This window comes from Canis aureus, chromosome 7, assembly GCF_053574225.1.
Source record: "Canis aureus isolate CA01 chromosome 7, VMU_Caureus_v.1.0, whole genome shotgun sequence".
Lineage (NCBI taxonomy): Eukaryota > Metazoa > Chordata > Mammalia > Carnivora > Canidae > Canis > Canis aureus.
In genome coordinates this window covers 75,028,037-75,099,957 of record NC_135617.1, presented here as the reverse complement: position 1 = coordinate 75,099,957, position 71,921 = coordinate 75,028,037, and positions in this window count along the sequence as shown.

Below are 71,921 nucleotides of genomic sequence, written 5' to 3'. Positions count from 1 at the left end.
ACTTCTGAGAGTTGAGCTCAGCCTCAGTCCCTCACAGTTCCACACTGCCTGCAGAGTGAGTTTCGCAGGTCTTCAGCAGAGACGTTTGCCAGAGGCTTCTGAGACGCAGGGTAACAATGCAGACCTGGAGGGTATCGCCAGGTGCAGTCGACTGGTAATCTTGGAACCTCCTGACTCAGAATACTGCTACCTTCTCACTGCCATAGGAATGCAGCTAGTTGACAGCTGGCTTCAAGACATGCTTCCCTGTGAGAGCTGAGGACAGGGCAGAACCCTCCCGCATGCTGCCTGACTGTAGGAGTAGCTGCTAATATCCTAATGTTAGTGGCTGGGAGAGGTTGCGGGAAAAGCATGTGTGAGCACTGGGCCTGAACTCCCGTGTATCTGAGTTGAATACAGCGATTTCCAACGACTTTCCTCAACCAGAGTGTAGCTAGGTTCCAAATCCCATGTACCAGCGGTAGCAGACATCTGCCTCCCATGCATACACACTTCTGAGAGTTGAGCTTATGGCCTGTACCTCCACATCCAGCCTGCTGGTACCCTTGGCTTCTAAAAGGCCTAGGCTCGCAGTTTGACGGAAGTGCTGGGAGAGGTAATTGGAATCTCCCGGCACACAAGACGAGTGCCTCCAAGCTCAATTCACGATTTCCCAGTAATTCTTGTGGTAGACAGGTGCTACATACTAAGTTCCATATGTGAGAAGGGAGCTGAACGCCTTGTCCAAAAGCATCTTACTTCTGAGAGTTGAGCACACCCTCAGTCCCTCACAGTTCCACACTGCCTGCAGAGTGAGTTTCACACGGCTTCACCACAGACGATTGCCAGAGGCTTCTGAGTACAAGTTAACAATGCAGACCTGGAGGGTATCTCCAGGTGCAGTAGAGTGGTAATCTTGGAACCTCCTGACTCAGAGTACTGCTACCTTCTCACTGCCATAGGAATGCAGCTAGTTGACAGCTGGCTTCAAGACATGCTTCCCTGTGAGAGCTGAGGACAGGGCAGAACCCTCCCGCATCCTGCCTGACTGTAGGAGTAGCTGTTAACATCCTTATGTTAGTGGCTGGGAGGGGTTGCGGGAAAAGCATGTGTGAGCACTGGGCCTGAACTCCCGTGTATCTGAGTTGAATACAGCGAATTCCAATTGCCTTCTTCAATCACAGTGTAGCTAGGTTCCAACTCCCATGTCCGAGTGGGTAGCAGACATCTGCCTCCCATGCATACACACTTCTGAGAGTTGAGCTTATGGCCTGTACCTCCACATCCAGCCTGCTGGTACCCTTGGCTTCTAAAAGGCCTAGGCTCGCTGATTGACGGAAGTGCTGGGAGAGGTAATTGGAATCACCCGGCACACAAGACTAGTGCCTCCAAGCTCAGTTCAGCGATTTCCTAGTAATTCCTGTGGTAGACTGGTGCTACATACTAAGTTCCATACGTGAGAGGGTAGCTGAACGCCTTGTCCAAAACCATCTTACTTCTGAGAGTTGAGCTCACCCTCAGTCCCTCACAGTTCCACACTGCCTGCAGACTGAGTTTCGCAGGTCTTCAGCAGAGACGTTTGCCAGAGGCTTCTGAGACGCAGGGTAACAATGCAGACCTAGAGGGTATCCCCAGGTGCAGTCGACTGGTAATCTTGGAACCTCCTGACTCAGAGTACTGCTACTTTCTCACTGCCATAGGAATGCAGCTAGTTGACAGCTAGCTGGCTTCAAGACATGCTTCCCTGAGAGAGCTGAGGACAGGGCAGAACCCTCCCGCATGCTGCCTGACTGTAGGAGTAGCTGCTAACATCCTAATGTTAGTGGCTGTGAGAGGTTGCGGGAAAAGCTTGTGTGAGCACTGGGCCTGAACTCCCGTGTATCTGAGTTGAATACAGCGATTTCCAACGACTTTCCTCAACCAGAGTGTAGCTAGGTTCCAAATCCCATGTACGAGCGGGTAGCAGACATCTGCCTCCCATGTATACACACTTCTGAGAGTTCTGCTTATGGCCTGTACCTCCACATCCAGCCTGCTGGTACCCTTGGCTTCTAAAAGGCCTAGGCTCGCTGTTTGACGGAAGTGCTGGGAGAGGTAATTGGAATCTCCCGGCACACAAGACGAGTGCCTCCAAGCTCAATTCACGATTTCCCAGTAATTCTTGTGGTAGACAGGTGCTACATACTAAGTTCCATATGTGAGATGGTAGCTGAACGCCTTGTCCAAAAGCATCTTACTTCTGAGAGTTGAGCCCACCCTCAGTCCCTCACAGTTCCACACTGCCTGCAGAGTCAGTTTCACACGTCTTCACCAGAGACGATTGCCAGAGGCTTCTGAGTACAAGTTAACAATGCAGACCTGGAGGGTATCTCCAGGTGCACTAGAGTGGTAATCTTGGAACCTCCTGACTCAGAGTACTGCTACCTTCTCACTGCCATAGGAATGCAGCTAGTTGACAGCTGGCTTCAAGACATGCTTCCCTGTGAGAGCTGAGGACAGGGCAGAACCCTCCCGCATCCTGCCTGACTGTAGGAGTAGCTGCTAACATCCTTATGTTAGTGGTTGGGAGAGGTTGTGGGAAAAGCATGTGTGAGCACTGGGCCTGAACTCCCGTGTATCTGAGTTGAATACAGCAATTTCCAATGGTCTTCTTCAATCACAGTGTAGCTAGGTTCCAACTCCCATGTCCGAGTGGGTAGCAGACATCTGCCTCCCATGCATACACACTTCTGAGAGTTGAGCTTATGGCCTGTACCTCCACATCCAGCCTGCTGGTACCCTTGGCTTCTAAAAGGCCTAGGCTCGCTGTTTGACGGAAGTGCTGGGAGAGGTAATTGGAATCACCCCGCACACAAGACTAGTGCCTCCAAGCTCAGTTCAGCGATTTCCTAGTAATTCCTGTGGTAGACTGGTGCTACATACTAAGTTCCATACGTGAGAGGGTAGCTGAACGCCTTGTCCAAAACCATCTTACTTCTGAGAGTTGAGCTCAGCCTCAGTCCCTCACAGTTCCACACTGCCTGCCGAGTAAGTTTCGCAGGTCTTCAGCAGAGACGTTTGCCAGAGGCTTCTGAGACGCAGGGGAACAATGCAGACCTGGAGGGTATCCCCAGGTGAAGTCGACTGGTAATCTTGGAACCTCCTGACTCAGAATACTGCTACCTTCTCACTGCCATACGAATGCAGCTAGTTGACAGCTTGCTTCAAGACATGCTTCCCTGTGAGAGCTGATTACAGGGCAGTACCCTCCCGCATGCTGCCTGACTGTAGGAGTAGCTGCTAACATCCTAATGTTAGTGGCTGGGAGAGGTTGCGGGAAAAGCATGTGTGAGCACTGGGCCTGAACTCCCGTGTATCTGAGTTGAATACAGCGATTTCCAATGGCCTTCTTCAATCACAGTGTAGCTAGGTTCCAACTCCCATATCCGAGTGGGTAGCAGACATCTGCCTCCCATGCATACACACTTCTGAGAGTTGAGCTTATGGCCTGTACCTCCACATCCAGCCTGCTGGTACCCTTGGCTTCTAAGAGGCCTAGGCTCGCTGTTTGCCGGAAGTGCTGGGAGAGGTAATTGGAATCACCCGGCACACAAGACTAGTGCCTCCAAGCTCAGTTCAGCGATTTCCTAGTAATTCCTGTGGTAGACTGGTGGTACATACTAAGTTCCATACGTGAGAGGTAGCTGAACGCCTTGTCCAAAACCATCTTACTTCTGAGAGTTGAGCTCAGGCTCAGTCCCTCACACTTCCACAATGCCTGCAGAGTGAGTATCGCAGGTCTTCAGCAGAGACGTTTGCCAGAGGTTTCTGAGACTCAGGATAACAATGCAGACCTGGAGGGTATCCCCAGGTGCAGTCGACTGGTAATCTTGGAACCTCCTGACTCAGAATACTGCTACCTTCTCACTGCCATAGGAATGCAGTTAGTTGTCAGATAGCTGGCTTCAAGACATGCTTCCCTGTCAGAGCTGAGGAGAGGGCAGAACCCTCCCGCATGCTGCCTGACTGTAGGAGTAGCTGCTAACATCCTAATGTTAGTGGCTGGGAGAGGTTGCGGGAAAAGCATGTGTGAGCACTGGGCCTGAACTCCCGTGTATCTGAGTTGAATACAGCGATTTCCAACGGCTTTCCTCAACCAGAGTGTAGCTAGGTTCCAAATCCCATGTACGAGCGGGTAGCAGACATCTGCCTCCCATGCATACACACTTCTGAGAGTTGAGCTTATGGCCTGTACCTCCACATCCAGCCTGCTGGTACCCTTGGCTTCTAAAAGGCCTAGGCTCGCTGTTTGACGGAAGTGCTGGGAGAGGTAATTGGAATCTCCCGGCACACAAGACGAGTGCCTCCAAGCTCAATTCACGATTTCCCAGTAATTCATGTGGTAGACAGGTGCTACATACTAAGTTCCATATGTGAGATGGTAGCTGAACGCCTTGTCCAAAAGCATCTTACTTCTGAGAGTTGAGCCCACCCTTAGTCCTCACAGTTCCACACTGCCTGCAGAGTGAGTTTCACACGTCTTCACCAGAGACGATTGCCAGAGGCTTCTGAGTACAAGTTAACAATGCAGACCTGGAGGGTATCTCCAGGTGCAGTAGAGTGGTAATCTTGGAACCTCCTGACTCAGAGTACTGCTACCTTCTCACTGCCATTGGAATGCAGCTAGTTGACAGCTGGCTTCAAGACATGCTTCCCTGTGAGAGCTGAGGACAGGGCAGAACTCTCCCGCATCCTGCCTGACTGTAGGAGTAGCTGCTAACATCCTTATGTTAGTGGCTGGGAGAGGTTGCGGGAAAAGCATGTGTGAGCACTGGGCCTGAACTCCCGTGTATCTGAGTTGAATACAGCGATTTCCAATGGCCTTCTTCAATCACAGTGTAGCTAGGTTCCAACTCCCATGTCCGAGTGGGTAGCAGACATCTGCCTCCCATGCATACACACTTCTGAGAGTTGAGCTTATGGCCTCTACCTCCACATCCAGGATGCTGGTACCCTTGGGTTCTAAAAGGCCTAGGCTCGCTGTTTGACGGAAGTGCTGGGAGAGGTAATTGGAATCTCCCGGCACACAAGACGAGTGCCTCCAAGCTCAATTCACGATTTCCAGGTAATTCTTGTTGTAGACAGGTGCTACATACTAAGTTCCATATGTGAGATGGTAGCTGAACGCCTTGTCCAAAAGCATCTTACTTCTGAGAGTTGAGCCCACCCTCAGTCCCTCACAGTTCCACACTGCCTGCAGAGTGAGTTTCGCAGGTCTTCAGCAGAGACGTTTGCCAGAGGCTTCTGAGACGCAGGGTAACAATGCAGACCTGGAGGGTATCCCCATGTGCAGTCGACTGGTAATCTTGGAACCTCCTGACTCAGAAAACTGCTACCTTCTCACTGCCATAGGAATGCAGCTAGTTGACAGCTAGCTGGCTTCAAGACATGCTTCCCTGTGAGAGCTGAGGACAGGGCAGAACCCTCCCGCATGCTGCCTGAAAGTAGGAGTAGCTGCTAACATCCTAATGTTAGTGGCTGGGAGAGGTTGCGGGAAAAGCATGTGTGAGCACTGGGCCTGAACTCCCGTGTATCTGAGTTGAATACAGCGATTTCCAATGGCTTTCCTCAACCAGAGTGTAGCTAGGTTCCAAATCCCATGTACGAGCGGGTAGCAGACATCTGCCTCCCGTGCATACACACTTCTGAGAGTTGAGCTTATGGCCTGTACCTCCACATCCAGCCAGCTGGTACCCTTGGCTTCTAAAAGGCCTAGGCTCGCTGTTTGACGGAAGTGCTGGGAGAGGTAATTGGAATCTCCCGGCACACAAGACGAGTGCCTCCAAGCTCAATTCACGATTTCCCAGTAATTCTTGTGGTAGACAGGTGCTACATACTAAGTTCCATATGTGAGATGGTATCTGAACGCCTTGTCCAAAAGCATCTTACTTCTGAGAGTTGAGCCCACCCTCAGTCCTCACAGTTCCACACTGCCTGCAGATTGAGTTTCACACGTCTTCACCAGAGACGATTGCCAGAGGTTTCTGAGTACAAGTTAACAATGCAGACCTGGAGGGTATCTCCAGGTGCAGTAGAGTGGTAATCTTGGAACCTCCTGACTCAGAGTACTGCTACCTTCTCACTGCCATAGGAATGCAGCTAGTTGACAGCTGGCTTCAAGACATGCTTCCCTGTGAGAGCTGAGGACAGGGCAGAACCCTCCCGCATCCTGCCTGACTGTAGGAGTAGCTGCTAACATCCTTATGTTAGTGGTTGGGAGAGGTTGCGGGAAAAGCATGTGTGAGCACTGGGCCTGAACTCCCGTGTATCTGAGTTGAATACAGCGATTTCCAATGGCCTTCTTCAATCACAGTGTAGCTAGGTTCCAACTCCCATGTCCGAGTGGGTAGCAGACATCTGCCTCCCATGCATACACACTTCTGAGAGTTGAGCTTATGGCCTGTACCTCCAAATCCAGCCTGCTGGTACCCTTGGCTTCTAAAAGGCCTAGGCTCGCTGTTTGACGGAAGTGCTGGGAGAGGTAATTGGAATCACCCCGCACACAAGACTAGTGCCTCCAAGCTCAGTTCAGCGATTTCCTAGTAATTCCTGTGGAAGACTGGTGCTACATACTAAGTTCCATACGTGAGAGGGTAGCTGAACCCCTTGTCCAAAACCATCTTACTTCTGAGAGTTGAGCTCAGCCTCAGTCCCTCACAGTTCCACACTGCCTGCCGAGTAAGTTTCGCAGGTCTTCAGCAGAGACGTTTGCCAGAGGCTTCTGAGACGCAGGGGAACAATGCAGACCTGGAGGGTATCCCCAGGTGAAGTCGACTGGTAATCTTGTAACCTCCTGACTCAGAATACTGCTACCTTCTCACTGCCATACGAATGCAGCTAGTTGACAGCTTGCTTCAAGACATGCTTCCCTGTGAGAGCTGATTACAGGGCAGTACCCTCCCGCATGCTGCCTGACTGTAGGAGTAGCTGCTAACATCCTAATGTTAGTGGCTGGGAGAGGTTGCCGGAAAAGCATGTGTGAGCACTGGGACTGAACTCCCGTGTATCTGAGTTGAATACAGCGATTTCCAATCGCCTTCTTCAATCACAGTGTAGCTAGGTTCCAACTCCCATGTCCGAGTGGGTAGCAGACATCTGCCTCCCATGCATACACACTTCTGAGAGTTGAGCTTATGGCCTGTACCTCCACATCCAGCCTGCTGGTACCCTTGGCTTCTAAGAGGCCTAGGCTCGCTGTTTGCCGGAAGTGCTGGGAGAGGTAATTGGAATCACCCGGCACACAAGACTAGTGCCTCCAAGCTCAGTTCAGCGATTTCCTAGTAATTCCTGTGGTAGACTGGTGGTACATACTAAGTTCCATACGTGAGAGGTAGCTGAACGCCTTGTCCAAAACCATCTTACTTCTGAGAGTTGAGCTCAGGCTCAGTCCCTCACAGTTCCACAATGCCTGCAGAGTGAGTTTCGCAGGTCTTCAGCAGAGACGTTTGCCAGAGGCTTCTGAGACGCAGGATAACAATGCAGACCTGGAGGGTATCCCCAGGTGCAGTCGACTGGTAATCTTGGAACCTCCTGACTCAGAATACTGCTACCTTCTCACTGCCATAGGAATGCAGCTAGTTGACAGATAGCTGGCTTCAAGACATGCTTCCCTGTCAGAGCTGAGGAGAGGGCAGAACCCTCCCGCATGCTGCCTGACTGTAGGAGTAGCTGCTAACATCCTAATGTTAGTGGCTGGGAGAAGTTGCGGGAAAAGCATGTGTGAGCACTGGGCCTGAACTCCCGTGTATCTGAGTTGAATACAGCGATTTCCAACGGCTTTCCTCAACCAGAGTGTAGCTAGGTTCCAAATCCCATGTACGAGCGGGTAGCAGACATCTGCCTCCCATGCATACACACTTCTGAGAGTTGAGCTTATGGCCTGTACCTCCACATCCAGCCTGCTGGTACCCTTGGCTTCTAAAAGGCCTAGGCTCGCTGTTTGACGGAAGTGCTGGGAGAGGTAATTGGAATCTCCCGGCACACAAGACGAGTGCCTCCAAGCTCAATTCACGATTTCCCAGTAATTCATGTGGTAGACAGGTGCTACATACTAAGTTCCATATGTGAGATGGTAGCTGAACGCCTTGTCCAAAAGCATCTTACTTCTGAGAGTTGAGCCCACCCTTAGTCCTCACAGTTCCACACTGCCTGCAGAGTGAGTTTCACACGTCTTCACCAGAGACGATTGCCAGAGGCTTCTGAGTACAAGTTAACAATGCAGACCTGGAGGGTATCTCCAGGTGCAGTAGAGTGGTAATCTTGGAACCTCCTGACTCAGAGTACTGCTACCTTCTCACTGCCATAGGAATGCAGCTAGTTGACAGCTGGCTTCAAGACATGCTTCCCTGTGAGAGCTGAGGACAGGGCAGAACTCTCCCGCATCCTGCCTGACTGTAGGAGTAGCTGCTAACATCCTTATGTTAGTGGCTGGGAGAGGTTGCGGGAAAAGCATGTGTGAGCACTGGGCCTGAACTCCCGTGTATCTGAGTTGAATACAGCGATTTCCAATGGCCTTCTTCAAACACAGTGTAGCTAGGTTCCAACTCCCAAATCCGAGAGGGTAGCAGACATCTGCCTCCCATGCATACACACTTCTGAGAGTTGAGCTTATGGCCTCTACCTCCACATCCAGCCTGCTGGTACCCTGGGGTTCTAAAAGGCCTAGGCTCGCTGTTTGACGGAAGTGCTGGGAGAGGTAATTGGAATCTCCCGGCACACAAGACGAGTGCCTCCAAGCTCAATTCACGATTTCCCAGTAATTCTTGTGGTAGACAGGTGCTACATACTAAGTTCCATATGTGAGATGGTAGCTGAACGCCTTGTCCAAAAGCATCTTACTTCTGAGAGTTGAGCCCACCCTCAGTCCCTCACAGTTCCACACTGCCTGCAGAGTGAGTTTCACACGTCTTCACCAGAGACGATTGCCAGAGGCTTCTGAGTACAAGTTAACAATGCAGACCTGGAGGGTATCTCCAGGTGCAGTAGAGTGGTAATCTTGGAACCTCCTGACTCAGACTACTGCTACCTTCTCACTGCCATAGGAATGCAGCTAGTTGACAGCTGGCTTCAAGACATGCTTCCCTGTGAGAGCTGAGGACAGGGCAGAACCCTCCCGCATGCTGCCTGACTGTAGGAGTAGCTGCTAACATCCTAATGTTAATGGCTGGGAGAGGTTGCGGGAAAGGCATGTGTGAGCACTGGGCCTGAACTCCCGTGTATCTGAGTTGAATACAGCGATTTCCAACGACTTTCCTCAACCAGAGTGTAGCTAGGTTCCAAATCCCATGTACGAGCGGGTAGCACACATCTGCCTCCCATGCATACACACTTCTGAGAGTTGAGCTTATGGCTTGTACCTCCACATCCAGCCTGCTGGTACCCTAGGCTTCTAAAAGGCCTAGGCTCGCTGTTTGACGGAAGTGCTGGGAGAGGTAATTGGAATCTCCCGGCACACAAGACGAGTGCCTCCAAGCTCAATTCACGATTTCCCAGTAATTCTTGTGGTAGACAGGTGCTACATACTAAGTTCCATATGTGAGATGGTAGCTGAACGCCTTGTCCAAAAGCATCTTACTTCTGAGAGTTGAGCCCACCCTCAGTCCCTCACAGTTCCACACTGCCTGCAGAGTGAGTTTCACAGGTCTTCACCAAAGACGATTGCCAGAGGCTTCTGAGTACAAGTTAACAATGCAGACCTGGAGGGTATCTCCAGGTGCAGTAGAGTGGTAATCTTGGAACCTCCTGACTCAGAGTACTGCTACCTTCTCACTGCCATAGGAATGCAGCTAGTTGACAGCTGGCTTCAAGACATGCTTCCCTGTGAGAGCTGAGGACAGTGCAGAAACCTCCCGCATCCTGCTTCACTGTAGGAGTAGCTGCTAACATCCTTATGTTAGTGGCTGGGAGAGGTTGCGGGAAAAGCATGTGTGAGCACTGGGCCTGAACTCCCGTGTATCTGAGTTGAATACAGCGATTTCCAATGGCCTTCTTCAATCAAAGTGTAGCTAGGTTCCAACTCCCGTGTCCGAGTGGGTAGCAGACATCTGCCTCCCATGCATACACACTTCTGAGAGTTGAGCTTATGGCCTGTACCTCCACATCCAGCCTGCTGGTACCCTTGGCTTCTAAAAGGCCTAGGCTCGCTGTTTGACGGAATTGCTGGGATAGGTATTTGGAATCACCCGGCACACAAGACTAGTGCCTCCAAGCTCAGTTCAGCGATTTCCTAGTAATTCCTGTGGTAGACTGGTGCTACATACTAAGTTCCATACGTGAGAGGGTAGCTGAACGCCTTGTCCAAAACCATCTTACTTCTGAGAGTTGAGCTCACCCTCAGTCCCTCACAGTTCCACACTGCCTGCAGAGAGAGTTCCGCAGGTCTTCAGCAGAGACATTTGCCAGAGGATTCTGAGACGCAGGGTAAAAATGCAGACCTGGAGGGTATCTCCAGGTGCAGTAGAGTGGTAATCTTGGAACCTCCTGACTCAGAATACTGCTACCTTCTCACTGCCATAGGAATGCAGCTAGTTGACAGCTAGCTGGCTTCAAGACATGCTTCCCTGTGAGAGCTGAGGACAGGGCAGAACCCTCCCGCATGCTGCCTGACTGTAGGAGTAGCTGCTAACATCCTAATGTTAGTGGCTGGGAGAGGTTGCGGGAAAAGCATGTGTGAGCACTGGGCCTGAACTCCCGTGTATCTGAGTTGAATACAGCGGTTTCCAACGGCTTTCCTCAACCAGAGTGTAGCTATGTTCCAAATCCCATGTACGAGCGGGTAGCAGACATCTGCCTCCCATGCATACACACTTCTGAGAGTTGAGCTTATGGCCTGTACCTCCACATCCAGCCTGCTGGTACCCTTGGCTTCTAAAAGGCCTAGGCTCGCTGTTTGACGGAAGTGCTGGGAGAGGTAATTGGAATCTCCCGGCACACAAGACGACTGCCTCCAAGCTCAATTCACGATTTCCCAGTAATTCTTGTGGTAGACAGGTGCTACATACTAAGTTCCATATGTGAGATGGTAGCTGAACGCCTTGTCCAAAAGCATCTTACTTCTGAGAGTTGAGCCCACCCTCAGTCCCTCACAGTTCCACACTGCCTGCAGAGTGAGTTTCACACGTCTTCACCAGAGACGATTGCCAGAGGCTTCTGAGTACAAGTTAACAATGCAGACCTCGAGGGTATCTCCAGGTGCAGTAGAGTGGTAATCTTGGAACCTCCTGACTCAGAGTACTGCTACCTTCTCACTGCCATAGGAATGCAGCTAGTTGACAGCTGGCTTCAAGACATGCTTCCCTGTGAGAGCTGAGGACAGGGCAGAACCCTCCCGCATGCTGCCTGACTGTAGGAGTAGCTGCTAACATCCTTATGTTAGTGGCTGGGAGAGGTTGCAGGAAAAGCATGTGTGAGCACTGGGCCTGAACTCCCGTGTATCTGAGTTGAATACAGCGATTTCCAACGACTTTCCTCAACCAGAGTGTAGCTAGGTTCCAAATCCCATGTACGAGCGGGTAGCAGACATCTGCCTCCCATGCATAACACTTCTGAGAGTTGACCTTATGGCCTGTACCTCCACATCCAGCCTGCTGGTACCCTTGGCTTGTAAAAGGCCTAGGCTCGCTCTTTGACGGAATTGCTGGGAGAGGTAATTGGAATCTCCCGGCCCACATGACGAGTGCCTCCAAGCTCAATTCACGATTTCCCAGTAATTCTTGTGGTAGACAGGTGCTACATACTAAGTTCCATATGTGAGAAGGTAGCTGAACGCCTTGTCCAAAAGCATCTTACTTCTGAGAGTTGAGCACACCCTCAGTCACTCACACTTCCACACTGCCTGCAGAGTGAGTTTCACACGTCTTCACCAGAGACGATTGCCAGAGGCTTCTGAGTACAAGTTAACAAGGCAGACCTAGAGGGTATCTCCAGGTGCAGTAGAGTGGTAATCTTGGAACCTCCTGACTCAGAGTACTGCTACCTTCTCACTGCCATAGGAATGCAGCTAGTTGACAGCTAGCTGGCTTCAAGACATGCTTCCCTGAGAGAGCTGAGGACAGGGCAGAACCCTCCCGCATGCTGCCTGACTGTAGGAGTAGCTGCTATCATCCTAATGTTAGTGGCTGGGAGAGGTTGCGGGAAAACCATGTCTGAGCACTGGGCCTGAACTCCCGTGTATCTGAGTTGAATACAGCGATTTCCAATGGCCTTCTTCAATCACAGTGTAGCTAGGTTCCAACTCCCATGTCCGAGTGGGTAGCAGACATCTGCCTCCCATGCATACACACTTCTGAGAGTTGACCTTATGGCCTGTACCTCCACATCCAGCCTGCTGGTACCCTTGGCTTCTAAAAGGCCTAGGCTCGCTGTTTGACGGAAGTGCTGGGAGAGGTAATTGGAATCACCCGGCACACAGACTATTGCCTCCAAGCTCAGTTCAGCTATTTCCTAGTAATTTCTGTGGTAGACTGGTGCTACATACTAAGTTCCATACGTGAGAGGGTAGCTGAACGCCTTGTCCAAAACCATCTTACTTCTGAGAGTTGAGCTCAGCCTCAGTCCCTCACAGTTCCACACTGCCTGCCGAGTGAGTTTCGCAATTCTTCAGCAGAGACGTTTGCCAGAGGCTTCTGAGACGCAGGGTAACAATGCAGACCTGGAGGGTATCCCCAGGTGCAGTAGAGTGGTAATCTTGGAACCTCCTGACTCAGAATACTGCTACCTTCTCACTGCCATAGGAATGCAGCTAGTTGACAGCTGGCTTCAAGACATGCTTCCCTGTGAGAGCTGAGGAGAGGGCAGAACCCTCCCGCATGCTGCCTGACTGTAGGAGTAGCTGCTAACATCCTAGTGTTAGTGGCTGAGAGAGGTTGCGGGAAAAGCATGTGTGAGCACTGGGCCTGAACTCCCGTGTATCTGAGTTGAACACAGCGATTTCCAACAACTTTCCTCAACCAGAGTGTAGCTAGTTTCCAAATCCCATGTACGAGCGGGTAGCAGACATCTGCCTCCCATGCATACACACTTCTGAGAGTTGAGCTTCTGGCCTGTACCTCCACATCCAGCCTGCTGGTACCCTTGGCTTCTAAAATGCCTAGGCTCGCTGTTTGACGGAAGTGGTGGGAGAGGTAATTGGAATCTCCCGGCACACAAGACGAGTGCCTCCAAGCTCAATTCACGATTTCCCAGTAATTCTTGTGGTAGACAGGTGCTACATACTAAGTTCCATATGTGAGAAGGTAGCTGAACGCCTTGTCCAAAAGCATGTAACTTCTGAGAGTTGAACACACACCCAGTCACTCACTCTACCACACTGCCTGCAGAGTGAGTTTCACACGTCTTCACCAGAGACGATTGCCAGAGGCTTCTGAGTACAAGTTAACAATGCAGACCTGGAGGGTAACTCCAGGTGCAGTAGAGTGGTAATCTTGGAACCTCCTGACTCAGAATACTGCTACCTTCTCACTGCCATAGGAATGCAGCTAGTTGACAGCTGGCTTCAAGACATGCTTCCCTGTGAGAGCTGAGGACAGGGCAGAACCCTCCCTCATGCTGCCTGACTGTAAGAGTAGCTGCTAACATCCTAATGTTAGTGGTTGGGAAAGGTTGCGTGAAAAGCATGTGTGATCACTGGGCCTGAACACCCCTGTATCTGAGTTGAATACAGCGATTTCCAATGGCCTTCTTCAATCACAGTGTAACTAGGTTCCAACTCCCATGTCCGAGATGGGTAGCAGACTTCTGCCTCCCATGCATATACACTTCCGAGAGTTGAGCTTATGGCCTGTACCTCCACATCCAGCCTGCTGGTACCCTTGGCTTCTAAAAGGCCTAGGCTCGCTGTTTGACGGAATTGCTGGGAGAGGTATTTGGAATCACACGGCACACAAGACTAGTGCCTCCAAGCTCAGTTCAGCGATTTCCTAGTAATTCCTGTGGTAGACTGGTGCTACATACTAAGTTCCATACGTGAGAGGGTAGCTGAACGCCTTGTCCAAAACCATCTTACTTCTGAGAGTTGAGCACACCCTCAGTCACTCACACTACCAAACTGCCTGCAGAGAGTGTTTCGCAGGTCTCCAGCAGAGACGTTTGCCAGAGGCTTCTGAGACGCAGGGTAACAATGCAGACCTGGAGGGTATCCCCAGGTGCAGTCGACTGCTAATCTTGGAACCTCCTGACTCAGAATACTGCTACCTTCTCACTGCCATAGGAATGCAGCTAGTTGACAGCTAGCTGGCTTCAAGACATGCTTCCCTGTGAGAGCTGAGGACAGGGCAGAACCCTCCCGCATGCTGCCTGACTGTAGGAGTAGCTGCTAACATCCTAATGTTAGTGGCTGGGAGAGGTTGCGGGAAAAGCATGTGTGAGCACTGGGCCTGAACTCCCGTGTATCTGAGTTGAATACAGCGATTTCCAACGGCTTTCCTCAACCAGAGTGTAGCTAGGTTCCAAATCCCATGTACGAGTGGGTAGCAGACATCTGCCTCCCATGCATACACACTTCTGAGAGTTGAGCTTATGGCCTGTACCTCCACATCCAGCCTGCTGGTACCCTTGGCTTCTAAAAGGCCTAGGCTCGCTGTTTGACGGAAGTGCTGGGAGAGGTAATTGGAATCTCCCGGCACACAAGACGAGTGCCTCCAAGCTCAATTCACGATTTCCCAGTAATTCTTGTGGTATACAGGTGCTACATACTAAGTTCCATATGTGAGATGGTAGCTGAACGCCTTGTCCAAAAGCATCTTACTTCTGAGAGTTGAGCCCACCCTCAGTCCCTCACAGTTCCACACTGCCTGCAGAGTGAGTTTCACACGTCTTCACCAGAGACGATTGCCAGAGGCTTCTGAGTACAAGTTAACAATGCAGACCTGGAGGGTATCTCCAGGTGCAGTAGAGTGGTAATCTTGGAACCTCCTGACTCAGAGTACTGCTACCTTCTCACTGCCATAGGAATGCAGCTAGTTGACAGCTGGCTTCAAGACATGCTTCACTGTGAGAGCTGAGGACAGGGCAGAACCCTCCCGCATGCTGCCTGACTGTAGGAGTAGCTGCTAACATCCTTATGTTAGTGGCTGGGAGTGGTTGCGGGAAAAGCATGTGTGAGCACTGGGCCTGAACTCCCGTGTATCTGCGTTGAATACAGCGATTTCCAATGGCCTTCTTCAATCACAGTGTAGCTAGGTTCCAACTCCCATGTCCGAGTGGGTAGTAGACATCTGCCTCCCATGCATACACACTTCTGAGAGTTGAGCTTATGGCCTGTACCTCCACATCCAGCCTGCTGGTACCCTTGGCTTCTAAAAGGCCTAGGCTCGCTGTTTGACGGAAGTGCTGGGAGAGGTAATTGGAATCACCCGGCACACAAGACTAGTGCCTCCAAGCTGAGTTCAGCGATTTCCTAGTAATTCCTGTGGTAGACTGGTGCTACATACTAAGTTCCATACGTGAGAGGGTAGCTGAACGCCTTGTCCAAAACCATCTTACTTTGAGAGTTGAGCTCAGCCTCAGTACCTCACAGTTCCACACTGCCTACCAGGTGAGTTTCGCAATTCTTCAACAGAGATGTTTGCCAGAGGCTTCTGAGACGCAGGGTAACAATGCAGACCTGGAGGGTATCCCCAGGTGCAGTAGACTGGTAATCTTGGAACCTCCTGACTCAGAATACTGCTACCTTCTCACTGCCATAGGAATGCAGCTAGTTGACAGCTGGCTTCAAGACATGCTTCCCGGTGAGAGCTGAGGAGAGGGCAGAACCCTCCCGCATGCGGCCTGACTGTAGGAGTAGCTGCTAACATCCTAATGTTAGTGGCTGGGAGAGGTTGCGGGAAAAGCATGTGTGAGCACTGAGCCTGAACTCCCGTGTATCTGAGTTGAATACAGCGATTTCCAACGACATTCCTCAACCAGAGTGTAGCTAGGTTCCAAATCCCATGTACGAGCGGGTAGCAGACATATGCCTCCCATGCATACACACTTCTGAGAGTTGAGCTTATGGCCTGTACCTCCACATCCAGCCTGCTGGTACCCTTGGCTTCTAAAAGGCCTAGGCTCCCTGTTTGACGGAAGTGCTGGGAGAGGTAATTGGAATCTCCCGGCACACAAGACGAGTGCCTCCAAGCTCAATTTACGATTTCCCAGTAATTCTTGTGGTAGACTGGTGCTACATACTAAGTTCCATACGTGAGAAGGTAGCTGAACGCCTTGTCCAAAAGCATCTTACTTCTGAGAGTTGAGCCCACCCTCAGTCCCTCACAGTTCCACACTGCCTGCAGAGTGAGTTTCACACGTCTTCACCAGAGACGATTGCCAGAGGCTTCTGAGTACAAGTTAACAATGCAGACCTGGAGGGTATCTCCAGGTGCAGTAGAGTGGTAATCTTGGAACCTCCTGACTCAGAGTACTGCTACCTTCTCACTGCCATAGGAATGCAGCTAGTTGACAGCTGGCTTCAAGACATGCTTCACTGTGAGAGCTGAGGACAGGGCAGAACCCTCCCGCATGCTGCCTGACTGTAGGAGTAGCTGCTAACATCCTTATGTTAGTGGCTGGGAGAGGTTGCGGGAAAAGCATGTGTGAGCACTGGGCCTGAACTCCCGTGTATCTGAGTTGAATACAGCGATTTCCAATGGCCTTCTTCAATCACAGTGTAGCTAGGTTCCAACTCCCATGTCCGAGTGGGTAGCAGACATCTGCCTCCCATGCATACACACTTCTGAGTGTTGAGCTTATGGCCTGTACCTCCACATCCAGCCTGCTGGTACCCTTGGCTTCTAAATGCCTAGGCTCGCTGTTTGACGGAAGTGCTGGGAGAGGTAATTGGAATCACCCGGCACAAAAGACTAGTGCCTCCAAGCTGAGGTCAGCGATTTCCTAGTAATTCCTGTGGTAGACTGGTGCAACATACTAAGTTCCATACGTGAGAGGGTAGCTGAACGCCTTGTTCAAAACCATCTTACTTTGAGAGTTGAGCTCAGCCTCAGTACCTCACAGTTCCACACTGCCTGCTGAGTGAGTTTCGCAATTCTTCAACAGAGACGTTTGCCAGAGGCTTCTGAGACGCAGGGTAACAATGCAGACCTGGAGGGTATCCGCAGGTGCAGTAGACTAGTAATCTTGGAACCTCCTGACTCAGAATACTGCTACCTTCTCACTGCCATAGGAATGAAGCTAGTTGACAGCTGGCTTCAAGACATGCTTCCCTGTGAGAGCTGAGGAGAGGGCAGAACCCTCCCGCATGCTGCCTGACTGTAGGAGTAGCTGCTAACATCCTATGTTAGTGGCTGGGAGAGGTTGCGGGAAAAGCATGTGTGAGCACTGGGCCTGAACTCCCGTGTATCTGAGTTGAATACAGCGATTTCCAACGACTTTCCTCAACCAGAGTGTAGCTAGGTTCCAAATCCCATGTACGAGCGGGTAGCAGACATCTGCCTCCCATGCATACACACTTCTGAGAGTTGAGCTTATGCCCTGTACCTCCACATCCAGCCTGCTGGTACCCTTGGTTTCTATAAGGCCTAGGCTCCCTGTTTGACGGAAGTGCTGGGAGAGGTAATTGGAATCTCCCGGCACACAAGACGAGTGCCTCCAAGCTCAATTCAAGATTTCCCAGTAATTCTTGTGGTAGACAGGTGCTACATACTAAGTTCCATATGTGAGAAGGTAGCTGAACGCCTTGTCCAAAAGCATGTTACTTCTGAGAGTTGAGCACACCCTCAGTCACTCACACTACCACACTGCCTGCAGAGTGAGTTTCACACGTCTTCACCAGAGACGATTGCCAGAGGCTTCTGAGTACAAGTTAACAATGCAGACCTGGAGGGTATCTGCAGGTGCAGTAGAGTGGCAATCTTGGAACCTCCTGACTCAGAGTACTGCTACCTTCTCACTGCCATAGGAATGCAGCTAGTTGACAGCTGGCTTCAAGACATGCTTCCCTGTGAGAGCTGAGGACAGGGCAGGACCCTCCCGCATCCTGCCTGACTGTAGGAGTAGCTGCTAACATCCTAATGTTAGTGGCTGGGAGAGGTTGCGGGAAAAGCATGTGTGAGCACTGGGCCTGAACTCCCGTGTATCTGAGTTGAATACAGCGATTTCCAATGGCCTTCTTCAATCACAGTGTAGCTAGGTTCCAACTCCCATGTCCGAGTGGGTAGCAGACATCTGCCTCCCATGCATATACACTTCTGAGAGTTGAGCTTATGGCCTGTACCTCCACATCCAGCCTGCTGGTACCCTTGGCTTCTAAAAGGCCTAGGCTCGCTGTTTGACGGAATTGCTGGGAGAGGTATTTGGAATCACACGGCACACAAGACTAGTGCCTCCAAGCTCAGTTCAGCGATTTACTAGTAATTCCTGTGGCAGACTGGTGCTACATACTAAGTTCCATACGTGAGAGGGTAGCTGAACGCCTTGTCCAAAACCATCTTACTTCTGAGAGTTGAGCTCCCCCTCAGTCCCTCACAGTTCCACACTGCCTGCAGAGAGAGTTTCGCAGGTCTTCAGCAGAGACGTTTGCCAGAGGCTTCTGAGACGCAGCGTAACAATGCAGACCTGGAGGGTATCCCCAGGTGCAGTCGACTGATAATCTTGGAACCTCCTGACTCAGAATACTGCTACCTTCTCACTACCATAGTAATGCAGCTAGTTGACAGCTAGCTGGCTTCAAGACATGCTTCCCTGTGAGAGCTGAGGACAGGGCAGAACCCTCCCGCATGCTGCCTGACTGTAGGAGTAGCTGCTAACATCCTAATGTTAGTGGCTGGGAGAGGTTGCGGGAAAAGCATGTGTGAGCACTGGGCCTGAACTCCCGTGTATCTGAGTTGAATACAGCGATTTCCAACGGCTTTCCTCAACCAGAGTGTAGCTAGGTTCCAAATCCCATGTACGAGCAGGTAGCAGACATCTGCCTCCCATGCATACACACTTCTGAGAGTTGAGCTTATGGCCTGTACCTCCACATCCAGCCTGCTGGTACACTTGGCTTCTAAAAGGCCTAGGCTCGCTGTTAGACGGAAGTGCTGGGAGAGGTAATTGGAATCTGCCGGCACACAAGACGAGTGCCTCCAAGCTCAATTCACGATTTCCCATTAATTCTTGTGGTAGACAGATGCTACATACTAAGTTCCATATGTGAGATGGTAGCTGAACGCCTTGTCCAAAAGCATCTTACTTCTGAGAGTTGAGCCCACCCTCAGTCCCTCACAGTTCCACACTGCCTGCAGAGTGAGTTTCACACGTCTTCACCAGAGACGATTGCCAGAGGCTTCTGAGTACAAGTTAACAATGCAGACCTGGAGGGTATCTCCAGGTGCAATAGAGTGGTAATCTTGGAACCTCCTGACTCAGAGTACTGCTACCTTCTCACTGCCATAGGAATGCAGCTAGTTGACAGCTGGCTTCAAGACATGCTTCCCTGTGAGAGCTGAGGACAGGGCAGAACCCTCCCGCATGCTGCCTGACTGTAGGAGTAGCTGCTAACATCCTTATGTTAGTGGCTGGGAGAGGTTGTGGGAAAAGCATGTGTGAGCACTGGGCCTGAACTCCCGTGTATCTGAGTTGAATACAGCGATTTCCAATGGCCTTCTTCAATCACAGTGTAGCTAGGTTCCAACTTCCATGTCCGAGTGGGTAGCAGACATCTGCCTCCCATGCATACACACTTCTGAGAGTTGAGCTTATGGCCTGTACCTCCACATCCAGCCTGCTGGTACCCTTGGCTTCTAAGAGGCCTAGGCTCGCTGTTTGACGGAAGTGCTGGGAGAGGTAATTGGAATCACCCGGCACACAAGACTAGTGCCTCCAAGCTCAGTTCAGCGATTTCGTAGTAATTCCTGTGGTAGACTGGTGCTACATACTAAGTTCCATACGTGAGAGGGTAGCTGAACGCCTTGTCCAAAACCATCTTACTTTGAGAGTTGAGCTCAGCCTCAGCCCCTCACAGTTCCACACTGCCTGCCGAGTGAGTTTCGCAATTCTTCAACAGAGACATTTGCCAGAGGATTCTGAGACGCAGGGTAACAATGCAGACTTCGAGGGTATCCCCAGGTGCAGTAGACTGGTAATCTTGGAACATCCTGACTCAGAATACTGCTACCTTCTCACTGCCATAGGAATGCAGCTATTTGACAGCTGGCTTCAAGACATGCTTCCCTGTGAGAGCTGAGGACAGGGCAGAACCCTCCCGCATCCTGCCTGACTGTAGGAGTAGCTGCTAACATCCTAATGTTAGTGGCTGGGAGAGGTTGCGGGAAAAGCACGTGTGAGGACTGGCCTGGAACTCCCGTGTATCTGAGTTGAATACAGCGATTTCCAACGACTTTCCTCAACCAGAGTGTAGCTAGGTTCCAAATCCATGTACGAGCGGGTAGCAGACATCTGCCTCCCATGCATACACACTTCTGAGATTTGAGCTTATGGCCTGTACCTCCACATCCAGCCTGCTGGTACCCTTGGATTCTAAAAGGCCTAGGCTCGCTGTTTGACGGAAGTGCTGGGAGAGGTAATTGGAATCTCCCGGCACACAAGACGAGTGCCTCCAAGCTCAATTCACGATTTCCCAGTAATTCTTGTGGTAGACAGGTGCTACATACTAAGTTCCATATGTGAGAAGGTAGCTGAACGCCTTGTCCAAAAGCATGTTACTTCTGAGAGTTGAGCACACCCTCAGTCACACACACTACCAAACTGCCTGCAGAGAGAGTTTCACACGTCTTCACCAGAGACGATTGCCAGAGGCTTCTGAGTACAAGTTAACAATGCAGACCTTGAGGGTATCTCCAGGTGCAGTAGAGTGGTAATCTTGGAACCTCCTGACTCAGAGTACTGCTACCTTCTCACTGCCATAGGAATGCAGCTAGTTGACAGCTGGTTTCAAGACATGCTTCCTTGTGAGAGTTGAGGACAGGGCAGAACCCTCCCGCATCCTGCCTGAATGTAGGTGTAGCTGCTAACATCCTTGTGTTAGTGGCTGGGAGAGATTGTGGGAAAAGCATGTGTGAGCACTGGGCCTGAACTCCCGTGTATCTGAGTTGAATACAGCGATTTCCAATGGCCTTCTTCAATCACAGTGTAGCTAGGTTCCAACTCCCATGTCCGAGTGTGTAGCAGCCATCTGCCTCCCATGCATATACACTTCTGAGAGTTGAGCTTATGGCCTGTACCTCCACATCCAGCCTGCTGGTACCCTTGGCTTCTAAAAGGCCTAGGCTCGCTGTTTGACGGAAGTGCTGGGAGAGGTAATTGGAATCACCCGGCACACAAGACTAGTGCCTCCAAGCTCAGTTCAGCGATTTCCTAGTAATTCCTGTGGTAGACTGGTGCTACATACTAAGTTCCATACGTGAGAGGGTAGCTGAACGCCTTGTCCAAAACCATCTTACGTCTGAGAGTTGAGCTCAGCCTCAGTCCCTCACAGTTCCACACTGCCTGCGGAGTGAGTTTCGCAGATCTTCAGCAGAGACGTTTGCCAGAGGCTTCTGAGACGCAGGGTAACAATGCAGACCTGGAGGGTATCCCCAGGTGCAGTCGACTGGTAATCTTGGAACCTCCTGACTCAGAATACTGCTACCTTCTCACTGCCATAGGAATGCAGCTAGTTGAAAGCAAGCTGGCTTCAAGACATGCTTCCCTGAGAGAGCTGAAGACAGGGCAGAACCCTCCCGTATGCTGCCTGACTGTAGGAGTAGCTGATAACATCCTAATGTTAGTGGCTGGGAGAGGTTGCGGGAAAAGCATGTGTGAGCACTGGGACTGAACTCCCGTGTATCTGAGTTGAATACAGCGATTTCCAACGGCTTTCCTCAACCAGAGTGTAGCTAGGTTCCAAATCCCATGTACGAGCGGGTAGCAGACATCTGCCTCCCATGCATACACACTTCTGAGAGTTGAGCTTATGGCCTGTACCTCCACATCCAGCCTGCTGGTACCCTTGGCTTCTAAAAGGCCTAGGCTCGCTGTTTGACGGAAGTGCTGGGAGAGGTAATTGGAATCTCCCGGCACACAAGACGAGTGCCTCCAAGCTCAATTCACGATTTCCCAGTAATTCTTGTGGTAGACAGGTGCTACATACTAAGTTCCATATGTGAGATGGTAGCTGAACGCCTTGTCCAAAACCATCTTACTTCTGAGAGTTGAGCCCACCCTCAGTCCCTCACAGTTCCACACTGCCTGCAGAGTGAGTTTCACACGTCTTCACCAGAGACGATTGCCAGAGGCTTCTGAGTACAAGTTAACAATGCAGACCTGGAGGGTATCTCCAGGTGCACTAGAGTGGTAATCTTGGAACCTCCTGACTCAGAGTACTGCTACCTTCTCACTGCCATAGGAATGCAGCTAGTTGACAGCTGGCTTCAAGACATGCTTCCCTGTGAGAGCTGAGGACAGGGCAGAATCCTCCCGCATCCTGCCTGACTGTAGGAGTAGCTGCTAACATCCTTATGTTAGTGGCTGGGTGAGGTTGCGGGAAAAGCATGTGTGAGCACTGGGCCTGAACTCCCGTGTATCTGAGTTGAATACAGCGATTTCCAATGGCCTTCTTCAATCACAGTGTAGCTAGGTTCCAACTCCCATGTCCGAGTGAGTAGCAGTCATCTGCCTCCCATGCATACACACTTCTGAGAGTTGAGCTTATGGCCTGTACCTCCACATCCAAACTGCTGGTTACCTTGGCTTCTAAAAGGCCTAGGCTCGCTGTTTGACGGAAGTGCTGGTAGAGGTAATTGGAATCACCCGGCACACAAGACTAGTGCCTCCAAGCTCAGTTCAGCGATTTCCTAGTAATTCCTGTGGTAGACTGGTGCTACATACTAAGAACCATACGTGAGAGGGTAGCTGAACGCCTTGTCCAAAACCATCTTACTTCTGAGAGTTGAGCTCAGCCTCAGTCCCTCACAGTTCCACACTGCCTGCCAAGTGAGTTTCGCAGGTCTTCAGCAGAGACGTTTGCCAGAGGCTTCTGAGACGCAGGGTAACAATGCAGACCTGGAGAGTATCCCCAGGTGCAGTAGACTGGTAATCTTGGAACCTCCTGACTCAGAATACTGCTACCTTCTCACTGCCATAGGAATGCAGCTAGTTGACAGCTAGCTGGCTTCAAGACATGCTTCCCTGAGAGAGCTGTGGACAGGGCAGAATCCTCCCGCATGCTGCCTGACTGTAGGAGTAGCTGCTAACATCCTTATGTTAGTGGCTAGGAGAGGTTGCGGGAAAAGCATGTTTGAGCACTGGGCCTGAACTCCCGTGTATCCCTGTTGAATACAGCGATTTCCAATGGCCTTCTTCAATCACAGTGTAGCTAGGTTCCAACTCCCATGTAGGAGTGGGTAGCAGACATCTGCCTCCCATGCATACACACTTCTGAGAGTTGAGCTTATGGCCTGTAGCTCCACATCCAGCCTTCTGGTTCCCTTGGCTTCTAAAAGGCCTAGGCTCGCTGTTTGACGGAAGTGCTGGGAGAGGTAATTGGAATCACCCGGCACACAAGACTACTGCCTCCAAGCTCAGTTCAGCGATTTCCTAGTAATTCCTGTGGTAGACTGGTGCTACATACTAAGATCCATACGTGAAAGGGTAGCTGAACGCCTTGTCCTAAACCATCTTACTTCTGAGAGTTGAGCTCAGCCTCATTCCCTCACAGTTCCACACTGCCTGCAGAGTGAGTTTCGCAGGTCTTCAGCACAGACGTTTGCCAGAGGCTTCTGAGACGCAGGGTAACAATGCAGACCTGGAGGGTATCCCCAGGTGCAGTCGACTGGTAATCTTGGAACCTCCTGACTCAGAATACTGCTACCTTCTCACTGCCATAGGAATGCAGCTAGTTGACAGCTAGCTGGCTTCAAGACATGCTTCCCTGTGAGAGCTGAGGACAGGGCAGAACCCTCCCGCATGCTGCCTGACTGTAGGAGTAGCTGCTAACATCCTAATGTTAGTGGCTGGGAGAGGTTGCGGGAAAAGCATGTGTGAGCACTGGGCCTGAACTCCCGTGTATCTGAGTTGAATACAGCGATTTCCAACGGCTTTCCTCAACCAGAGTGTAGCTAGGTTCCAAATCCCATGTACGAGCGGGTAGCAGACATCTGCCTCCCATGCATACACACTTCTGAGAGTTGAGCTTATGGCCTGTACCTCCACATCAAGCCTGCTGGTACACTTGGCTTCTAAAAGGCCTAGGCTCGCTGTTTGACGGAAGTGCTGGGAGAGGTAATTGGAATCTCCCGGCACACAAGACGAGTGCCTCCAAGCTCAATTCACGATTTCCCATTAATTCTTGTGGTAGACAGGTGGTACATACTAAGTTCCATATGTGAGATGTTAGATGAACGGCTTGTCCAAAAGCATCTTACTTCTGAGAGTTGAGCCCACCCTCAGTCCCTCACAGTTCCACACTGCCTGCAGAGTGAGTTTCACACGTCTTCACCAGAGACGATTGCCAGAGGCTTCTGAGTACAAGTTAACAATGCAGACCTGGAGGGTATCTCCAGGTGCAGTAGAGTGGTAATCTTGGAACCTCCTGTCTCAGAATACTGCTACCTTCTCACTGCCATAGGAATGCAGCTAGTTGACAGCTGGCTTCAAGACATGCTTCCCTGTGAGAGCTGAGGACAGGGCAGAACCCTCCCGCATCCTGCCTGACTGTAGGAGTAGCTGCTAACATCCTAATGTTAGTGGCTGGGAGAGGTTGCGGGAAAAGCATGTGTGAGCCCTGGGCCTGAACTCCCGTGTATCTGAGTTGAATACAGCGATTTCCAACGGCTTTCCTCAACTAGAGTGTAGCTAGGTTCCAAATCCCATGTACGAGCAGGTAGCAGACATCTGCCTCCCATGTATACACACTTCTAAGTGTTGAGCTTATGGCCTGTACCTCCACATCCAGCCTGCTGGTACCCTTGGCTTCTAAAAGGCCTAGGCTCGCTGTTTGACGGAAGTGCTGGGAGAGGTAATTGGAATCACCCGGCACACAAGACTAGTGCCTCCAAGCTCAGTTCAGCGATTTCCTAGTAATTCCTGTGGTAGACTGGTGCTACATACTAAGTTCCATACGTGAGAGGGTAGCTGAACGCCTTGTCCAAACCATCTTACGTCTGAGAGTTGAGCTCACCCTCAGTCCCTCACAGTTCCACACTGCCTGCCGAGTGAGTTTCGCAGGTCTTCAGCAGAGACGTTTGCCAGAGGCTTCTGAGACGCAGGGTAACAATGCAGACCTGGAGGGTATCCCCAGGTGCAGTCAACTGGTAATCTTGGGACCTCCTGACTCAGAATACTGCTACCTTCTCACTGCCATAGGAATGCAGCTAGTTGATAGCTAGCTGGCTTCAAGACATGCTTCCCTGACAGAACTGAGGACAGGGCAGAACCCTCCCGCATGCTGCCTGACTGTAGGAGTAGCTGCTAACATCCTAACGTTAGTGGCTGGGAGAGGTTGCGGGAAAAGCATGTGTGAGCACTGGGCCTGAACTCCCGTGTATCTGAGTTGAATACAGCGATTTCCAACGGCTTTCCTCAACCAGAGTGTAGCTAGGTTCCAAATCCCATGTACGAGCGGGTAGCAGACATCTGCCTCCCATGCATACACACTTCTGAGAGTTGAGCTTATGGCCTGTACCTCCACATCCAGCCTGCTGGTACCCTTGGCTTCTAATAGGCCTAGGCTCGCTGTTTGACGGAAGTGCTGGGAGAGGTAATTGTAATCTCCCGGCACACAAGACGAGTGCCTCCAAGCTCAATTCACGATTTCCCAGTAATTCTTGTGGTAGACAGGTGCTACATACTAAGTTCCATATGTGAGAAGGTAGCTGAACGCCTTGTCCAAAAGCATCATACTTCTGAGAGTTGAGCTCAGCCTCAGTCCCTCACAGTTCCACACTGCCTGCAGAGTGAGTTTCACACGTCTTCACCAGAGACGATTGCCAGAGGCTTCTTAATACAAGTTAACAATGCAGACCTGGAGGGTATCTCCAGGTGCAGTAGAGTGGTAATCTTGGAACCTCCTGTCTCAGAATACTGCTACCTTCTCACTGCCATAGGAATTCAGCTAGTTGACAGCTGGCTTCAAGACATGCTTCGCTGTGAGAGCTGAGGACAGGGCAGAACCCTCCCGCATCCTGCCTGACTGTAGGAGTAGCTGCTAACATCCTAATGTTAGTGGCTGGGAGAGGTTGCGGGAAAAGCATGTGTGAGCACTGGGCCTGAACTCCCGTGCATCTGAGTTGAATACAGCGATTTCCAACGGCTTTCCTCAACCAGAGTGTAGCTAGGTTCCAAATCCCATGTACGAGCGGGTAGCAGACATCTGCCTCCCATGTATACACACTTCTAAGTGTTGAGCTTATGGCCTGTACCTCCACATCCAGCCTGCTGGTACCCTTGGCTTCTAAAAGGCCTAGGCTCGCTGTTTGACGGAAGTGCTGGGAGAGGTAATTGGAATATCCCGGCACACAAGACGAGTGCCTTCAAGCTCAATTCACGATTTCCCAGTAATTCTTGTGGTAGACAGGTGCTACATACTAAGATCCATACGTGAGAAGGTAGCTGAACGCCTTGTCCAAAAGCATCTTACTTCTGAGAGTTGAGCTCACCCTCAGTCCCTCACAGTTCCTCACTGCCTGCAGAGTGAGTTTCGCAGTCTTCAGCAGAGACGATTGCCAGAGGCTTCTGAGTACAAGTTAACAATGCAGACCTGGAGCGTATCTCCAGGTGCAGTAGAGTGGTAATCTTGGAACCTCCTGAGTCAGAATACTGCTACCTTCTCACTGCCATAGGAATGCAGCTAGTTGACAGCTGGCTTCAAGACATGCTTCCCTGTGAGAGCTGAGGACAGGGCAGAACCCTCCCGCATCCTGCCTGACTGTAGGAGTAGCTGCTAACATCCTAATGTTAGTGGCTGGGAGAGGTTGTGGGAAAAGCATGTGTGAGCACAGGGCCTGAACTCCCGTGTATCTGAGTTGAATACAGCGATTTCCAAAGGCTTCCTCAACCAGAGTGTAGCTAGGTTCCAACTCCCATGTACGAGCGGGTAGCAGACATCTGCCTCCCATGCATACACACTTCTGAGAGTTGAGCTTATGGCCTGTACCTCCACATCCAGCCTGCTGGTACCCTTGGCTTCTAAAAGGCCTAGGCTCGCTGTTTGACGGAAGTGCTGGGAGAGGTAATTGGAATCACCCGGCACACAAGACTAGTGCCTCCAAGCTCAGTTCAGCGATTTCCTAGTAATTCCTGTGGTAGACTGGTGCTACATACTAAGTTCCATACGTGAGAGGGTAGCTGAACGCCTTGTCCAAAACCATCTTACTTCTGAGAGTTGAGCTCACCCTCAGTCCCTCACAGTTCCACACTGCCTGCAGAGTGAGTTTCGCAGGTCTTCAGCAGAGACGTTTGCCAGAGGCTTCTGAGACGCAGGGTAACAATGCAGACCTGGAGGGTATCCCCAGGTGCATTCGACTGGTAATCTTGGAACCTCCTGACTCGGAATACTGCTACCTTCTCACTGCCATAGGAATGCAGCTAGTTGACAGCTAGCTGGCTTCAAGACATGCTTCCCTGTGAGAGCTGAGGACAGGGCAGGACCCTCCCGCATGCTGCCTGACTGTAGGAGTAGCTGCTAACATCCTAATGTTAGTGGCTGGGAGAGGTTGCGGGAAAAGCATGTGTGAGCACTGGGCCTGAACTCCCGTGTATCTGAGTTGAACACAGCGATTTCCAACGACTTTACTCAACCAGAGTGTAGCTAGGTTCCAAATCCCATGTGCGAGCGGGTAGCAGACATCTGCCTCCCATGCATACACACTTCTGAGAGTTGAGCTTATGGCCTGTACCTCCACATCCAGCCTGCTGGTACCCTTGGCTTCTAAAAGGCCTAGGCTCGCTGTTTGACGGAAGTGCTGGGAGAGGTAATTGGAATCTCCCGGCACACAAGACGAGTGCCTCCAAGCTCAATTCACGATTTCCCAGTAATTCTTGTGGTAGACAGGTGCTACATACTAAGTTCCATTTGTGAGAAGGTAGCTGAACGCCTTGTCCAAAAGCATCTTACTTCTGAGAGTTGAGCACCCCCTCAGTCCCTCACACTTCCACACTCCCTGCAGAGTGAGTTTCACACGTCTTCACCAAAGACGATTGCCAGAGGCTTCTGAGTACAAGTTAACAATGCAGACCTGGAGGGTATCTCCAGGTGCAGTAGAGTGGTAATCTTGGAACCTCCTGACTCAGAGTACTGCTACCTTCTCACTGCCATTGGAATGCAGCTAGTTGACAGCTGGCTTCAAGACATGCTTCCCTGTGAGAGCTGAGGACAGGGCAGAACTCTCCCGCATCCTGCCTGACTGTAGGAGTAGCTGCTAACATCCTTATGTTAGTGGCTGGGAGAGGTTGCGGGAAAAGCATGTGTGAGCACTGGGCCTGAACTCCCGTGTATCTGAGTTGAATACAGCGATTTCCAATGGCCTTCTTCAATCACAGTGTAGCTAGGTTCCAACTCCCATGTCCGAGTGGGTAGCAGACATCTGCCTCCCATGCATACACACTTCTGAGAGTTGAGCTTATGGCCTCTACCTCCACATTCAGGATGCTGGTACCCTTGGGTTCTAAAAGGCCTAGGCTCGCTGTTTGACGGAAGTGCTGGGAGAGGTAATTGGAATCTCCCGGCACACAAGACGAGTGCCTCCAAGCTCAATTCACGATTTCCCAGTAATTCTTGTTGTAGACAGGTGCTACATACTAAGTTCCATATGTGAGATGGTAGCTGAACGCCTTGTCCAAAAGCATCTTACTTCTGAGAGTTGAGCCCACCCTCAGTCCCTCACAGTTCCACACTGCCTGCAGAGTGAGTTTCGCAGGTCTTCAGCAGAGACGTTTGCCAGAGGCTTCTGAGACGCAGGGTAACAATGCAGACCTGGAGGGTATCCCCATGTGCAGTCGACTGGTAATCTTGGAACCTCCTGACTCAGAATACTGCTACCTTCTCACTGCCATAGGAATGCAGCTAGTTGACAGCTAGCTGACTTCAAGACATGCTTCCCTGTGAGAGCTGAGGACAGGGCAGAACCCTCCCGCATGCTGCCTGACTGTAGGAGTAGCTGCTAACATCCTAATGTTAGTGGCTGGGAGAGGTTGCGGGAAAAGCATGTGTGAGCACTGGGCCTGAACTCCCGTGTATCTGAGTTGAATACAGCGATTTCCAATGGCTTTCCTCAACCAGAGTGTAGCTAGGTTCCAAATCCCATGTACGAGCGGGTAGCAGACATCTGCCTCCCGTGCATACACACTTCTGAGAGTTGAGCTTATGGCCTGTACCTCCACATCCAGCCAGCTGGTACCCTTGGCTTCTAAAAGTCCTAGGCTCGCTGTTTGACGGAAGTGCTGGGAGAGGTAATTGGAATCTCCCGGCACACAAGACGAGTGCCTCCAAGCTCAATTCACGATTTCCCAGTAATTCTTGTGGTAGACAGGTGCTACATACTAAGTTCCATATGTGAGATGGTAGCTGAACGCCTTGTCCAAAAGCATCTTACTTCTGAGAGTTGAGCCCACCCTCAGTCCTCACAGTTCCACACTGCCTGCAGATTGAGTTTCACACGTCTTCACCAGAGACGATTGCCAGAGGTTTCTGAGTACAAGTTAACAATGCAGACCTGGAGGGTATCTCCAGGTGCAGTAGAGTGGTAATCTTGGAACCTCCTGACTCAGAGTACTGCTACCTTCTCACTGCCATAGGAATGCAGCTAGTTGACAGCTGGCTTCAAGACATGCTTCCCTGTGAGAGCTGAGGACAGGGCAGAACCCTCCCGCATCCTGCCTGACTGTAGGAGTAGCTGCTAACATCCTTATGTTAGTGGTTGGGAGAGGTTGCGGGAAAAGCATGTGTGAGCACTGGGCCTGAACTCCCGTGTATCTGAGTTGAATACAGCGATTTCCAATGGCCTTCTTCAATCACAGTGTAGCTAGGTTCCAACTCCCATGTCCGAGTGGGTAGCAGACATCTGCCTCCCATGCATACACACTTCTGAGAGTTGAGCTTATGGCCTGTACCTCCACATCCAGCCTGCTGGTACCCTTGGCTTCTAAAAGGCCTAGGCTCGCTGTTTGACGGAAGTGCTGGGAGAGGTAATTGGAATCACCCCGCACACAAGACTAGTGCCTCCAAGCTCAGTTCAGCGATTTCCTAGTAATTCCTGTGGAAGACTGGTGCTACATACTAAGTTCCATACGTGAGAGGGTAGCTGAACCCCTTGTCCAAAACCATCTTACTTCTGAGAGTTGAGCTCAGCCTCAGTCCCTCACAGTTCCACACTGCCTGCCGAGTAAGTTTCGCAGGTCTTCAGCAGAGACGTTTGCCAGAGGCTTCTGAGACGCAGGGGAACAATGCAGACCTGGAGGGTATCCCCAGGTGAAGTCGACTGGTAATCTTGTAACCTCCTGACTCAGAATACTGCTACCTTCTCACTGCCATACGAATGCAGCTAGTTGACAGCTTGCTTCAAGACATGCTTCCCTGTGAGAGCTGATTACAGGGCAGTACCCTCCCGCATGCTGCCTGACTGTAGGAGTAGCTGCTAACATCCTAATGTTAGTGGCTGGGAGAGGTTGCCGGAAAAGCATGTGTGAGCACTGGGACTGAACTCCCGTGTATCTGAGTTGAATACAGCGATTTCCAATCGCCTTCTTCAATCACAGTGTAGCTAGGTTCCAACTCCCATGTCCGAGTGGGTAGCAGACATCTGCCTCCCATGCATACACACTTCTGAGAGTTGAGCTTATGGCCTGTACCTCCACATCCAGCCTGCTGGTACCCTTGGCTTCTAAGAGGCCTAGGCTCGCTGTTTGCCGGAAGTGCTGGGAGAGGTAATTGGAATCACCCGGCACACAAGACTAGTGCCTCCAAGCTCAGTTCAGCGATTTCCTAGTAATTCCTGTGGTAGACTGGTGGTACATACTAAGTTCCATACGTGAGAGGTAGCTGAACGCCTTGTCCAAAACCATCTTACTTCTGAGAGTTGAGCTCAGGCTCAGTCCCTCACAGTTCCACAATGCCTGCAGAGTGCGTTTCGCAGGTCTTCAGCAGAGACGTTTGCCAGAGGCTTCTGAGACGCAGGATAACAATGCAGACCTGGAGGGTATCCCCAGGTGCAGTCGACTGGTAATCTTGGAACCTCCTGACTCAGAATACTGCTACCTTCTCACTGCCATAGGAATGCAGCTAGTTGACAGATAGCTGGCTTCAAGACATGCTTCCCTGTCAGAGCTGAGGAGAGGGCAGAACCCTCCCGCATGCTGCCTGACTGTAGGAGTAGCTGCTAACATCCTAATGTTAGTGGCTGGGAGAAGTTGCGGGAAAAGCATGTGTGAGCACTGGGCCTGAACTCCCGTGTATCTGAGTTGAATACAGCGATTTCCAACGGCTTTCCTCAACCAGAGTGTAGCTAGGTTCCAAATCCCATGTACGAGCGGGTAGCAGACATCTGCCTCCCATGCATACACACTTCTGAGAGTTGAGCTTATGGCCTGTACCTCCACATCCAGCCTGCTGGTACCCTTGGCTTCTAAAAGGCCTAGGCTCGCTGTTTGACGGAAGTGCTGGGAGAGGTAATTGGAATCTCCCGGCACACAAGACGAGTGCCTCCAAGCTCAATTCACGATTTCCCAGTAATTCATGTGGTAGACAGGTGCTACATACTAAGTTCCATATGTGAGATGGTAGCTGAACGCCTTGTCCAAAAGCATCTTACTTCTGAGAGTTGAGCCCACCGTTAGTCCTCACAGTTCCACACTGCCTGCAGAGTGAGTTTCACACGTCTTCACCAGAGACGATTGCCAGAGGCTTCTGAGTACAAGTTAACAATGCAGACCTGGAGGGTATCTCCAGGTGCAGTAGAGTGGTAATCTTGGAACCTCCTGACTCAGAGTACTGCTACCTTCTCACTGCCATAGGAATGCAGCTAGTTGACAGCTGGCTTCAAGACATGCTTCCCTGTGAGAGCTGAGGACAGGGCAGAACTCTCCCGCATCCTGCCTGACTGTAGGAGTAGCTGCTAACATCCTTATGTTAGTGGCTGGGAGAGGTTGCGGGAAAAGCATGTGTGAGCACTGGGCCTGAACTCCCGTGTATCTGAGTTGAATACAGCGATTTCCAATGGCCTTCTTCAATCACAGTGTAGCTAGGTTCCAACTCCCAAATCCGAGTGGGTAGCAGACATCTGCCTCCCATGCATACACACTTCTGAGAGTTGAGCTTATGGCCTCTACCTCCACATCCAGCCTGCTGGTACCCTGGGGTTCTAAAAGGCCTAGGCTCGCTGTTTCACGGAAGTGCTGGGAGAGGTAATTGGAATCTCCCGGCACACAAGGCGAGTGCCTCCAAGCTCAATTCACGATTTCCCAGTAATTCTTGTTGTAGACAGGTGCTACATACTAAGTTCCATATGTGAGATGGTAGCTGAACGCCTTGTCCAAAAGCATCTTACTTCTGAGAGTTGAGCCCACCCTCAGTCCCTCACAGTTCCACACTGCCTGCAGAGTGAGTTTCGCAGGTCTTCAGCAGAGACGTTTGCCAGAGGCTTCTGAGACGCAGGGTAACAATGCAGACCTGGAGGGTATCCCCATGTGCAGTCGACTGGTAATCTTGGAACCTCCTGACTCAGAATACTGCTACCTTCTCACTGCCATAGGAATGCAGCTAGTTGACAGCTAGCTGGCTTCAAGACATGCTTCCCTGTGAGAGCTGAGGACAGGGCAGAACCCTCCCGCATCCTGCCTGACTGTAGGAGTAGCTGCTAACATCCTAATGTTAGTGGCTGGGAGAGGTTGCGGGAAAAGCATGTGTGAGCACTGGGCCTGAACTCCCGTGTATCTGAGTTGAATACAGCGATTTCCAATGGCCTTCTTCAATCACAGTGTAGCTAGGTTCCAACTCCCATGTCCGAGTGGGTAGCAGACATCTGCCTCCCATGCATATACACTTCTGAGAGTTGAGCTTATGGCCTGTACCTCCACATCCAGCCTGCTGGTACCCTTCGCTTCTAAAAGGCCTAGGCTCGCTGTTTGACGGAAATGCTGGGAGAGGTAATTGGAATCACCCGGCACACAAGACTAGTGCCTCCAAGCTCAGTTCAGCGATTTCCTCGTAATTCCTGTGGTAGACTGGTGCTACATACTAAGTTCCTTACGTGAGAGGGTAGCTGAACGCCTTGTCCAAAATCATCTTACTTCTGAGAGTGAGCTCAGCCTCTGTCCCTCCCAGTTCTACACTGCCTGCAGACTGAGTTTCGCAGGTCTTCAGCAGAGACGTTTGCCAGAGGCTTCTTAGACGCAGGTTAACAATGCAGACCTGGAGGGTATCCCCAGGTGCAGTCGACTGGTAATCTTGGAACCTCCTGACTCAGAGTACTGCTACCTTCTCACTGTCATAGGAATGCAGCTAGTTGACAGCTAGCTGGCTTCAAGACATGCTTCCCTGTGAGAGCTGAGGACAGGGCAGAACCCTCCCGCATGCTGCCTGACTGTAGGAGTAGCTGCTAACATCCTAATATTAGTGGCTGGGAGAGGTTGCGGGAAAAGCATGTGTGAGCACTGGGCCTGAACTCCCGTGTATCTGAGTTGAATACAGCTATTTCCAACGGCTTTCCTCAACCAGAGTGTAGCTAGGTTCCAAATCCCATGTACGAGCGGGTAGCAAACATCTGCCTCCCATGCATACACACTTCTGAGAGTTGAGCTTCTGGCCTGTACCTCCACATCCAGCCTGCTGGTACCCTTGGCTTCTAAAAGGCCTAGGCTCGCTGTTTGACGGAATTGCTGGGAGAGGTAATTGGAATCTCCCGGCACACAAGACGAGTGCCTCCAAGCTCAATTCACGATTTCCCAGTAATTCTTGTGGTAGACAGGTGCTACATACTAAGTTCCATATGTGAGATGGTAGCTGAACGCCTTGTCCAAAAGCATCTTACTTCTGAGAGTTGAGCCCACCCTCAGTCCCTCACAGTTCCACACTGCCTGCAGAGTGAGTTTCACACGTCTTCACCAGAGACGATTGCCAGAGGCTTCTGAGTACAAGTTAACAATGCAGACCTGGAGGGTATCTCCAGGTGCAGTAGAGTGGTAATCTTGGAACCTCCTGACTCAGAGTACTGCTACCTTCTCACTGCCATAGGAATGCAGCTAGTTGACAGCTGGCTTCAAGACATGCTTCCCTGTGAGAGCTGAGGACAGGGCAGAACCCTCCCGCATGCTGCCTGACTGTAGGAGTAGCTGCTAACATCCTAATGTTAATGGCTGGGAGAGGTTGCGGGAAAGGCATGTGTGAGCACTGGGCCTGAACTCCCGTGTATCTGAGTTGAATACAGCGATTTCCAACGACTTTCCTCAACCAGAGTGTAGCTAGGTTCCAAATCCCATGTACGAGCGGGTAGCACACATCTGCCTCCCATGCATACACACTTCTGAGAGTTGAGCTTATGGCTTGTACCTCCACATCCAGCCTGCTGGTACCCTAGGCTTCTAAAAGGCCTAGGCTCGCTGTTTGACGGAAGTGCTGGGAGAGGTAATTGGAATCTCCCGGCACACAAGACGAGTGCCTCCAAGCTCAATTCACGATTTCCCAGTAATTCTTGTGGTAGACAGGTGCTACATACTAAGTTCCATATGTGAGATGGTAGCTGAACGCCTTGTCCAAAAGCATCTTACTTCTGAGAGTTGAGCCCACCCTCAGTCCCTCACAGTTCCACACTGCCTGCAGAGTGAGTTTCACAGGTCTTCACCAAAGACGATTGCCAGAGGCTTCTGAGTACAAGTTAACAATGCAGACCTGGAGGGTATCTCCAGGTGCAGTAGAGTGGTAATCTTGGAACCTCCTGACTCAGAGTACTGCTACCTTCTCACTGCCATAGGAATGCAGCTAGTTGACAGCTGGCTTCAAGACATGCTTCCCTGTGAGAGCTGAGGACAGTGCAGAAACCTCCCGCATCCTGCCTCACTGTAGGAGTAGCTGCTAACATCCTTATGTTAGTGGCTGGGAGAGGTTGCGGGAAAAGCATGTGTGAGCACTGGGCCTGAACTCCCGTGTATCTGAGTTGAATACAGCGATTTCCAATGGCCTTCTTCAATCACAGTGTAGCTAGGTTCCAACTCCCGTGTCCGAGTGGGTAGCAGACATCTGCCTCCCATGCATACACACTTCTGAGAGTTGAGCTTATGGCCTGTACCTCCACATCCAGCCTGCTGGTACCCTTGGCTTCTAAAAGGCCTAGGCTCGCTGTTTGACGGAATTGCTGGGATAGGTATTTGGAATCACCCGGCACACAAGACTAGTGCCTCCAAGCTCAGTTCAGCGATTTCCTAGTAATTCCTGTGGTAGACTGGTGCTACATACTAAGTTCCATACGTGAGAGGGTAGCTGAACGCCTTGTCCAAAACCATCTTACTTCTGAGAGTTGAGCTCACCCTCAGTCCCTCACAGTTCCACACTGCCTGCAGAGAGAGTTCCGCAGGTCTTCAGCAGAGACATTTGCCAGAGGATTCTGAGACGCAGGGTAAAAATGCAGACCTGGAGGGTATCCCCAGGTGCAGTAGAGTGGTAATCTTGGAACCTCCTGACTCAGAATACTGCTACCTTCTCACTGCCATAGGAATGCAGCTAGTTGACAGCTAGCTGGCTTCAAGACATGCTTCCCTGTGAGAGCTGAGGACAGGGCAGAACCCTCCCGCATGCTGCCTGACTGTAGGAGTAGCTGCTAACATCCTAATGTTAGTGGCTGGGAGAGGTTGCGGGAAAAGCATGTGTGAGCACTGGGCCTGAACTCCCGTGTATCTGAGTTGAATACAGCGATTTCCAACGGCTTTCCTCAACCAGAGTGTAGCTATGTTCCAAATCCCATGTACGAGCGGGTAGCAGACATCTGCCTCCCATGCATACACACTTCTGAGAGTTGAGCTTATGGCCTGTACCTCCACATCCAGCCTGCTGGTACCCTTGGCTTCTAAAAGGCCTAGGCTCACTGTTTGACGGAAGTGCTGGGAGAGGTAATTGGAATCTCCCGGCACACAAGACGACTGCCTCCAAGCTCAATTCACGATTTCCCAGTAATTCTTGTGGTAGACAGGTGCTACATACTAAGTTCCATATGTGAGATGGTAGCTGAACGCCTTGTCCAAAAGCATCTTACTTCTGAGAGTTGAGCCCACCCTCAGTCCCTCACAGTTCCACACTGCCTGCAGAGTGAGTTTCACACGTCTTCACCAGAGACGATTGCCAGAGGCTTCTGAGTACAAGTTAACAATGCAGACCTCGAGGGTATCTCCAGGTGCAGTAGAGTGGTAATCTTGGAACCTCCTGACTCAGAGTACTGCTACCTTCTCACTGCCATAGGAATGCAGCTAGTTGACAGCTGGCTTCAAGACATGCTTCCCTGTGAGAGCTGAGGACAGGGCAGAACCCTCCCGCATGCTGCCTGACTGTAGGAGTAGCTGCTAACATCCTTATGTTAGTGGCTGGGAGAGGTTGCAGGAAAAGCATGTGTGAGCACTGGGCCTGAACTCCCGTGTATCTGAGTTGAATACAGCGATTTCCAACGACTTTCCTCAACCAGAGTGTAGCTAGGTTCCAAATCCCATGTACGAGCGGGTAGCAGACATCTGCCTCCCATGCATAACACTTCTGAGAGTTGACCTTATGGCCTGTACCTCCACATCCAGCCTGCTGGTACCCTTGGCTTGTAAAAGGCCTAGGCTCGCTCTTTGACGGAATTGCTGGGAGAGGTAATTGGAATCTCCCGGCCCACATGACGAGTGCCTCCAAGCTCAATTCACGATTTCCCAGTAATTCTTGTGGTAGACAGGTGCTACATACTAAGTTCCATATGTGAGAAGGTAGCTGAACGCCTTGTCCAAAAGCATCTTACTTCTGAGAGTTGAGCACACCCTCAGTCACTCACACTTCCACACTGCCTGCAGAGTGAGTTTCACACGTCTTCACCAGAGACGATTGCCAGAGGCTTCTGAGTACAAGTTAACAAGGCAGACCTAGAGGGTATCTCCAGGTGCAGTAGAGTGGTAATCTTGGAACCTCCTGACTCAGAGTACTGCTACCTTCTCACTGCCATAGGAATGCAGCTAGTTGACAGCTAGCTGGCTTCAAGACATGCTTCCCTGAGAGAGCTGAGGACAGGGCAGAACCCTCCCGCATGCTGCCTGACTGTAGGAGTAGCTGCTATCACCCTAATGTTAGTGGCTGGGAGAGGTTGCGGGAAAAGCATGTGTGCGCACTTGGCCTGAACTCCCGTGTATCTGAGTTGAATACAGCGATTTTTAACGGCTTTCCTCAACCAGAGTGTAGCTAGGTTCCAAATCCCATGTACGAGCGGGTAGCAGACATCTGCCTCCCATGCATACACACTTCTGAGAGTTGAGCTTATGGCCTGTACCTCCACATCCAGCCTGCTGGTACCCTTGGCTTCTAAAAGGCCTAGGCTCGCTGTTTGACGGAAGTGCTGGGAGAGGTATTTGGAATCTCCCGGCACACAAGACGAGTGCCTCCAAGCTCAATTCACGATTTCCCAGTAATTCTTGTGGTAGACAGGTGCTACATACTAAGTTCCATATGTGAGATGGTAGCTGAACGCCTTGTCCAAAACCATCTTACTTCTGAGAGTTGAGCCCACCCTCAGTCCCTCACAGTTCCACACTGCCTGCAGAGTGAGTTTCGCAGGTCTTCACCAGAGACGATTGCCAGAGGCTTCTGAGTACAAGTTAACAATGCAGACCTGGAGGGTATCTCCAGGTGCAGTAGAGTGGTAATCTTGGAACCTCCTGACTCAGAGTACTGCTACCTTCTCACTGCCATAGGAATGCAGCTAGTTGACAGCTGGCTTCAAGACATGCTTCCCTGTGAGAGCTGAGGACAGGGCAGAACCCTCCCGCATCCTGCCTGACTGTAGGAGTAGCTGCTAACATCCTTATGTTAGTGGCTGGGAGAGGTTGCGGGAAAAGCATGTGTGAGCACTGGGCCTGAACTCCCGTGTATCTGAGTTGAATACAGCGATTTCCAATGGCCTTCTTCAATCACAGTGTAGGTAGGTTCCAACTCCCATGTCCGAGTGGGTAGCAGACATCTGCCTCCCATGCATACACACTTCTGAGAGTTGAGCTTATGGCCTGTACCTCCACATCCAGCCTGCTGGTACCCTTGGCTTCTAAAAGGCCTAGGCTCGCTGTTTGACGGAAGTGCTGGGAGATGTAATTGGAATCACCCGACACACAAGACTAGTGCCTCCAAGCTCAGTTCAGCGATTTCCAGTAATTCCTGTGGTAGACTGGTGCTACATACTAAGTTCCATACTTGAGAGGGTAGCTGAACGCCTTGTCCAAAACCATCTTACTTCTGAGAGTTGAGCTCAGCCTCAGTCCCTCACAGTTCCACACTGCCTGCCGAGTAAGTTTCGTAGGTCTTCAGCAGAGACGTTTGCCAGAGGCTTCTGAGACGCAGGGCAACAATGCAGACCAGGAGGGTATCCCCAGGTGCAGTAGATTGGTAATCTTGGAACCTCCTGACTCAGAATACTGCTACCTTCTCACTGCCATAGGAATGCAGCTAGTTGACAGCTGGCTTCAAGACATGCTTCCCTGTGAGAGCTGAGGACAGGGCAGAACCCTCCCGCATGCTGCCTGACTGTAGGAGTAGCTGCTAACATCCTAATGTTAGTGGCTGGGAGAGGTTGCGGGAAAAGCATGTGTGAGCACTGGGCCTGAACTCCCGTGTATCTGAGTTGAATACAGCGATTTCCAATGACTTTCCTCAACCAGAGTGTAGTTAGGTTCCAAATCCCATGTACGAGCGGGTAGCAGACATCTGCCTCCCATGCATACACACTTCTGAGAGTAGAGCTTATGGCCTGTACCTCCACATCCAGCCTGCTGGTACCCTTGGCTTCTAAAAGGCCTAGGCTCGCTGTTTGACAGAAGTGCTGGGAGAGGTAATTGTAATCTCCCGGCACACAAGACGAGTGCCTCCAAGCTCAATTCACGATTTCCCAGTAATTCTTGTGGTAGACAGGTGCTACATACTAAGTTCCATATGTGAGAAGGTAGCTGAACGCCTTGTCCAAAAGCATCTTACTTCTGAGAGTTGAGCACCCCCTCAGTCCCTCACACTTCCACACTGCCTGCAGAGTGAGTTTCACACGTCTTCACCAGAGACGATTGCCAGAGGCTTCTGAGTACAAGTTAACAATGCAGACCTGGAGGGTATCTCCAGGTGCAGTAGAGTGGTAATCTTGGAACCTCCTGACTCAGAGTACTGCTACCTTCTCACTGCCATAGGAATGCAGCTAGTTGACAGCTGGCTTCAAGACATGCTTCCCTGTGAGAACTGAGGACAGGACAGAACCCTCCCGCATCCTGCCTGACTGTAGGAGTAGCTGCTAACATCCTAATGTTAGTGGCTGGGAGAGGTTGCCGGAAAAGCATGTGTGAGCACTGGGAATGAACTCCCGTGTATCTGAGTTGAATACAGCGATTTCCAATGGCCTTCTTCAATCACAGTGTAGCTAGGTTCCAACTCCCATATCCGAGTGGGTAGCAGACATCTGCCTCCCATGCATACACACTTCTGAGAGTTGAGCTTATGGCCTGTACCTCCACATCCAGCCTGCTGGTACCCTTGGCTTCTAAGAGGCCTAGGCTCGCTGTTTGCCGGAAGTGCTGGGAGAGGTAATTGGAATCACCCGGCACACAAGACTAGTGCCTCCAAGCTCAGTTCAGCGATTTCCTAGTAATTCCTGTGGTAGACTGGTGGTACATACTAAGTTCCATACGTGAGAGGTAGCTGAACGCCTTGTCCAAAACCATCTTACTTCTGAGAGTTGAGCTCAGGCTCAGTCCCTCACAGTTCCACAATGCCTGCAGAGTGAGTTTCGCAGGTCTTCAGCAGAGACGTTTGCCAGAGGTTTCTGAGACTCAGGATAACAATGCAGACCTGGAGGGTATCCCCAGGTGCAGTCGACTGGTAATCTTGGAACCTCCTGACTCAGAATACTGCTACCTTCTCACTGCCATAGGAATGCAGCTAGTTGACAGATAGCTGGCTTCAAGACATGATTCCCTGTCAGAGCTGAGGAGAGGGCAGAACCCTCCCGCATGCTGCCTGACTGTAGGAGTAGCTGCTAACATCCTAATGTTAGTGGCTGGGAGAGGTTGCGGGAAAAGCATGTGTGAGCACTGGGCCTGAACTCCCGTGTATCTGAGTTGAATACAGCGATTTCCAACGGCTTTCCTCAACCAGAGTGTAGCTAGTTTCCAAATCCCATGTACGAGCGGGTAGCAGACATCTGCCTCCCATGCATACACACTTCTGAGAGTTGAGCTTATGGCCTGTACCTCCACATCCAGCCTGCTGGTACCCTTGGCTTCTAAAAGGCCTAGGCTCGCTGTTTGACGGAAGTGCTGGGAGAGGTAATTGGAATCTCCCGGCACACAAGACGAGTGCCTCCAAGCTCAATTCACGATTTCCCAGTAATTCATGTGGTAGACAGGTGCTACATACTAAGTTCCATATGTGAGATGGTAGCTGAACGCCTTGTCCAAAAGCATCTTACTTCTGAGAGTTGAGCCCACCCTTAGTCCTCACAGTTCCACACTGCCTGCAGAGTGAGTTTCACACGTCTTCACCAGAGACGATTGCCAGAGGCTTCTGAGTACAAGTTAACAATGCAGACCTGGAGGGTATCTCCAGGTGCAGTAGAGTGGTAATCTTGGAACCTCCTGACTCAGAGTACTGCTACCTTCTCACTGCCATTGGAATGCAGCTAGTTGACAGCTGGCTTCAAGACATGCTTCCCTGTGAGAGCTGAGGACAGGGCAGAACTCTCCCGCATCCTGCCTGACTGTAGGAGTAGCTGCTAACATCCTTATGTTAGTGGCTGGGAGAGGTTGCGGGAAAAGCATGTGTGAGCACTGGGCCTGAACTCCCGTGTATCTGAGTTGAATACAGCGATTTCCAATGGCCTTCTTCAATCACAGTGTAGCTAGGTTCCAACTCCCATGTCCGAGTGGGTAGCAGACATCTGCCTCCCATGCATACACACTTCTGAGAGTTGAGCTTATGGCCTCTACCTCCACATCCAGGATGCTGGTACCCTTGGGTTCTAAAAGGCCTAGGCTCGCTGTTTGACGGAAGTGCTGGGAGAGGTAATTGGAATCTCCCGGCACACAAGACGAGTGCCTCCAAGCTCAATTCACGATTTCCCAGTAATTCTTGTTGTAGACAGGTGCTACATACTAAGTTCCATATGTGAGATGGTAGCTGAACGCCTTGTCCAAAAGCATCTTACTTCTGAGAGTTGAGCCCACCCTCAGTCCCTCACAGTTCCACACTGCCTGCAGAGTGAGTTTCGCAGGTCTTCAGCAGAGACGTTTGCCAGAGGCTTCTGAGACGCAGGGTAACAATGCAGACCTGGAGGGTATCCCCATGTGCAGTCGACTGGTAATCTTGGAACCTCCTGACTCAGAATACTGCTACCTTCTCACTGCCATAGGAATGCAGCTAGTTGACAGCTAGCTGGCTTCAAGACATGCTTCCCTGTGAGAGCTGAGGACAGGGCAGAACCCTCCCGCATGCTGCCTGACTGTAGGAGTAGCTGCTAACATCCTAATGTTAGTGGCTGGGAGAGGTTGCGGGAAAAGCATGTGTGAGCACTGGGCCTGAACTCCCGTGTATCTGAGTTGAATACAGCGATTTCCAATGGCTTTCCTCAACCAGAGTGTAGCTAGGTTCCAAATCCCATGTACGAGCGGGTAGCAGACATCTGCCTCCCGTGCATACACACTTCTGAGAGTTGAGCTTATGGCCTGTACCTCCACATCCAGCCAGCTGGTACCCTTGGCTTCTAAAAGTCCTAGGCTCGCTGTTTGACGGAAGTGCTGGGAGAGGTAATTGGAATCTCCCGGCACACAAGACTAGTGCCTCCAAGCTCAATTCACGATTTCCCAGTAATTCTTGTGGTAGACAGGTGCTACATACTAAGTTCCATATGTGAGATGGTAGCTGAACGCCTTGTCCAAAAGCATCTTACTTCTGAGAGTTGAGCCCACCCTCAGTCCTCACAGTTCCACACTGCCTGCAGATTGAGTTTCACACGTCTTCACCAGAGACGATTGCCAGAGGTTTCTGAGTACAAGTTAACAATGCAGACCTGGAGGGTATCTCCAGGTGCAGTAGAGTGGTAATCTTGGAACCTCCTGACTCAGAGTACTGCTACCTTCTCACTGCCATAGGAATGCAGCTAGTTGACAGCTGGCTTCAAGACATGCTTCCCTGTGAGAGCTGAGGACAGGGCAGAACCCTCCCGCATCCTGCCTGACTGTAGGAGTAGCTGCTAACATCCTTATGTTAGTGGTTGGGAGAGGTTGCGGGAAAAGCATGTGTGAGCACTGGGCCTGAACTCCCGTGTATCTGAGTTGAATACAGCGATTTCCAATGGCCTTCTTCAATCACAGTGTAGCTAGGTTCCAACTCCCATGTCCGAGAGGGTAGCAGACATCTGCCTCCCATGCATACACACTTCTGAGAGTTGAGCTTATGGCCTGTACCTCCACATCCAGCCTGCTGGTACCCTTGGCTTCTAAAAGGCCTAGGCTCGCTGTTTGACGGAAGTGCTGGGAGAGGTAATTGGAATCACCCCGCACACAAGACTAGTGCCTCCAAGCTCAGTTCAGCGATTTCCTAGTAATTCCTGTGGAAGACTGGTGCTACATACTAAGTTCCATACGTGAGAGGGTAGCTGAACCCCTTGTCCAAAACCATCTTACTTCTGAGAGTTGAGCTCAGCCTCAGTCCCTCACAGTTCCACACTGCCTGCCGAGTAAGTTTCGCAGGTCTTCAGCAGAGACGTTTGCCAGAGGCTTCTGAGAAGCAGGGGAACAATGCAGACCTGGAGGGTATCCCCAGGTGAAGTCGACTGGTAATCTTGTAACCTCCTGACTCAGAATACTGCTACCTTCTCACTGCCATACGAATGCAGCTAGTTGACAGCTTGCTTCAAGACATGCTTCCCTGTGAGAGCTGATTACAGGGCAGTACCCTCCCGCATGCTGCCTGACTGTAGGAGTAGCTGCAAACATCCTAATATTAGTGGCTGGGAGAGGTTGCCGGAAAAGCATGTGTGAGCACTGGGACTGAACTCCCGTGTATCTGAGTTGAATACAGCGATTTCCAATCGCCTTCTTCAATCAGAGTGTAGCTAGGTTCCAACTCCCATGTCCGAGTGGGTAGCAGACATCTGCCTCCCATGCATACACACTTCTGAGAGTTGAGCTTATGGCCTGTACCTCCACATCCAGCCTGCTGGTACCCTTGGCTTCTAAGAGGCCTAGGCTCGCTGTTTGCCGGAAGTGCTGGGAGAGGTAATTGGAATCACCCGGCACACAAGACTAGTGCCTCCAAGCTCAGTTCAGCGATTTCCTAGTAATTCCTGTGGTAGACTGGTGGTACATACTAAGTTCCATACGTGAGAGGTAGCTGAACGCCTTGTCCAAAACCATCTTACTTCTGAGAGTTGAGCTCAGGCTCAGTCCCTCACAGTTCCACAATGCCTGCAGAGTGCGTTTCGCAGGTCTTCAGCAGAGACGTTTGCCAGAGGCTTCTGAGACGCAGGATAACAATGCAGACCTGGAGGGTATCCCCAGGTGCAGTCGACTGGTAATCTTGGAACCTCCTGACTCAGAATACTGCTACCTTCTCACTGCCATAGGAATGCAGCTAGTTGACAGATAGCTGGCTTCAAGACATGCTTCCCTGTCAGAGCTGAGGAGAGGGCAGAACCCTCCCGCATGCTGCCTGACTGTAGGAGTAGCTGCTAACATCCTAATGTTAGTGGCTGGGAGAAGTTGCGGGAAAAGCATGTGTGAGCACTGGGCCTGAACTCCCGTGTATCTGAGTTGAATACAGCGATTTCCAACGGCTTTCCTCAACCAGAGTGTAGCTAGGTTCCAAATCCCATGTAGGAGCGGGTAGCAGACATCTGCCTCCCATGCATACACACTTCTGAGAGTTGAGCTTATGGCCTGTACCTCCACATCCAGCCTGCTGGTACCCTTGGCTTCTAAAAGGCCTAGGCTCGCTGTTTGACGGAAGTGCTGGGAGAGGTAATTGGAATCTCCCGGCACACAAGACGAGTGCCTCCAAGCTCAATTCACGATTTCCCAGTAATTCATGTGGTAGACAGGTGCTACATACTAAGTTCCATATGTGAGATGGTAGCTGAACGCCTTGTCCAAAAGCATCTTACTTCTGAGAGTTGCGCCCACCGTTAGTCCTCACAGTTCCACACTGCCTGCAGAGTGAGTTTCACACGTCTTCACCAGAGACGATTGCCAGAGGCTTCTGAGTACAAGTTAACAATGCAGACCTGGAGGGTATCTCCAGGTGCAGTAGAGTGGTAATCCTGGACCCTCCTGACTCAGAGTACTGCTACCTTCTCACTGCCATAGGAATGCAGCTAGTTGACAGCTGGCTTCAAGACATGCTTCCCTGTGAGAGCTGAGGACAGGGCAGAACTCTCCCGCATCCTGCCTGACTGTAGGAGTAGCTGCTAACATCCTTATGTTAGTGGCTGGGAGAGGTTGCGGGAAAAGCATGTGTGAGCACTGGGCCTGAACTCCCGTGTATCTGAGTTGAATACAGCGATTTCCAATGGCCTTCTTCAATCACAGTGTAGCTAGGTTCCAACTCCCAAATCCGAGTGGGTAGCAGACATCTGCCTCCCATGCATACACACTTCTGAGAGTTGAGCTTATGGCCTCTACCTCCACATCCAGCCTGCTGGTACACTGGGGTTCTAAAAGGCCTAGGCTCGCTGTTTGACGGAAGTGCTGGGAGAGGTAATTGGAATCTCCCGGCACACAAGGCGAGTGCCTCCAAGCTCAATTCACGATTTCCCAGTAATTCTTGTTGTAGACAGGTGCTACATACTAAGTTCCATATGTGAGATGGTAGCTGAACGCCTTGTCCAAAAGCATCTTACTTCTGAGAGTTGAGCCCACCCTCAGTCCCTCACAGTTCCACACTGCCTGCAGAGTGAGTTTCGCAGGTCTTCAGCAGAGACGTTTGCCAGAGGCTTCTGAGACGCAGGATAACAATGCAGACCTGGAGGGTATCCCCATGTGCAGTCGACCGGTAATCTTGGAACCTCCTGACTCAGAATACTGCTACCTTCTCACTGCCATAGGAATGCAGCTAGTTGACAGCTAGCTGGCTTCAAGACATGCTTCCCTGTGAGAGCTGAGGACAGGGCAGAACCCTCCCGCATGCTGCCTGACTGTAGGAGTAGCTGCTAACATCCTAATGTTAGTGGCTGGGAGAGGTTGCGGGAAAAGCATGTGTGAGCACTGGGCCTGAACTCCCGTGTATCTGAGTTGAATACAGCGATTTCCAATGGCTTTCCTCAACCAGAGTTTAGCTAGGTTCCAAATCCCATGTACGAGCGGGTAGCAGACATCTGCCTCCCGTGCATACACACTTCTGAGAGTTGAGCTTATGGCCTGTACCACCACATCCAGCCAGCTGGTACCCTTGGCTTCTAAAAGGCCTAGGCTCGCTGTTTGACGGAAGTGCTGGGAGAGGTAATTGGAATCTCCCGGCACACTAGACGAGTGCCTCCAAGCTCAATTCACGATTTCCCAGTAATTCTTGTGGTAGACAGGTGCTACATACTAAGTTCCATATGTGAGATGGTAGCTTAACGCCTTGTCCAAAAGCATCTTACTTCTGAGAGTTGAGCCCACCCTCAGTCCTCACAGTTCCACACTGCCTGCAGAGTGAGTTTCACACGTCTTCACCAGAGACGATTGCCAGAGGTTTCTGAGTACAAGTTAACAATGCAGACCTGGAGGGTATCTCCAGGTGCAGTAGAGTGGTAATCTTGGAACCTCCTGACTCAGAGTACTGCTACCTTCTCACTGCCATAGGAATGCAGCTAGTTGACAGCTGGCTTCAAGACACGCTTCCCTGTGAGAGCTGAGGACAGGGCAGAACCCTCCCGCATCCTGCCTGACTGTAGGAGTAGCTGCTAACATCCTAATGTTAGTGGCTGGGAGAGGTTGCGGGAAAAGCATGTGTGAGCACTGGGCCTGAACTCCCGTGTATCTGAGTTGAATACAGCGATTTCCAATGGCCTTCTTCAATCACAGTGTAGCTAGGTTCCAACTCCCATGTCCGAGTGGGTAGCAGACATCTGCCTCCCATGCATAACACTTCTGAGAGTTGACCTTATGGCCTGTACCTCCACATCCAGCCTGCTGGTACCCTTGGCTTGTAAAAGGCCTAGGCTCGCTCTTTGACGGAATTGCTGGGAGAGGTAATTGGAATCTCCCGGCCCACATGACCAGTGCCTCCAAGCTCAATTCACGATTTCCCAGTAATTCTTGTGGTAGACAGGTGCTACATACTAAGTTCCATATGTGAGAAGGTAGCTGAACGCCTTGTCCAAAAGCATCTTACTTCTGAGAGTTGAGCACACCCTCAGTCACTCACACTTCCACACTGCCTGCAGAGTGAGTTTCACACGTCTTCACCAGAGACGATTGCCAGAGGCTTCTGAGTACAAGTTAACAAGGCAGACCTAGAGGGTATCTCCAGGTGCAGTAGAGTGGTAATCTTGGAACCTCCTGACTCAGAGTACTGCTACCTTCTCACTGCCATAGGAATGCAGCTAGTTGACAGCTAGCTGGCTTCAAGACATGCTTCCCTGAGAGAGCTGAGGACAGGGCAGAACCCTCCCGCATGCTGCCTGACTGTAGGAGTAGCTGCTATCACCCTAATGTTAGTGGCTGGGAGAGGTTGCGGGAAAAGCATGTGTGTGCACTTGGCCTGAACTCCCGTGTATCTGAGTTGAATACAGCGATTTTTAACGGCTTTCCTCAACCAGAGTGTAGCTAGGTTCCAAATCCCATGTACGAGCGGGTAGCAGACATCTGCCTCCCATGCATACACACTTCTGAGAGTTGAGCTTATGGCCTGTACCTCCACATCCAGCCTGCTGGTACCCTTGGCTTCTAAAAGGCCTAGGCTCGCTGTTTGACGGAAGTGCTGGGAGAGGTATTTGGAATCTCCCGGCACACAAGACGAGTGCCTCCAAGCTCAATTCACGATTTCCCAGTAATTCTTGTGGTAGACAGGTGCTACATACTAAGTTCCATATGTGAGATGGTAGCTGAACGCCTTGTCCAAAACCATCTTACTTCTGAGAGTTGAGCCCACCCTCAGTCCCTCACAGTTCCACACTGCCTGCAGAGTGAGTTTCGCAGGTCTTCACCAGAGACGATTGCCAGAGGCTTCTGAGTACAAGTTAACAATGCAGACCTGGAGGGTATCTCCAGGTGCAGTAGAGTGGTAATCTTGGAACCTCCTGACTCAGAGTACTGCTACCTTCTCACTGCCATAGGAATGCAGCTAGTTGACAGCTGGCTTCAAGACATGCTTCCCTGTGAGAGCTGAGGACAGGGCAGAACCCTCCCGCATCCTGCCTGACTGTAGGAGTAGCTGCTAACATCCTTATGTTAGTGGCTGGGAGAGGTTGCGGGAAAACCATGTCTGAGCACTGGGCCTGAACTCCCGTGTATCTGAGTTGAATACAGCGATTTCCAATGGCCTTCTTCAATCACAGTGTAGCTAGGTTCCAACTCCCATGTCCGAGTGGGTAGCAGACATCTGCCTCCCATGCATACACACTTCTGAGAGTTGAGCTTATGGCCTGTACCTCCACATCCAGCCTGCTGGTACCCTTGGCTTCTAAAAGGCCTAGGCTCGCTGTTTGACGGAAGTGCTGGGAGAGGTAATTGGAATCACCCGGCACACAAGACTAGTGCCTCCAAGCTGAGTTCAGCGAGTTCCTAGTAATTCCTGTGGTAGACTGGTGCTACATACTAAGTTCCATACGTGAGAGGGTAGCTGAACGCCTTGTCCAAAACCATCTTACTTTGAGAGTTGAGCTCAGCCTCAGTACCTCACAGTTCCACACTGCCTACCAGGTGAGTTTCGCAATTCTTCAACAGAGATGTTTGCCAGAGGCTTCTGAGACGCAGGGTAACAATGCAGACCTGGAGGGTATCCCCAGGTGCAGTAGACTGGTAATCTTGGAACCTCCTGACTCAGAATACTGCTACCTTCTCACTGCCATAGTAATGCAGCTAGTTGACAGCTGGCTTCAAGACATGCTTCCCGGTGAGAGCTGAGGAGAGGGCAGAACCCTCCCGCATGCGGCCTGACTGTAGGAGTAGCTGCTAACATCCTAATGTTAGTGGCTGGGAGAGGTTGCGGGAAAAGCATGTGTGAGCACTGAGCCTGAACTCCCGTGTATCTGAGTTGAATACAGCGATTTCCAACGACATTCCTCAACCAGAGTGTAGCTAGGTTCCAAATCCCATGTACGAGCGGGTAGCAGACATATGCCTCCCATGCATACACACTTCTGAGAGTTGAGCTTATGGCCTGTACCTCCACATCCAGCCTGCTGGTACCCTTGGCTTCTAAAAGGCCTAGGCTCCCTGTTTGACGGAAGTGCTGGGAGAGGTAATTGGAATCTCCCGGCACACAAGACGAGTGCCTCCAAGCTCAATTTACGATTTCCCAGTAATTCTTGTGGTAGACAGGTGCTACATACTAAGTTCCATACGTGAGAAGGTAGCTGAACGCCTTGTCCAAAAGCATCTTACTTCTGAGAGTTGAGCCCACCCTCAGTCCCTCACAGTTCCACACTGCCTGCAGAGTGAGTTTCACACGTCTTCACCAGAGACGATTGCCAGAGGCTTCTGAGTACAAGTTAACAATGCAGACCTGGAGGGTATCTCCAGGTGCAGTAGAGTGGTAATCTTGGAACCTCCTGACTCAGAGTACTGCTACCTTCTCACTGCCATAGGAATGCAGCTAGTTGACAGCTGGCTTCAAGACATGCTTCCCTGTGAGAGCTGAGGACAGGGCAGAACCCTCCCGCATGCTGCCTGACTGTAGGAGTAGCTGCTAACATCCTTATGTTAGTGGCTGGGAGAGGTTGCGGGAAAAGCATGTGTGAGCACTGGGCCTGAACTCCCGTGTATCTGAGTTGAATACAGCGATTTCCAATGGCCTTCTTCAATCACAGTGTAGCTAGGTTCCAACTCCCATGTCCGAGTGGGTAGCAGACATCTGCCTCCCATGCATACACACTTCTGAGTGTTGAGCTTATGGCCTGTACCTCCACATCCAGCCTGCTGGTACCCTTGGCTTCTAAATGCCTAGGCTCGCTGTTTGACGGAAGTGCTGGGAGAGGTAATTGGAATCACCCGGCACAAAAGACTAGTGCCTCCAAGCTGAGGTCAGCGATTTCCTAGTAATTCCTGTGGTAGACTGGTGCAACATACTAAGTTCCATACGTGAGAGGGTAGCTGAACGCCTTGTTCAAAACCATCTTACTTTGAGAGTTGAGCTCAGCCTCAGTACCTCACAGTTCCACACTGCCTGCTGAGTGAGTTTCGCAATTCTTCAACAGAGACGTTTGCCAGAGGCTTCTGAGACGCAGGGTAACAATGCAGACCTGGAGGGTATCCGCAGGTGCAGTAGACTGGTAATCTTGGAACCTCCTGACTCAGAATACTGCTACCTTCTCACTGCCATAGGAATGCAGCTAGTTGACAGCTGGCTTCAAGACATGCTTCCCTGTGAGAGCTGAGGAGAGGGCAGAACCCTCCCGCATGCTGCCTGACTGTAGGAGTAGCTGCTAACATCCTATGTTAGTGGCTGGGAGAGGTTGCGGGAAAAGCATGTGTGAGCACTGGGCCTGAACTCCCGTGTATCTGAGTTGAATACAGCGATTTCCAACGACTTTCCTCAACCAGAGTGTAGCTAGGTTCCAAATCCCATGTACGAGCGGGTAGCAGACATCTGCCTCCCATGCATACACACTTCTGAGAGTTGAGCTTATGCCCTGTACCTCCACATCCAGCCTGCTGGTACCCTTGGTTTCTATAAGGCCTAGGCTCCCTGTTTGACGGAAGTGCTGGGAGAGGTAATTGGAATCTCCCGGCACACAAGACGAGTGCCTCCAAGCTCAATTCAAGATTTCCCAGTAATTCTTGTGGTAGACAGGTGCTACATACTAAGTTCCATATGTGAGAAGGTAGCTGAACGCCTTGTCCAAAAGCATGTTACTTCTGAGAGTTGAGCACACCCTCAGTCACTCACACTACCACACTGCCTGCAGAGTGAGTTTCACACGTCTTCACCAGAGACGATTGCCAGAGGCTTCTGAGTACAAGTTAACAATGCAGACCTGGAGGGTATCTGCAGGTGCAGTAGAGTGGTAATCTTGGAACCTCCTGACTCAGAGTACTGCTACCTTCTCACTGCCATAGGAATGCAGCTAGTTGACAGCTGGCTTCAAGACATGCTTCCCTGTGAGAGCTGAGGACAGGGCAGGACCCTCCCGCATCCTGCCTGACTGTAGGAGTAGCTGCTAACATCCTAATGTTAGTGGCTGGGAGAGGTTGCGGGAAAAGCATGTGTGAGCACTGGGCCTGAACTCCCGTGTATCTTAGTTGAATACAGCTATTTCCAATGGCCTTCTTCAATCACAGTGTAGCTAGGTTCCAACTCCCATGTCCGAGTGGGTAGCAGACATCTGCCTCCCATGCATATACACTTCTGAGAGTTGAGCTTATGGCCTGTACCTCCACATCCAGCCTGCTGGTACCCTTGGCTTCTAAAAGGCCTAGGCTCGCTGTTTGACGGAATTGCTGGGAGAGGTATTTGGAATCACACGGCACACAAGACTAGTGCCTCCAAGCTCAGTTCAGCGATTTACTAGTAATTCCTGTGGCAGACTGGTGCTACATACTAAGTTCCATACGTGAGAGGGTAGCTGAACGCCTTGTCCAAAACCATCTTACTTCTGAGAGTTGAGCTCCCCCTCAGTCCCTCACAGTTCCACACTACCTGCAGAGAGAGTTTCGCAGGTCTTCAGCAGAGACGTTTGCCAGAGGCTTCTGAGACGCAGCGTAACAATGCAGACCTGGAGGGTATCCCCAGGTGCAGTCGACTGATAATCTTGGAACCTCCTGACTCAGAATACTGCTACCTTCTCACTACCATAGTAATGCAGCTAGTTGACAGCTAGCTGGCTTCAAGACATGCTTCCCTGTGAGAGCTGAGGACAGGGCAGAACCCTCCCGCATGCTGCCTGACTGTAGGAGTAGCTGCTAACATCCTAATGTTAGTGGCTGGGAGAGGTTGCGGGAAAAGCATGTGTGAGCACTGGGCCTGAACTCCCGTGTATCTGAGTTGAATACAGCGATTTCCAACGGCTTTCCTCAACCAGAGTGTAGCTAGGTTCCAAATCCCATGTACGAGCAGGTAGCAGACATCTGCCTCCCATGCATACACACTTCTGAGAGTTGAGCTTATGGCCTGTACCTCCACATCCAGCCTGCTGGTACACTTGGCTTCTAAAAGGCCTAGGCTCGCTGTTTGACGGAAGTGCTGGGAGAGGTAATTGGAATCTCCCGGCACACAAGACGAGTGCCTCCAAGCTCAATTCACGATTTCCCATTAATTCTTGTGGTAGACAGATGCTACATACTAAGTTCCATATGTGAGATGGTAGCTGAACGCCTTGTCCAAAAGCATCTTACTTCTGAGAGTTGAGCCCACCCTCAGTCCCTCACAGTTCCACACTGCCTGCAGAGTGAGTTTCACACGTCTTCACCAGAGACGATTGCCAGAGGCTTCTGAGTACAAGTTAACAATGCAGACCTGGAGGGTATCTCCAGGTGCAATAGAGTGGTAATCTTGGAACCTCCTGACTCAGAGTACTGCTACCTTCTCACTGCCATAGGAATGCAGCTAGTTGACAGCTGGCTTCAAGACATGCTTCCCTGTGAGAGCTGAGGACAGGGCAGAACCCTCCCGCATGCTGCCTGACTGTAGGAGTAGCTGCTAACATCCTTATGTTAGTGGCTGGGAGAGGTTGCGGGAAAAGCATGTGTGAGCACTGGGCCTGAACTCCCGTGTATCTGAGTTGAATACAGCGATTTCCAATGGCCTTCTTCAATCACAGTGTAGCTAGGTTCCAACTTCCATGTCCGAGTGGGTAGCAGACATCTGCCTCCCATGCATACACACTTCTGAGAGTTGAGCTTATGGCCTGTACCTCCACATCCAGCCTGCTGGTACCCTTGGCTTCTAAAAGGCCTAGGCTCGCTGTTTGACGGACGTGCTGGGAGAGGTAATTGGAATCACCCGGCACACAAGACTAGTGCCTCCAAGCTCAGTTCAGCGATTTCGTAGTAATTCCTGTGGTAGACTGGTGCTACATACTAAGTTCCATACGTGAGAGGGTAGCTGAACGCCTTGTCCAAAACCATCTTACTTTGAGAGTTGAGCTCAGCCTCAGCCCCTCACAGTTCCACACTGCCTGCCGAGTGAGTTTCGCAATTCTTCAACAGAGACATTTGCCAGAGGATTCTGAGACGCAGGGTAACAATGCAGACTTCGAGGGTATCCCCAGGTGCAGTAGACTGGTAATCTTGGAACATCCTGACTCAGAATACTGCTACCTTCTCACTGCCATAGGAATGCAGCTATTTGACAGCTGGCTTCAAGACATGCTTCCCTGTGAGAGCTGAGGACAGGGCAGAACCCTCCCGCATCCTGCCTGACTGTAGGAGTAGCTGCTAACATCCTAATGTTAGTGGCTGGGAGAGGTTGCGGGAAAAGCACGTGTGAGGACTGGCCTGGAACTCCCGTGTATCTGAGTTGAATACAGCGATTTCCAACGACTTTCCTCAACCAGAGTGTAGCTAGGTTCCAAATCCCATGTACGAGCAGGTAGCAGACATCTGCCTCCCATGCATACACACTTCTGAGATTTGAGCTTATGGCCTGTACCTCCACATCCAGCCTGCTGGTACCCTTGGCTTCTAAAAGGCCTAGGCTCGCTGTTTGACGGAAGTGCTGGGAGAGGTAATTGGAATATCCCGGCACACAAGACGAGTGCCTCCAAGCTCAATTCACGATTTCCCAGTAATTCTTGTGGTAGACAGGTGCTACATACTAAGTTCCATATGTGAGAAGGTAGCTGAACGCCTTGTCCAAAAGCATGTTACTTCTGAGAGTTGAGCACACCCTCAGTCACACACACTACCAAACTGCCTGCAGAGAGAGTTTCACACGTCTTCACCAGAGACGATTGCCAGAGGCTTCTGAGTACAAGTTAACAATGCAGACCTTGAGGGTATCTCCAGGTGCAGTAGAGTGGTAATCTTGGAACCTCCTGACTCAGAGTACTGCTACCTTCTCACTGCCATAGGAATGCAGCTAGTTGACAGCTGGTTTCAAGACATGCTTCCTTGTGAGAGTTGAGGACAGGGCAGAACCCTCCCGCATCCTGCCTGAATGTAGGTGTAGCTGCTAACATCCTTGTGTTAGTGGCTGGGAGAGATTGTGGGAAAAGCATGTGTGAGCACTGGGCCTGAACTCCCGTGTATCTGAGTTGAATACAGCGATTTCCAATGGCCTTCTTCAATCACAGTGTAGCTAGGTTCCAACTCCCATGTCCGAGTGTGTAGCAGCCATCTGCCTCCCATGCATATACACTTCTGAGAGTTGAGCTTATGGCCTGTACCTCCACATCCAGCCTGCTGGTACCCTTGGCTTCTAAAAGGCCTAGGCTCGCTGTTTGACGGAAGTGCTGGGAGAGGTAATTGGAATCACCCGGCACACAAGACTAGTGCCTCCAAGCTCAGTTCAGCGATTTCCTAGTAATTCCTGTGGTAGACTGGTGCTACATACTAAGTTCCATACGTGAGAGGGTAGCTGAACGCCTTGTCCAAAACCATCTTACTTCTGAGAGTTGAGCTCAGCCTCAGTCCCTCACAGTTCCACACTGCCTGCGGAGTGAGTTTCGCAGATCTTCAGCAGAGACGTTTGCCAGAGGCTTCTGAGACGCAGGGTAACAATGCAGACCTGGAGGGTATCCCCAGGTGCAGTCGACTGGTAATCTTGGAACCTCCTGACTCAGAATACTGCTACCTTCTCACTGCCATAGGAATGCAGCTAGTTGAAAGCAAGCTGGCTTCAAGACATGCTTCCCTGAGAGAGCTGAGGACAGGGCAGAACCCTCCCGTATGCTGCCTGACTGTAGGAGTAGCTGCTAACATCCTAATGTTAGTGGCTGGGAGAGGTTGCGGGAAAAGCATGTGTGAGCACTGGGACTGAACTCCCGTGTATCTGAGTTGAATACAGCGATTTCCAACGGCTTTCCTCAACCAGAGTGTAGCTAGGTTCCAAATCCCATGTACGAGCGGGTAGCAGACATCTGCCTCCCATGCATACACACTTCTGAGAGTTGAGCTTATGGCCTGTACCTCCACATCCAGCCTGCTGGTACCCTTGGCTTCTAAAAGGCCTAGGCTCGCTGTTTGACGGAAGTGCTGGGAGAGGTAATTGGAATCTCCCGGCACACAAGACGAGTGCCTCCAAGCTCAATTCACGATTTCCCAGTAATTCTTGTGGTAGACAGGTGCTACATACTAAGTTCCATATGTGAGATGGTAGCTGAACGCCTTGTCCAAAACCATCTTACTTCTGAGAGTTGAGCCCACCCTCAGTCCCTCACAGTTCCACACTGCCTGCAGAGTGAGTTTCACACGTCTTCACCAGAGACGATTGCCAGAGGCTTCTGAGTACAAGTTAACAATGCAGACCTGGAGGGTATCTCCAGGTGCACTAGAGTGGTAATCTTGGAACCTCCTGACTCAGAGTACTGCTACCTTCTCACTGCCATAGGAATGCAGCTAGTTGACAGCTGGCTTCAAGACATGCTTCCCTGTGAATGCTGAGGACAGGGCAGAATCCTCCCGCATCCTGCCTGACTGTAGGAGTAGCTGCTAACATCCTTATGTTAGTGGCTGGGTGAGGTTGCGCGAAAAGCATGTGTGAGCACTGGGCCTGAACTCCCGTGTATCTGAGTTGAATACAGCGATTTCCAATGGCCTTCTTCAATCACAGTGTAGCTAGGTTCCAACTCCCATGTCCGAGTGAGTAGCAGTCATCTGCCTCCCATGCATACACACTTCTGAGAGTTGAGCTTATGGCCTGTACCTCCACATCCAAACTGCTGGTTACCTTGGCTTCTAAAAGGCCTAGGCTCGCTGTTTGACGGAAGTGCTGGTAGAGGTAATTGGAATCACCCGGCACACAAGACTAGTGCCTCCAAGCTCAGTTCAGCGATTTCCTAGTAATTCCTGTGGTAGACTGGTGCTACATACTAAGAACCATACGTGAGAGGGTAGCTGAACGCCTTGTCCAAAACCATCTTACTTCTGAGAGTTGAGCTCAGCCTCAGTCCCTCACAGTTCCACACTGCCTGCCAAGTGAGTTTCGCAGGTCTTCAGCAGAGACGTTTGCCAGAGGCTTCTGAGACGCAGGGTAACAATGCAGACCTGGAGAGTATCCCCAGGTGCAGTAGACTGGTAATCTTGGAACCTCCTGACTCAGAATACTGCTACCTTCTCACTGCCATAGGAATGCAGCTAGTTGACAGCTAGCTAGCTTCAAGACATGCTTCCCTGAGAGAGCTGTGGACAGGGCAGAATCCTCCCGCATGCTGCCTGACTGTAGGAGTAGCTGCTAACATCCTTATGTTAGTGGCTAGGAGAGGTTGCGGGAAAAGCATGTTTGAGCACTGGGCCTGAACTCCCGTGTATCCCTGTTGAATACAGCGATTTCCAATGGCCTTCTTCAATCACAGTGTAGCTAGGTTCCAACTCCCATGTAGGAGTGGGTAGCAGACATCTGCCTCCCATGCATACACACTTCTGAGAGTTGAGCTTATGGCCTGTAGCTCCACATCCAGCCTTCTGGTTCCCTTGGCTTCTAAAAGGCCTAGGCTCGCTGTTTGACGGAAGTGCTGGGAGAGGTAATTGTAATCTCCCGGCACACAAGACGAGTGCCTCCAAGCTCAATTCACGATTTCCCAGTAATTCTTCTGGTAGACAGGTGCTACATACTAAGTTCCTTATGTGAGAAGGTAGCTGAACGCCTTCTCCAAAAGCATCTTACTTCTGAGAGTTGAGCTCAGCCTCAGTCCCTCACAGTTCCACACTGCCTGCAGAGTGAGTTTCACACGTCTTCACCAGAGACGATTGCCAGAGGCTTCTGAGTACAAGTTAACAATGCAGACCTGGAGGGTATCTCCAGGTGCAGTAGAGTGGTAATCTTGGAACCTCCTGTCTCAGAATACTGCTACCTTCTCACTGCCATAGGAATTCAGCTAGTTGACAGCTGGCTTCAAGACATGCTTCGCTGTGAGAGCTGAGGACAGGGCAGAACCCTCCCGCATCCTGCCTGACTGTAGGAGTAGCTGCTAACATCCTAATGTTAGTGGCTGGGAGAGGTTGCGGCAAAAGCATGTGTGAGCACTGGGCCTGAACTCCCGTGCATCTGAGTTGAATACAGCGATTTCCAACGGCTTTCCTCAACCAGAGTGTAGCTAGGTTCCAAATCCCATGTACGAGCGGGTAGCAGACATCTGCCTCCCATGTATACACACTTCTAAGTGTTGAGCTTATGGCCTGTACCTCCACATCCAGCCTGCTGGTACCCTTGGCTTCTAAAAGGCCTAGGCTCGCTGTTTGACGGAAGTGCTGGGAGAGGTAATTGGAATATCCCGGCACACAAGACGAGTGCCTTCAAGCTCAATTAACGATTTCCCAGTAATTCTTGTGGTAGACAGGTGCTACATACTAAGATCCATACGTGAGAAGGTAGCTGAACGCCTTGTCCAAAAGCATCTTACTTCTGAGAGTTGAGCTCACCCTCAGTCCCTCACAGTTCCTCACTGCCTGCAGAGTGAGTTTCGCAGTCTTCAGCAGAGACGATTGCCAGAGGCTTCTGAGTACAAGTTAACAATGCAGACCTGGAGCGTATCTCCAGGTGCAGTAGAGTGGTAATCTTGGAACCTCCTGAGTCAGAATACTGCTACCTTCTCACTGCCATAGGAATGCAGCTAGTTGACAGCTGGCTTCAAGACATGCTTCCCTGTGAGAGCTGAGGACAGGGTAGAACCCTCCCGCATCCTGCCTGACTGTAGGAGTAGCTGCTAACATCCTAATGTTAGTGGCTGGGAGAGGTTGTGGGAAAAGCATGTGTGAGCACAGGGCCTGAACTCCCGTGTATCTGAGTTGAATACAGCGATTTCCAAAGGCTTCCTCAACCAGAGTGTAGCTAGGTTCCAACTCCCATGTACGAGCGGGTAGCAGACATCTGCCTCCCATGCATACACACTTCTGAGAGTTGAGCTTATGGCCTGTACCTCCACATCCAGCCTGCTGGTACCCTTGGCTTCTAAAAGGCATAGGCTCGCTGTTTGACGGAAGTGCTGAGAGAGGTAATTGGAATCTCCCGGCACACAAGACGAGTGCCTCCAAGCTCAATTCACAAATTCCCAGTAATTCTTCTGGTAGACAGGTGCTAAATACTAAGTTCCTTATGTGAGAAGGTAGCTGAACGCCTTCTCCAAAAGCATCTTACTTCTGAGAGTTGAGCTCAGGCTCAGTCCCTCACAGTTCCACACTGCCTGCAGAGTGAGTTTCGCAGGTCTTCAGCAAAGACGTTTGCCGGAGGCTTCTGAGACGCAGGGTAACAATGCAGACCTGGAGGGTATCCCCAGGTGCAGTAGACTGGTAATCTTGGAACCTCCTGACTCAGAATACTGCTACCTTCTCACTGCCATAGGAATGCAGCTAGTTGACAGCTGGCTTCAAGACATGCTTCCCTGTGAGAGCTGAGGACAGGGCAGAACCCTCCCGCATCCTGCCTGACTGTAGGAGTAGCTGCTAACATCCTAATGTAGGTGGCTGGGAGAGGTTGCGGGAAAAGCATGTGTGAGCACTGGGCCTGAACTCCCGTGTATCTGAGTTGAATACACCGATTTCCAACGGCTTTCCTCAACCAGAGTGTAGCTAGGTTCCAAATCCCATGTACGAGCGGGTAGCAGACATCTGCCTCCCATGCATACACACTTCTGAGAGTTGAGCTTATGGCCTGTACCTCCACATCCAGCCTGCTGGTACCCTTGGCTTCTAAAAGGCCTAGGCTCGCTGTTTGACGGAAGTGCTGGGAGAGGTAATTGGAATCTCCCGGCACACAAGACGAGTGCCTCCAAGCTCAATTCACGATTTCCCAGTAATTCTTGTGGTAGACAGGTGCTACATACTAAGTTCCATATGTGAGAAGGTAGCTGAACGCCTTGTCCAAAAGCATCTTACTTCTGAGAGTTGAGCTCAGACTCAGTCCCTCACAGTTCCACACTGCCTGCAGAGTGAGTTTCACACGTCTTCACCAGAGACGATTGCCAGAGGCTTCTGAGTACAAGTTAACAATGCAGACCTGGAGGGTATCTCCAGGTGCAGTAGATTGGTAATCTTGGAACCTCCTGACTCAGAGTACTGCTACCTTCTCACTGCCATAGGAATGCAGCTAGTTGACAGCTGGCTTCAAGACATGATTCCCTGTGAGAGCTGAGGACAGGGCAGAACCCTCCCGGATCCTGCCTGACTGAAGGAGTACCTGCTAACATCCTTATGTTAGTGGGTGGGAGAGATTTCGGGAAAAGCATGTGTGAGCACTGGGCCTGAACTCCCGTGTATCTGAGTTGAATACAGCGATTTCCAATGGCCTTCTTCAATCACAGTGTAGCTAGGTTCCAACTCCCATGTCCGAGTGGGTAGCAGACATCTGCCTCCCATGCATACACACTTCTGAGAGTTGAGCTTATGGCCTGTACCTCCACATCCAGCCTGCTGGTACCCTTGGCTTCTAAAAGGCCTAGGCTCGCTGTTTGACGGAAGTGCTGGGAGAGGTAATTGGAATCACCCGACACACAAGACTAGTGCCTCCAAGCTCAGTTCAGCGATTTCCAGTAATTCCTGTGGTAGACTGGTGCTACATACTAAGTTCCATACGTGAGAGGGTAGCTGAACGCTTTGTCCAAAACCATCTTACTTCTGAGAGTTGAGCTCAGCCTCAGTCCCTCACAGTTCCACACTGCCTGCCGAGTAAGTTTCGTAGGTCTTCAGCAGAGACGTTTGCCAGAGGCTTCTGAGACGCAGGGCAACAATGCAGACCTGGAGGGTATCCCCAGGTGCAGTAGATTGGTAATCTTGGAACCTCCTGACTCAGAATACTGCTACCTTCTCACTGCCATAGGAATGCAGCTAGTTGACAGCTGGCTTCAAGACATGCTTCCCTGTGAGAGCTGAGGACAGGGCAGAACCCTCCCGCATGCTGCCTGACTGTAGGAGTAGCTGCTAACATCCTAATGTTAGTGGCTGGGAGAGGTTGCGGGAAAAGCATGTGTGAGCACTGGGCCTGAACTCCCGTGTATCTGAGTTGAATACAGCGATTTCCAATGACTTTCCTCAACCAGAGTGTAGTTAGGTTCCAAATCCCATGTACGAGCGGGTAGCAGACATCTGCCTCCCATGCATACACACTTCTGAGAGTAGAGCTTATGGCCTGTACCTCCACATCCAGCCTGCTGGTACCCTTGGCTTCTAAAAGGCCTAGGCTCGCTGTTTGACAGAAGTGCTGGGAGAGGTAATTGTAATCTCCCGGCACACAAGACGAGTGCCTCCAAGCTCAATTCACGATTTCCCAGTAATTCTTGTGGTAGACAGGTGCTACATACTAAGTTCCATATGTGAGAAGGTAGCTGAACGCCTTGTCCAAAAGCATCTTACTTCTGAGAGTTGAGCACCCCCTCAGTCCCTCACACTTTCACACTGCCTGCAGAGTGAGTTTCACACGTCTTCACCAGAGACGATTGCCAGAGGCTTCTGAGTACAAGTTAACAATGCAGACCTGGAGGGTATCTCCAGGTGCAGTAGAGTGGTAATCTTGGAACCTCCTGACTCAGAGTACTGCTACCTTCTCACTGCCATAGGAATGCAGCTAGTTGACAGCTGGCTTCAAGACATGCTTCCCTGTGAGAACTGAGGACAGGACAGAACCCTCCCGCATCCTGCCTGACTGTAGGAGTAGCTGCTAACATCCTTATGTTAGTGGCTGGGAGAGATTGCGGGAAAAGCATGTGTGAGCACTGGGCCTGAACTCCCGTGCAAATGAGTTGAATACAGCGATTTCCAATGGCCTTCTTCAATCACAGTGTAGCTAGGTGCCAACTCCCATGTACGAGTGGGTAGCAGACATCTGCCTCCCATGCATATACACTTCTGAGAGTTGAGCTTATGGCCTGTACCTCCACATCCAACCTGCTGGTACCCTTGGCTTCTAAAAGGCCTAGGCTCGCTGTTTGACGGAAGTGCTGGGAGAGGTAATTGGAATCACCCGGCACACAAGACTAGTGCCTCCAAGCTCAGTTCAGCGATTTCCTAGTAATTCCTGTGGTAGACTGGTGCTACATACTAAGTTCCATACGTGAGAGGGTAGCTGAACGCCTTGTCCAAAACCATCTTACTTCTGAGAGTTGAGCTCACCCTCAGTCCCTCACAGTTCCACACTGCCTGCAGAGTGAGTTTCGCAGGTCTTCAGCAGAGACGTTTGCCAGAGGCTTCTGAGACGCAGGGTAACAATGCAGACCTGGAGGGTATCCCCAGGTGCATTCGACTGGTAATCTTGGAACCTCCTGACTCGGAATACTGCTACCTTCTCACTGCCATAGGAATGCAGCTAGTTGACAGCTAGCTGGCTTCAAGACATGCTTCCCTGTGAGAGCTGAGGACAGGGCAGAACCCTCCCGCATGCTGCCTGACTGTAGGAGTAGCTGCTAACATCCTAATGTTAGTGGCTGGGAGAGGTTGCGGGAAAAGCATGTGTGAGCACTGGGCCTGAACTCCCGTGTATCTGAGTTGAACACAGCGATTTCCAACGACTTTACTCAACCAGAGTGTAGCTAGGTTCCAAATCCCATGTACGAGCGGGTAGCAGACATCTGCCTCCCATGCATACACACTTCTGAGAGTTGAGCTTATGGCCTGTACCTCCACATCCAGCCTGCTGGTACCCTTGGCTTCTAAAAGGCCTAGGCTCGCTGTTTGACGGAAGTGCTGGGAGAGGTAATTGGAATCTCCCGGCACACAAGACGAGTGCCTCCAAGCTCAATTCACGATTTCCCAGTAATTCTTGTGGTAGACAGGTGCTACATACTAAGTTCCATTTGTGAGAAGGTAGCTGAACGCCTTGTCCAAAAGCATCTTACTTCTGAGAGTTGAGCACCCCCTCAGTCCCTCACACTTCCACACTCCCTGCAGAGTGAGTTTCACACGTCTTCACCAGAGACGATTGCCAGAGGCTTCTGAGTACAAGTTAACAATGCAGACCTGGAGGGTATCTCCAGGTGCAGTAGAGTGGTAATCTTGGAACCTCCTGACTCAGAGTACTGCTACCTTCTCACTGCCATTGGAATGCAGCTAGTTGACAGCTGGCTTCAAGACATGTTTCCCTGTGAGAGCTGAGGACAGGGCAGAACCCTCCCGCATCCTGTCTGACTGTAGGAGTAGCTGCTAACATCCTTATGTTAGTGGCTGGGAGAGGTTGCGGGAAAAGCATGTGTGAGCACTGGGCCTGAACTCCCGTGTATCTGAGTTGAATACAGCGATTTCCAATGGCCTTCTTCAATCACAGTGTAGCTAGGTTCCAACTCCCATGTCCGAGTGGGTAGCAGACATCTGCCTCCCATGCATATACACTTCTGAGAGTTGAGCTTATGGCCTGTACCTCCACATCCAGCCTGCTGGTACCCTTGGCTTCTAAAAGGCCTAGGCTCGCTGTTTGACGGAAGTGCTGGGAGAGGTAATTGGAATCACCCGGCACACAAGACTAGTGCCTCCAAGCTCAGTTCAGCGATTTCCTAGTAATTCCTGTGGTAGACTGGTGCTACATACTAAGTTCCATACGTGAGAGGGTAGCTGAACGCCTTGTCCAAAACCATCTTACTTCTGAGAGTTGAGCTCACCCTCAGTCCCTCACAGTTCCACACTGCCTGCAGAGTGAGTTTCGCAGGTCTTCAGCAGAGACGTTTGCCAGAGGCTTCTGAGACGCAGGGTAACAATGCAGACCTGGAGGGTATCCCCAGGTGCAGTCGACTGGTAATCTTGGAACCTCCTGACTCAGAATACTGCTACCTTCTCACTGCCAAAGGAATGCAGCTAGTTGACAGCTAGCTGGCATCAAGACATGCTTCCCTGAGAGAGCTGAGGACAGGGCAGAACCCTCCCGCATGCTGCCTGACTGTAGGAGTAGCTGCTAACATCCTAATGTTAGTGGCTGGGAGAGGTTGCGGGAAAAGCATGTGTGAGCACTGGGCCTGAACAACCGTGTATCTGAGTTGAATACAGCGATTTCCAACGGCTTTCCTCAACCAGAGTGTAGCTAGGTTCCAAATCCCATGTACGAGCGGGTAGCAGACATCTGCCTCCCATGCATACACACTTCTGAGAGTTGAGCTTATGGCCTGTACCTCCACATCCAGCCTGCTGGTACCCTTGGCTTCTAAAAGGCCTAGGCTCGCTGTTTGACGGAAGTGCTGGGAGAGGTAATTGGAATTTCCCGGCACACAAGACGAGTGCCTCCAAGCTCAATTCACGATTTCCCAGTAATTCTTGTGGTAGACAGGTGCTACATACTAAGTTCCATATGTGAGATGGTAGCTGAACGCCTTGTCCAAAAGCATCTTACTTCTGAGAGTTGAGCCCACACTCAGTCCCTCACAGTTCCACACTGCCTGCAGAATGAGTTTCACACGTCTTCACCAGAGACGATTGCCAGAAGCTTCTGAGTACAAGTTAACAATGCAGACCTGGAGGTTATCTCCAGGTGCAGTAGAGTGGTAATCTTGGAACCTCCTGACTCAGAGTACTGCTACCTTCTCACTGCCATAGGAATGCAGCTAGTTGACAGCTGGCTTCAAGACATGCTTCCCTGTGAGAGCTGAGGACAGGGCAGAACCCTCCCGCATCCTGCCTGACTGTAGGAGTAGCTGCTAACATCCTAATGTTAGTGGCTGGGAGAGGTTGCGGGAAAAGCATGTGTGAGCACTGGGCCTGAACTCCCGTGTATCTGAGTTGAATACAGCGATTTCCAATGGCCTTCTTCAATCACAGTGTAGCTAGGTTCCAACTCCCATGTCCGAGTGGGTAGCAGACATCTGCCTCCCATGCATATACACTTCTGAGAGTTGAGCTTATGGCCTGTACCTCCACATCCAGCCTGCTGGTACCCTTGGCTTCTAAAAGGCCTAGGCTCGCTGTTTGACGGAAGTGCTGGGAGAGGTAATTGGAATCACCCGGCACACAAGACTAGTGCCTCCAAGCTCAGTTCAGCGATTTCCTAGTAATTCCTGTGGTAGACTGGTGCTACATACTAAGTTCCATACGTGAGAGGGTAGCTGAACGCCTTGTCCAAAACCATCTTACTTCTGAGAGTTGAGCTCACCCTCAGTCCTCACAGTTCCACACTGCCTGCAGAGTGAGTTTCGCAGGTCTTCAGCAGAGACGTTTGCCAGAGGCTTCTGAGACGCAGGGTAACAATGCAGACCTGGAGGGTATCCCCAGGTGCAGTCGACTGGTAATCTTGGAACCTCCTGACTCAGAATACTGCTACCTTCTCACTGCCATAGGAATGCAGCTAGTTGACAGCTAGCTGGCTTCAAGACATGCTTCCCTGAGAGAGCTGAGGACAGGACAGAACCCTCCCGCATGCTGCCTGACTGTAGGAGTAGCTGCTAACATCCTAATGTTAGTGCCTGGGAGAGATTGCGGGAAAAGCATGTGTGAGCACTGGGCCTGAACTCCCGTGTATCTGAGTTGAATACAGCGATTTCCAACGGATTTCCTCAACCAGAGTGTAGCTAGGTTCCACTCCCATGTCCGAGTGGGTAGCAGACATCTGCCTCCCATGCATATACACTTCTGAGAGTTGAGCTTATGGCCTGTACCTCCACATCCAGCCTGCTGGTATCCTTGGCTTCTAAAAGGCCTAGGCTCGCTGTTTGACGGAAGTGCTGGGAGAGGTAATTGGAATCTCCCGGCACAGAAGACGAGTGCCTCCAAGCTCAATTCACGATTTCCCAGTAATTCCTGTGGTAGACTGGTGCTACATACTAAGTTCCATACGTGAGAGGGTAGCTGAACGCCTTGTCCAAAACCATCTTACTTCTGAGAGTTGAGCTCACCCTCGGTCACTCACAGTTCCACACTGACTGCAGAGTGAGTTTCACAAGTCTTCAGCAGAGACGTTTGCCAGAGGCTTCTGAGACGCAGGGTAACAATGCAGACCTGGAGGGTATCCCCAGGTGCAGTCGACTGGTAATCTTGGAACCTCCTGACTCAGATTACTGCTACCTTCTCACTGCCTTAGGAATGCAGCTAGTTGACAGCTAGCTGGCTTCAAGACATGCTTCCCTGAGAGAGCTGAGGACAGGGCAGAACCCTCCCGCATGCTGCCTGACTGTAGGAGTAGCTGCTAACATCCTAATGTTAGTGGCTGGGAGAGGATGCGGGAAAAGCATGTGTGAGCACTGGGCCTGAATTCCCGTGTATCTGAGTTGAATACAGCGATTTCCAACGGCTTTCCTCAACCAGAGTGTAGCTAGGTTCCAAATCCCATGTACGAGCGGGTAGCAGACATCTGCCTCCCATGCATACACACTTCTGAGAGTTGAGCTTATGGCCTGTACCTCCATATCCAGCCTGCTGGTACCCTTGGCTTCTAAAAGGCCTAGGCTCGCTGTTTGACGGAAGTGCTGGGAGAGGTAATTGGAATCTCCCGGCACACAAGACTAGTGCATCCAAGCTCAATTCACGATTTCCCAGTAATTCTTGTGGTAGACAGGTGCTACATACTAAGTTCCATATGTGAGATGGTAGCTGAACGCCTTATCCAAAAGCATCTTACTTCTGAGAGTTGAGCCCACCCTCAGTCCCTCACAGTTCCACACTGCCTGCAGAGTGAGTTTCACACGACTTCACCAGAGACGATTGCCAGAGGCTTCTGAGTACAAGTTAACAATGCAGACCTGGAGGGTATCTCCAGGTGCAGTAGAGTGGTAATTTTGGAACCTCCTGACTCAGAGTACTGCTACCTTCTCACTGCCATAGGAATGCAGCTAGTTGACACCTACCTGGCTTCAAGACATGCTTCCCTGTGAGAGCTGAGGACAGGGCAGAACCCTCCCGCATGCTGCCTGACTGTAGGAGTAGCTGCTAACATCCTTATGTTAGTGGCTGGGAGAGATTGCGGGAAAAGCATGTGTGAGCACTGGGCCTGAACTCCCGTGTATCTGAGTTGAATACAGCGATTTCCAATGGCCTTCTTCAATCACAGTGTAGCTAGGTTCCAACTCCCATGTCCGAGTGGGTAGCAGACATCTGCCTCCCATGCATATACACTTCTGAGAGTTGAGCTTATGGCCTGTACCTCCACATCCAGCCTGCTGGTACCCTTGGCTTCTAAAAGGCCTAGGCTCGCTGTTTGACGGAAGTGCTGGGAGAGGTAATTGGAATCACCCGGCACACAAGACAAGTGCCTCCAAGCTCAGTTCAGCGATTTCCTAGTAATTCCTGTGGTAGACTGGTGCTACATACTAAGTTCCATACGTGAGAGGGTAGCTGAACGCCTTGTCCAAAACCATCTTACTTCTGAGAGTTGAGCTCACCCTCAGTCCCTCACAGTTCCACACTGCCTGCAGAGTGAGTTTCGCAGGTCTTCAGCAGAGACGTTTGCCAGAGGCTTCTGAGACGCAGGGTAACAATGCAGACCTGGAGGGTATCCCCAGGTGCAGTCGACTGGTAATCTTGGAACCTCCTGACTCAGAGTACTGCTACCTTCTCACTGCCATAGGAATGCAGCTAGTTGACAGCTGGCTTCAAGACATGCTTCCCTGTGAGAGCTGAGGACAGGGCAGAACCCTCCCGCATCCTGCCTGACTGTAGGAGTAGCTGCTAACATCCTTATGTTAGTGGCTGGGAGAGATTGCGGGAAAAGCATGTGTGAGCACTGGGCCTGAACTCCCGTGTATCTGAGTTGAATACAGCGATTTCCAATGGCCTTCTTCAATCACAGTGTAGCTAGGTTCCAACTCCCATGTCCGAGTGGGTAGCAGACATCTGCCTCCCATGCATATACACTTCTGAGAGTTGAGCTTATGGCCTGTACCTCCACATCCAGCCTAATGGTACCCTTGGCTTCTAAAAGGCCTAGGCTCGCTGTTTGACGGAAGTGCTGGGAGAGGTAATTGGAATCACCCGGCACACAAGACTAGTGCCTCCAAGCTCAGTTCAGCGATTTCCTAGTAATTCCTGTGGTAGACTGGTGCTACATACTAATTTCCATACGTGAGAGGGTAGCTGAACGCCTTGTCCAAAACCATCTTACTTCTGAGAGTTGAGCTCACCCTCAGTCCTCACAGTTCCACACTGCCTGCAGAGTGAGTTTCGCAGGTCTTCAGCAGAGACGTTTGCCAGAGGCTTCTGAGACGCAGGGTAACAATGCAGACCTGGAGGGTATCCCCAGGTGCATTCAACTGGTAATCTTAGAACCTCCTGACTCAGAATACTGCTACCTTCTCACTGCCATAGGAATGCAGCTAGTTGACAGCTAGCTGGCTTCAAGACATGCTTCCCTGAGAGAGCTGAGGACAGGGCAGAACCCTCCCGCATGCTGCCTGACTGTAGGAGTAGCTGCTAACATCCTAATGTTAGTGGCTGGGAGATGTTGCGGGAAAAGCATGTGTGAGCACTGGGCCTGAACTCCCGTGTATCTGAGTTGAATACAGCGATTTCCAACGGCTTTCCTCAACCAGAGTGTAGCTAGGTTCCAACTCCCATGTCCGAGTGGGTAGCAGACATCTGCCTCCCATGCATATACACTTCTGAGAGTTGAGCTTATGGCCTGTACCTCCACATCCAGCCTGCTGGTACCCTTGGCTTCTAAAAGGCCTAGGCTTGTGTTTGACGGAAGTGCTGGGAGAGGTAATTGGAATCTCCCGGCACACAAGACGAGTGCCTCCAAGCTCAGTTCAGCGATTTCCTAGTAATTCCTGTGGTAGACTGGTGCTACATACTAAGTTCCATACGTGAGAGGGTAGCTGAACGCCTTGTCCAAAACCATCTTACTTCTGAGAGTTGAGCTCAGCCTCAGTCCCTCACAGTTCCACACTGCCTGCCGAGTGAGTTTCGCAGGACTTCAGCAGAGACGTTTGCCAGAGGCTTCTGAGACGCAGGGTAACAATGCAGACCTGGAGGGTATCCCCAGGTGCAGTCGACTGGTAATCTTGGAACCTCCTGACTCAGATTACTGTTACCTTCTCACTGCCTTAGGAATGCAGCTAGTTGACAGCTAGCTGGCTTCAAGACATGCTTCCCTGAGAGAGCTGAGGACAGGGCAGAACCCTCCCGCATGCTGCCTGACTGTAGGAGTAGCTGCTAACATCCTAATGTTAGTGGCTGGGAGAGGATGCGGGAAAAGCATGTGTGAGCACGGGGCCTGAACTCCCATGTATCTTAGTTGAATACAGCGATTCCCAACGGCTTTCCTCAACCAGAGTGTAGCTAGGTTCCAAATCCCATGTACGAGCGGGTAGCAGACATCTGCCTCCCATGCATACACACTTCTGAGAGTTGAGCTTATGGCCTGTACCTCCATATGCAGCCTGCTGGTACCCTGGGCTTCTAAAAGGCCTAGGCTCGCTGTTTGACGGAAGTGCTGGGAGAGGTAATTGGAATCTCCCGGCACACAAGACGAGTGCATCCAAGCTCAATTCACGATTTCCCAGTAATTCTTGTGGTAGACAGGTGCTACATACTAAGTTCCATATGTGAGATGGTAGCTGAACGCCTTATCCAAAAGCATCTTACTTGTGAGAGTTGAGCCCAAACTCAGTCCCTCACAGTTCCACACTGCCTACAGAGTGAGTTTCACACGTCTTCACCAGAGACGATTGCCAGAGGCTTCTGAGAAGCAGGGTAACAATGCAGACCTGGAGGGTATCCCCAGGTGCAGTCGACTGGTAATCTTGGAACCTCCTGACTCAGAATACTGCTACCTTCTCACTGCCATAGGAATGCAGCTAGTTGACAGCTGGCTTCAAGACATGCTTCCCTGTGAGAGCTGAGGACAGGGCAGAACCCTCCCGCATGCTGCCTGACTGTAGGAGTAGCTGCTAACATCCGAATGTTAGTGGCTGGGAGAGGTTGCGGGAAAAGCTGTGTGAGCACTGGGCCTGAACTCCCGTGTATCTGAGTTGAATACAGCGATTTCAAAGACTTTCCTCAACCAGAGTGTAGCTAGGTTCCAAATCCCATGTACGAGCGGGTAGCAGAAATCTGCCTCCCATGCATACACACTTCTGAGAGTTGAGCTTATGGCCTGTACCTCCACATCCAGCCTGCTGGTACCCTTGGCTTCTAAAAGGCCTAGGCTCGCTGTTTGACGGAAGTGCTGGGAGAGGTAATTGGAATCTCCAGGCACACAAGACGAGTGCCTCCAAGCTCAATTCACGATTTCCCAGTAATTCTTGTGGTAGACAGGTGCTACACACTAAGTTCCATATGTGAGAAGGTAGCTGAACGCCTTGTCCAAAAGCATCTTACTTCTGAGAGTTGAGCACACCCTCAGTACCTTCCACTTCCACACTCCCTGCAGAGTGAGTTTCACACGGCTTCACCAGAGACGATTGCCAGAGGCTTCTGAGTACAAGTTAACAATGCAGACCTGGAGGGTATCTCCCGGTGCAGTAGAGTGGTAATCTTGGAACCTCCTGACTCAGAATACTGCTACCTTCTCACTGCCATAGGAATGCAGCTAGTTGACAGCTGGCTTCAAGACATGCTTCCCTGTGAGAGCTGAGGACAGGGCAGAACCCTCCCGCATGCTGCCTACCTGTAGGAGTAGCTGCTAACATCCTAATGTTATTGGCTGGGAGAGGTTGCGGGAAAAGCATGTCTGAGCACTGGGCTTGAACTCCCGTGTATCTGAGTTGAATACAGCGATTTCCAATGGCAATCTTCAATCACAGTGTAGCTAGGTTCCAAATCCCATGTCCGAGTGTGTAGCAGACATCAGCCTCCCATGCATATACACTTCTGAGAGTTGAGCTTATGGCCTGTACCTCCACATCCAGCCTGCTGGTACCCTTGGCTTCTAAAAGGCCTAGGCTCGCTGTTTGACGGAAGTGCTGGGAGAGGTAATTGGAATCACCCGGCACACAAGACTAGTGCCTCCAAGCTCAGTTCAGCGATTTCCTAGTAATTCCTGTGGTAGACTGTTGCTACATACTAAGTTCCATACGTGAGAGGGTAGCTGAACGCCTTGTCCAAAACCATCTTACTTCTGAGAGTTGAGCTCACCCTCAGTCCCTCACAGTTCCACACTGCCTGCAGAGTGAGTTTCGCAGGTCTTCAGCAGAGACGTTTGCCAGAGGCTTCTGAGACGCAGGGTAACAATGCAGACCTGGAGGGTATCCCCAGGTGCAGTAGACTGGTAATCTTGGAACCTCCTGACTCAGAATACTGCTACCTTCTCACTGCCATAGGAATGCAGCTAGTTGACAGCTGGCTTCAAGACATGCTTCCCTGTGAGAGCTGAGGACAGGGCAGAACCCTCCCGCATCCTGCCTACCTGTAGGAGTAGCTGCTAACATCCTAATGTTAGTGGCTGGGAGAGTTTGCGGGAAAAGCATGTGTGAGCACTGGGCTTGAACTCCCGTGTATCTGAGTTGAATACAGCGATTTCCAATGGCAATCTTCAATCACAGTGTAGCTAGGTTCCAACTCCCATGTCCGAGTGGGTAGCAGACATCAGCCTCCCATGCATATACACTTCTGAGAGTTGAGCTTATGGCCTGTACCTCCACATCCAGCCTGCTGGTACCCTTGGCTTCTAAAAGACCTAGGCTCGCTGTTTGACGGAAGTGCTGGGAGAGGTAATTGGAATCACACGGCACACAAGACTAGTGCCTCAAAGCTCAGTTCAGCGATTTCCTAGTAATTCCTGTGGTAGACTGGGTCTACATACTAAGTTCCATACCTGAGAGGGTAGCTGAACGCCTTGTCCAAAACCATCTTACCTCTGAGAGTTGAGCTCAGCCTCAGTCCCTCACAGTTCCACACTGCCTGCAGAGTGAGTTTCGCAGGTCTTCAGCAGAGACGTTTGCCAGAGGCTTCTGAGACGCAGGGTAAAAATGCCGACCTGGAGGGTATCCCCAGGTGCAGTCAACTGGTAATCTTGGGACCTCCTGACTCAGAATACTGCTACCTTCTCACTGCCATAGGATTGCAGCTAGTTGACAGCTGGCTTCAAGACATGCTTCCCTGTGAGAGCTGAGGACAGGGCAGAACCCTCCCGCATGCTGCCTGAGTGTAGGAGTAGCTGCTAACATCCTAATGTTAGTGGCTGGGAGAGGTTGCGGGAAAAGCATGTGTGAGCACTGGGCATGAACTCTTGTGTATCTGAGTTGAATACAGCGATTTCAAAGACTTTCCTCAACCAGAGTGTAGCTAGGTTCCAAATCTCAAGTACGAGCGGGTAGCAGACATCTGCCTCCCATGCATACACACTTCTGAGAGTTGAGCTTATGGCCTGTACCTCCACATCCAGCCTGCTGGTACCCTTGGCTTCTAAAAGGCCTAGGCTCGCTGTTTGACTGAAGTGCTGGGAGAGGTAATTGGAATCTCCCGGCACACAAGACGAGTGCCTCCAAGCTCAATTCACGATTTCCCAGTAATTCTTCGGGTAGACAGGTGCTACATACTAAGTTCCATATGTGAGAAGGTAGCTGAAGGCCTTGTCCGAAAGCATCTTACTTCTCAGAGTTGAGCACACCATCGGTCCCTCACACTTCCACACTGCCTGCAGAGTGAGTTTCACACGTCTTCACCAGAGACGATTGCCAGACGCTTCTGAGTACAAGTTAACAACGCAGACCTGGAGGGTATCTCCAGGTGCAGTAGTGTGGTAATCTTAGAACCTCCTGACTCAGAGTACTGCTACCTTCTCACTGCCATAGGAATGCAGCTAGTTGACAGCTGGCTTCAAGACATGCTTCCCTGTGAGAGCTGAGGACAGGGCAGAACCCTCCCGCATCCTGCCTGACTGTAGGAGTAGCTGCTAACATCCTTATGTTCATGGCTGGGAGAGGTTGCGGGAAAAGCATGTGTGAGCACTGGGCCTGAACTCCCGTGTATCTGAGTTGAATACAGCGATTTCCAGTGGCCTTCTTCAATCACAGTGTAGCTAGGTTCCAACTCCCATGTCCGAGTGGGTATCAGACATCTGCCTCCCATGCATATACACTTCTGAGAGTTGAGCTTATGGCCTGTACCTCCACATCCAGCCTGCTGGTACCCTTGGCTTCTAAAAGGCCTAGGCTCGCTGTTTGACGGAAGTGCTGGGAGAGGTAATTGGAATCACCCGGCACACAAGACTAGTGCCTCCAAGCTCAGTTCAGCGATTTCCCAGTTATTCCTGTGGTAGTCTGGTGCTACATACTAAGTTCCATACGTGAGAGGGTAGCTGAACGCCTTGTCCAAAACCATCTTACTTCTGAGAGTTGAGCTCAGCCTCAGTCCCTCACAGTTCCACACTGCCTGCAGACTGAGTTTCGCAGGTCTTCAGCAGAGACGTTTGCCAGAGGCTTCTGAGACGCAGGGTAACAATGCAGACCTGGACGGTATCCCCAGGTGCAGTCGACTGGTAATCTTGGAACCTCCTGAGTCAGAATACTCCTACCTTCTCACTGCCATAGGAATGCAGCTAGTTGACAGCTAGCTGGCTTCAAGACATGCTTCCCTGAGAGAGCTGAGGACAGGGCAGAACCCTCCCGCATGCTGCCTGACTGTAGGAGTAGCTGCTAACATCCTAATGTTAGTGGCTGGGAGAGGTTGCG